The sequence below is a fragment of the Echinops telfairi genome, unplaced genomic scaffold (assembly GCF_000313985.2).
Source record: "Echinops telfairi isolate 266 unplaced genomic scaffold, ASM31398v2 ScPeMD7_6;HRSCAF=24_0, whole genome shotgun sequence".
Lineage (NCBI taxonomy): Eukaryota > Metazoa > Chordata > Mammalia > Afrosoricida > Tenrecidae > Echinops > Echinops telfairi.
The window spans coordinates 10,726,440-10,798,528 of record NW_022103902.1 but is presented as its reverse complement, the minus strand read 5'-3'; positions in this window follow the sequence as shown (position 1 = coordinate 10,798,528).

Genomic DNA, 72,089 nt, shown 5'->3' with positions numbered 1-72,089 from the left:
CTAGGGACTGGTCCCTCTGGATAACACAGTCAAAGGTTTTGACACACAGTATTGCATCCTCCCTTTGAAGAATTCTAGCTCTGCTTCCTTCAACACAGACTTGTATCTTTTTCTGGCAGGTGATAGTATATTTAATATTCTTGGTTAATATCATAGTTCAAATCCAGGGTGGATGATCCCTACAGGACCAGTGGTGTGAGTGGTGATAGTGGGAGGGTAGAGGGAGAGTGGGTAGGAAAGAGGGAACCAATTACAAGGAACTATATGTGACCTCCTCCCTGGGGGATGGACAACCGAAAAGTGAGTGAAGGGAGACATCGGACAGGGCAAGATATGACAAAATAATAATTTATAAATTATCAAGGGCTCATGAGGGAGGGGGGAGTGGGGAGGGAGGGGAAAAATGAGGACCTAATGCCAGGGGCTTAAGTGGAGAGGAAATGTTTTGAGAATGATGAGGGCAATGAATGTACAAAAGCGCTTTAAACAATTGATGGATGTGTGGATTGTAATAAGAGTTGTATGAGCCCCTAATAAAATGATTAAAAACAAGAACAACAGAAATCTCTAAAGCCAGACAGTGAGGGGATGAAGAAAGATTGTTGAGTCAATAAAAAAAAAAAGATTAAGATTCAACAGACCTGGCTTTGAATGAATTGTATGATATGTGATTTGTAAACCAATAACATTTAAAAACAATAAAATAAAGAGACCTGAGTTTGAAAAAAAATAAATAAAAATTAAAAAATATCATAGTTCAAAGGTATCAACTCATTTGGCCGTCCCTATTTGTTGTTCACCATTCACATGCATGTAAGCAGATAGAAAATACCTTAGCTTGGGGCAGGTGACCCTGAGTCATCCAGGTCACATTTTGCTTTTCAATTCTTAAAGAGCTCTTGTTGAATGGGTTTCCCAGTGCTGTACGTTCTTTGATTTTCTGACTGTGTTGTCCGCGAGCCTTGATTGCGGAGGCTAGACAAGAAGGTGTTTTCTCTGTCATCAGTACGCTGTCTAGCGGGACAGTTTTGAGGACTTTGTCGTAGCTGTTATTGTTGAGACAACCCACATTAGAATTAATTCAGTGTGGATTGTGGCTGGTGATGGGATCATCCATTGTTGTTAGGTACCAACAAGTCGGTTCCACACCAAAGCGATTCTATGGACAAGAGAAGGAAACACTACACAGTCTGCACCATCCTCAAACACGCTCCTCTTCCTGAGCCCAGTGTTCCGTCCACAGTACAAACGCACCTTGTCCAGACCCTCCCTACTTTTCACTTCTCCACCATTTTACCAAGCACGGTGTCTTCCAGGGACTGAGCTCTCCTGACAGTAGGTCCAAAGTATGTTAGACTTGGTCTCAACATCCTAGCCTCTAAGGAGCACGCTGGCCATAATTTTTCCAAGATGGATTTATTTGTCCTTTCAGCAGTTGGTGGCATTTTCAATATTCTTCCCCAGAACCACGATTCAAATGTATTCATTCTTCTTTGCTCTTCCTTTTTCAGCGTCAAACTTTCATATGAATATGAGGCAATTGAAAATGCCATGGGCTGGGTCTGGAGTACCGTAGCCATCAAAGAAACATCCTTTCTCTTCAATTCTCTAAAGCGGTCTTGTACAGCTGGGTTCCCTAATGCAATGTGTCTTTGATCTGTTGATTTCTTCTTCCATGCTCATTGATCGTGGATTCAAGCAAGACCAAATTCTTGACAGCTTCAAACTTTTATTTATGTATCATGATGTTCCCTATTAGTCCAGTGGTGAAGATTTTTTAATTTAAGTTTTTTACATTGAGCAGTAATCCATACTGAAGGTTGCAATCTTTGATCTTTATCAGTAAATGCTTCAACTCCTAGTCACTTTCTGCAAGCGTGATTCTGTCACCTGCAAATTGCAGGTTGTTTATAAATGTTCAAGAATTCCCATTCTTTTCAAGGCTATCCATAGTTTACTATGGTCCTCACAGCCAAATTCCTTTACATAGCCAAGAAACCACAGGTGAACCTCTCTCTGGTGTTCTCTGCTTTGAGCCAAGATCCCTCTAACATCAGCAATGATGTCCCCTGTCCTCTTCTGAATCCAGCTTGTCAATGTACGGCTGCAACCTTCTTGGATGATCATCAGCAGACTTTTATCTGCATGTGATATTAATTATATTGTTCTGTAAGTTGAGCATTCTGTTGGGTCACCTTCCTCTGGAAGGGGTACTTAGAGGGATCTCGTCCAGTCAGTTGGCCGGGTAGATGAGTGTTACTTCCAGGGCTTCATCAGTTTGTTGAAATATTCCAGCGAGTACTCCTTCACTTCCTGGAGCCTTGCTTTTGACTAATGCATTCAGTGCCGTTGGAATTTCTTCCTTCAGTACCATTGGCTCTTGCTTATATGCTAACTCCTGAAATGGTGGCATTTTTTGACTAGCTCTTTGGGGTAAAGTGACCGTGTTCTTTCTGTCCTCTCTGGATGCTTCCTGCATGCTTCAATATTTTCAGTATTCTAGAATCTTTTAGGACTGAAACTGGAGGTTAGATTATTTTACTCAGTTCTTTCAGCTTAAGATTTGCTGAGCGCATTCTTCCTTTTTGACTTTCTAACTATAGGTCTTCGCATGTTTCATTTTAATATTTATCTTTGTCGTCTCCAGCTGCCCTTTGAGATTTTCTATTCAGCTTTTTGCATAATTTCTTCCTGTGTTTTAGATACTCTAGGGATTAAGAGCCAGTTTCAGAGTCTCTCCTGACATCAACTTCAATATTTTCTTTCTTTCCTGTCTTTTTAATGACATTTTGCTTTCTTCATAACTGATGTTATTGATGTCTTCCCACTGATCATCAGGTCTACTGTCATTAGTGTCCAATGCGTCAAAACTCTTCTTGAGATGCTCTCAAAATTCAAGTGGGTTAGACTCAGGGTCGTGTTTTGGCTCTTAGGGATTTGTTTTCATTTTCGTCAACTTTATCCTAACTTTGGACATGAAACAATTGTTGGTCTCTTCTGTAGTCAGACCTGGCCTCATTTTAGCCACTGACACTGAGCTTCTCCTTCGTGTCTTCCCAAAGATGTAGTCAATTGAATTTCCGTGTGTTCCATGTGGAAAAGTCCTTGTTCACTTTTGGATACAAGTTTGAACTGTTGAAAAAAGTATTTCCTATTCACAAGTCATCACTTTTTTCCCCAAAATTATGTCATGTGATCTCCAGCCTCATTTCTATCACCAAGTCTACCTTTTCCAATCGCTGTTCCTTATTTGTATCTAACGTTTGCATTATGATGTCAAATAATTATCAATGCATCCTGATTTCATGTTTGATCCATTTCCGACTGAAGTTGTTGGTAGAATTCTTTAATTTCTTCATCACTTCCTTTTGTGGTTGGTGCATAAATTTGAAAGATAGTTGTACTGATTTAGTTTCTTTAAAGCGTGATAGATATAAACCTATCACAGACAGCATTGATTTTGAAATGTCCTTTTTGACAATGAATGACGCACAATCCTCTTTGATTATGCTACTCCTAGCATAGTAAACCCTAAAATTATCTTATTAAAATGGCTATTACCAATCTATCTCTGCTGACGAATACCTAGGATATCAATCTTCATGCATTTCCTTTCCTTTTGACAACTTCCAGTTTCCCTAGATCCATGCTTCCTATATTCCAAGTACCAATCATTAACAGAGTTTGGAAGCTGGATCTTCTTACCTGGAGCCATGCCCCAGCAGTAAATGAAGATCCTGAAGGCTCCATTTCCACAGTCTATACGTGAGTCCCTGGTCGACTCCACTCTGAGAAACCAGCTCCTCCCCAGTCATGTTTCAAGTTCCCTCTGAACTGAGGGGTACATCCTCTGACACTCTCTGACACTGTTCTGCTTCCATTAATGCAGGCTTCCGTATCTGACAGTGCTTCCAAGCCAGCATATGGTTTTCAGCTGTTCCTTCCTTTGACGTGTGGAGCTTAGTTGTTTTCCATTGTCTGGTCTTAGTCTGGAAGCTCTGCTGAAACCTACTGGCCTTTTAAATACAAGTGATGTGCTGTTCTAGCATCACAACAACACACAGACCATTACAGTGTGACAAACTGATAGACGCATGGGTGGTCTATTGGTATGGTGAGTTACATACATATTGGACTACTAATCCCTAGTTGGGGGGTTCAAATCTACCAGCCACTCTGTGAGAGTAAGAAGAGGCGTTCAGCTCCCATATAGATTTACAGACGTGGAAACCCAAGGTAGCGGTTCTACTCTGCCCTGTAGGGCTGCTAATGCTCAGAACTGAGTAGGTGGATAGAACTGCCCCTGTGAGTTTCTGAGACTCTACTTTTTTATGGGGTAGAAATCCCTGTTTCTCCCTCAGAGCTGGTGGTGGGCTTGCAGCTGGTAGCCCAACTTGTAAACACCATGTCACCATTCACCTTTAGAGGAGGCTTTAGAAGTTTTTGCTATTGCTGTTCGTTGCCATTGAGTTAGTTACTACCTATGAACAACAGAACAAAACACTGCACAGTCCTCTGCCATCCTCATAATTATTCCTACACCTGTGACCATCTTGTACCCACTTTATCAATCCATCTCATTGAGGACCTTCTTCTTCTTATCGGCCTCTCCACTTTACTAAGCATGACGCCCTTGTCCGGGGACTAGTGTCTTCTCACAATATCGAATGTATGTGAGGATGTCAGATGAAGTATCACCTTCCTTGCACTTTGACCATACTTCATCTGAGACAGATTGGGTTGTCCTTTTAGTAATCCACGGTACTTTCAATATTCTATGACAGCAGCACAGTTCAATTTCAAAGTTAAAGCATGGCAACATACCCTCCAGAAATATCCCCCAGCACTATTTTTCAGCCATCCATGCATATTCTTCAACTGAAAACTGAGCCCTTTATGTTTAATGTTAGGACAGTAGGGAGGAATGCAATAGTTGGGATTATGGGTGTTAGGATAAGACAGACATTATAGACCTTATTATGTTCCCAAATATCTATTTAAATCCTAACCTCTGAAACTGTAAATCGGACCCTGTTTGAAAAATATGGGTTTACTTCCATTATGTTAATGAAGCATGTTCTTAACCTAATCACTTTGAAGTGGTTTCTTCTTTAAAAAACAAACAAGCAAAACAACAACAAAACAAAAGCAGGAGAGATAGAGGCACAAGCAGAAGAGGAAGGCAGATGTCACGTGAGCATCTTTTCAAGCCAAGGAATGCAGACACTCATCAGAAACTAGGATGGAGGCCCACAGAAGAATGAACACAATCAAGACACTGGGTTGAACTTTGAGTCTCCATAGCTACAAGAAAACAGATTTTTATTCATTAAAGTCAAAATTGCTGTGATATTTATTTTACTACAGCACTGAGACAGTTGGCTGCTAATGGGGTCCCGGGCAAATTGAAAATCTCGGCACTTCTCTGGGGATAGTGAAGTCAATCTCGTGTCCTTGCTGAAATAACTCCAAATTTAGCTCAGAGACACAGGAATACTGTGTCTGCATGGGGAGATTGAGACCACCCACCCCGCATTTGCCTAAAGAATATGCCTGGCACAGCCCACCCCACACAGAGATTGCTGTTACTTTGTAGCCCAAGTAGGCACCATGCCTGCAACCTTGCCACTCACTGTGCCTTCTTCACTCTAATTAGCTCTCCGGATTACTGGGCAGCAGCTGCCACTGAGTGGGGACAGGAAGGGAGAGAGCGGTGCCAGGTGGGGCCCTGGACACGGAAGGGCAGGAATTGCTATGTCGATCATTGATTTCTCAGGAAGGTGAGAAAGTGGTTAGAGGTGACCCCCACCCCACCATTTGCTGAGACCCTCTCCTCAGTGTCTCCCTCAAAGCACAAAACCTGCGCAGCCTCCTTTGCTCCAGTGGATTTCACTTGCAAAATATAAAGTCAAGAATGATCTTATTAAGAATGTCACAGCAGACTCTTCAGAGCATTAAACCCAAAGTGTTAGGCTCTCTTCAGCTTGGGACTCTAATAGAATCTACTGGTTGCTGGTCCAGGAAGCCTGTCCTGGATTGATGGAAACTGGATAGGAAATAGAAAAAAATTTGTGAGTAAAATGAACATTTGTTCAATCATTATTGGTTTGTTTTTTACATAAACAAGTCTTACTTTAAACATCTGATGAAATCCAGAAGTTTATGTCATTTTCCCCAACGATCATATTTTACTTGATAGAATGGCCAGAAAAATGATCACATTGCTAACACACACACACACACACACACACACACACACACACACACTCAGCAAAGGAAGAATCATGTATGACAGTGAAGTATTACAAAAGGCACCTTTTAGAATAGGAATTCTTCTAGATTTTTATAATGAAAATGATAATGCTAAGAATGTCATTTCTATGTTAGTGACTCAAGTGTTCAACTGTGCTGCCTTTAAGAATTTATTTGTTACGAGTGTGTGAAAAGACAGTGGATTCTACATTTGGAAGCATATATAATCATGTCCTGCCTGTCAAATTCATGCTAGACACATGAAAAGGGAAAAATCCATGAATGGAGATATAACCTGATTTATGAACTTTGAGTCCCAATCATGGTCAGGCTTTGAGAAACATCCGCACAATTTGTGCTCATTTCCTATCAAGGAGCTATTTTTCAGGAAGCGGCAAGAAAGTTTCTGTTGTTTTTGTTCCCATATCCTAAGGAGTGTGCTTATATTCTTAATCATGCAGAAAACTCTTGGATGGGGTGATTGTTGACCGGTTCTTTTCCTTTCAGATGCCTTCAATAAAATGCAGGGCTATTCATAACATTTTACCAAAAGTCGTAAAGTGATTGCACAAAGCTCTCATTTAGTGGAACAGTGACCTGGAAAAATAGCCCAAGTATGAGAAGGTGAAGCTAACTTTAAGCTCCAGGAGGCCCTGGGAGCAGCCCAGTGGCCAGAGAAGACAAAAGACCACATCATGAGCTTTTGACACCTTCAGAGTGGCTCAAGATTTCTTGATTACACAAAAGTAAAAAGATTATTCCTCCCTTCCCGGCCCCAGTGCCCCTCAGAAATGATTATCAAAAGCCCTTGAACAAGAAGGAGCTCTTGGGATTTCAATGTGCTATGTCTTGGTTCCCACAGACATTTTCTTTCCTCTAATGAATCCCCAGCATAACGGTTTGTGCTGCTACCCTGTAAAGTCATGCAGTCACCCACATGAATGATGCTCAAGACAGGAGTGGCTTACTGTCATCTGTCTGCACTCTCTTATGTAACCAGCAGGGAAACCCTCTAATCTGGAGATTTGCCATGTAAAGGAAAAGAGGGAGTCACATTTATTATTCAGTTGGGATGTTGCCCATATGTTCATGTATGATAATAGCGTTTTCACTTCCTATATGCATATTGAGAAGGGATAAATAAGTACCACTGAACTGAGTTACTGCGGGGTGCACTAATGATCTCTTGATGTTTAATTGCATCGGAAGTGTTTCCTGGAAATGAGCCAGGGTATCTTGTGCACTGAACACCCTTCATTTAGCACTGCTTCCAACTAGGTGACTCTGAGGTGCCATGATCTTATTCACTGCCCCATACCCAAAAGCCTTAGGCAATTTTCTGCTCTGGCTGGTAAGGATGATTTAGCCATTGTTATGTTTAGATAATAGTTAATTTAATTGCTTGCAATGCTAATGTATTGTAAAACATATGTTAATACTGGTGGCACCCTGCTTAGGGGACCTTTGGGTTATTTAGTGTCAGCCCATTTCACTGGCATAGAAGGGGCTCAGAAAATTCAATCTCTTCACAAAAGCACTCTACTCATTAATTCTTACAATGCTCTTGAGAATGAGGCACATCATAGTCACAGCAACAGCAGCAGCACTGGAAGAACTAATCTACACCACCTCTCCTTGACATTTATACCAACTAATTTGATTGGTATCAAATTTCTGTGATCTTAAATCCACAGCTGGCTGAGGTTCTTGGGTTAGTTGTCAACTACACTGGACAGTACAAAGTTTAGAAAATAATTATTTTGGTACATTTGTAAGGATAGACCAGGTTGATTAGAGGAACAAATCCAGAGACACTCATATGTGTTTAAGAGAGAACTTTATATCAAGAAGTAATTATGCATCAACAAAACGTCCCCGCTGAGTCCAGATCAAGTCTCCAAGTTCGATTATAGCCCCAAAGTCTGATATTAGCCCACGAATTCCTCTTCAGACTCATGCGGCGTATGCAATGATGACAAACACAGGGAGATCACAGGGTGGTGGGTGGAAATTCTTGGGGATGCAGTGGTGGTGGAAGTATCTCCAGGGCTCTGGCTGCCATCATTGTAACTTCATGTGGCTTGTCATAAGGAATGTGAAGCAGAGAGAGTGTCCCACCTCCAGGGAGGAAGAGAGGAAGTCCCAGAATCCTCAGGAAAAGTCCACACCAACAAGGAGGGATCATTAGGCTGTGACTTGATTGACAGGCTAGACTCCACCCCTCCACTTTATTTATCAAGTTGACATAAATTATGTAACTGCCATATTCACCATCTTTATTAGTCTGGGTACTTTGGAGAAACAAATCCACAGCAACTCATGTATAAGAGAGAGTTTTATGTAAAGAAAATGTGCATCACGAAAACATCCCAACCCAATGCTGCCCAAGCCCACAAGTCCAACATTAACCCATTAACCCAACACCAGTCCACAAAGTCCTCCACCTCACAAAACAGAGGCAATAATGCCGACTGCAGGAGGAAAGCTGAGTCAGTGAATGAACAAGCATCTCAGCACTAGCAGGGGTCTCCACACGGCTGCTCCAGCACCCAGGGCTGCATCGGGATAGGTCCATGTGGCTTCTCCTTGGGGATGTCTTGTAGGAAGTCCATCTTGCAAGCTGAAGCAGGGAACTGCTAAGGCAGCTGCACCCGGTGCAACCATCACAAAACAAGAGACCCGAGAACTAGAAAGGCGAGGCTCACCACCCATTTATCCCGCCGCCTTTCAACCAGCCCCACATGTGATTATCGGCCAGGCTGGCACAATGAACTAACTCACCATCCTATTGAAAATGATCCTAATCACCCAGACATTGCATTTGACCATCACCACATCACCTACTTTTAGTTTAGCCAGTTGTTGAGTGGACTCAGTGAATGGCTGAATAGATTTCAGGGGTTGACTTTTCAGAGGTGCATTAGCAGACCTTTCTTTGGAAGCATCTCTTGGTGGACTCAAGCCTCTGACCTCCAGTTAGCATCCAGATGCATTAACGCTTTACATTCTCCAGGAACTCCAAGAATTAGTAGCTCTTAGCAATTAATTAATTAATTAATAAGTAATATAGGGCCCTGGTGGGATGGTGGTTATCCGTTGACCTGCTAACTGCAAGATGAGCAGGTCAAAGCCACCAGTTGCTCCAGAGAAGAAAGAAGGGACTTTCTACTCTTGTAAGGAGTTACAGTTTCAGAAACTCAGTGGGGCAGTTACACCTGTCCTACAGGGGCAATATGAATTGGCATTGACTTGATAGCATTGCCTTTTATTATTTTTAGTCCATGGGAAAAGCCTTGGTTTGTCTGAGGTGGTACATGAGATAATAGGGGTGGTATCTTATAAATCAAATCATGGATTTCTGTATTATCACATCTAGAAATTACATTCGAGATCATCTTGTTCCATTACTTTTCTTTTTGTTTATTTATTTAAAAGAAATAAGCAAGATGACCTAGGATCAACTGAATCAACTCACTGCCCTCCAGTGAGTTTCTGGATTTTGACTCATGGTAACCCGATAGGGCATAGTGGAACTGTTCACGTGGGCTTCTGAGACTGCAAATTTTTAAGGGAGTAGAAAGCCTGAGCTTTCTCCCACTAAGCTGCTGGTGGTCTCAAACTCCTAGCCTTGTGGTCAGTAAGAATCAGGAATGAAAGCAAACCTTAACCTCAGACTTTCTCTTCCAATTTGCTCCTCAATCTCCAGCCACAAGACTTCCAATGTTATGACTGCTTTTCAATCCTAGAATCTTAGATCCTAGCACCTGGTTCTCCTAGGCAGTGCTAAGATTTATTCTACTACCATGAAATCAACCAGTAAATAGTGAGCACGTATAATGTAATACTGTGCTTATTATCAGTAACATGGAGAGAAAAGATATGAGTCTTTACATCCAGAAAAAATCTCTATACCACCTGTAATAATTTTGGCATTCACTTATGTATATGCTACCATGTGATATTTTCATATCATCCTGGAAAATAGTTGTTCCTTTCTTTTTCAGATTAACAGAATTAGGAAACACATGATAAATTCTGCTTTACATGAGACCAGAACATGAATGCACCACTCGGCCATTTTGGAATATAATCTACAAACTAGATCACTGTGCAGGTGGAATTACAGCATAAACAAATAATTCAAGTAGGTAATGAAATTAAATCACCACGGCCTTTATGTTAGTTGTAAACTGTGGGGATAAGTACAATTAGCTGTATATGGGAAGAGAAGAAATGTACAATCAAAGTGGCATGCTGGAATTAATCATTTCTTCTCTAATTTATTGGAACTGCCTCCTGCAGGAGATGAGATTTCAAGACCTGTTTGCGTGATGAAGAAAAGGGAATTTGTCAGCGTGGATCAGAAGTTTTGTGAGAGAAAGCAATTTGCCCAAGGTCACGTAACTAGCCAGTGTCAGGGTAGAGAATTAAACACACTGAAAAGAAATGATGTTCCTATAGTGAGTCTCTTATAAGAGCACCTTCAAGTTGATGTCAAGAATTTCCACCAGGAGGTAGACGAGAATTACAGTGACCTTCACAAAATTATACATTGTGTCTCAGAGAAAAGAGACACAGATTTTTCTGCTGAGAAACCCAGGTTCCAAGGGCACATCTAAACCTTTCTGTATTACCCGTGGAAATACTTTCCACATCTCTTTTGAACCTAGAGCAAGACGAAATTACCTCTCTGCAAAGAAGAAAACTTTAACTTTCCTTAACTCTTCATCTGAGGGACATAATGCTCATTTTTCTCTTTAAAATGGAAGTAATAAATGAATGTGAACATTTACAGTCCTTATTTCTTTCAAGAATCTTTATCAACTAAACAGCTTGGGTAAGCATTAAAGCAATAAGCATAAAAAGCAATATTTTGGCTGGTCAAAGAAACGAAAACATGAGAGATTTTTTTCCTCAATTAGTCATTTCATCTGGAAGCAAATTTGCTTTCCTTATTCTGACCAGATCTGCTGCCAGGGTCATCATCAGCGTCATCTCCTTTCCCAGTCGCCTTTCATCTTCGATCTGTTTGATGTTTTATAGAACTTTTGTTTCTGAAGGTGTATATCTACACCACCTCCACATACATACTAGTACACACTAGTGTGAGTCAAAAGCGTTACTACTAAATCATAGAAACATTCATTTAAAATAAAACCAAACTGATGCTATTCTCGCTACAGATCCTCCATCTAGGTATTTTCGATTCTAAAGGTGGTGTTTCCATCTCTCTAACCCTTCCTCAAAAAATTATGTACCCTTTAGTTTGCATTGCTAAACAGTAGTGTTGTCATCGTCATGGGACACAAATTGTATAATTTTTCAATGTTCTTTGAATTTGGGGAAGGAAAAAAAGTAGGAAAGGGCAAGAATGGATTTGATGGCTAGATGGGAAACTGTGGTAGCAATTGTACAATTCTGCTTGACATGATTCAATGATAGAATGATATGATATATGTATTAACTTCCAACTACTAATAAATTATATGTATAATTTATTATCTATATAGATTACCCTTTCAATATATACAGATTACATATCTATATCTAGATCATCTCTATCTCTATATCATCTGTATCTATATCCTCTATAGCTATATCATCTATCTATCTATATATCCCTCTTGGGATACCCTAAACAATCACTATTACCTTCTGAGCTGACCTACTTGCCTTTACCTTCAATGTAACGGTCCCAGCAGATTCCCTTGCAAGGCACAACTTTGATCTGCTCTTGCTTTCTAGATCATATTTGTAAATCCAAGACCTATCCCTGGTTACAATTCATTCAACATTGTCTTCATTAACTTTGATGTTATTTATAAGACTGATGAAAACTAAGCTCTATGAATTAGTTTATCTGTGTGCAAAGTTTTGGGCACCCATCAAGCTAAAAGTTTGCTGAAGCCAAGATGTTTACTTAAAATTGAACATATGGACCCATCATAGATCTAAAATTATGTTCTTCTTCCAGTAGGTTCTTGAGTTCAGTCATGGTTCTTTTTGTCCAAGTTCATGATCTTTATTTTCTTAGTTCATGTTTGAAGTCTTTCTTACTTCAGTAATTTGAGAAGATATCCCTTTTAGACTTCTTAAAATTTTGATATTAGTCAGGACTTCCAAATTGATTTTTCCCATGGCCCAAAGAATATTTGAAGGCACCCTAATGAAGCTAAGACAAGTGTATTACTGAGCTAACTTATCTATAGCCTATCACTAATTATAGAGATATATTTAAACATCTTTTGTTTGGGTGGGGGGAATATACATATGTTAACTGAAACAGCAATAATCTTTTATTTGTCTTTACAAATATACAACTAAAATTTTTCTTGTGCTTTATTACTGTTTTTAAGTGCTATCAAGTAGTTCTGACTCATGATGACCCAAAACAACAGTGGGAAATACTACCCCATGCTGCTCCATCCTGACAATTGTCCTTGAGTTTGAACCCATGGTTGTCGCCCACTGTGCTAGCCCAGCTAGTTGAGGGCCTTCTACTTTTGCACTGCCTTCATGGGATTATTGGCTCATTACCATCCAGCTCATTGTCGCTGATGTATAGATGTTTGAAATGTTGCGCAGTCGTAAACATTACGATGTTCATTGTCATGCTCATGTCCTTGGTAACGGTCATTGTGTATTTTGAATGATTTTCAATGCAAAGCCCATTTTCCTAAGTTATATTGGACAATATCAAATTGTGGTTTATAGTATTTTGATGAGCCAAACTTTGAAAGTAGATCTCCAGGTCTTTGTAGACTGTCTTAGTCTGCAAGCTCTTCAGACACCTGTCCACCATAGGTGAATTTGTTGGAATTTGAAGCATCCTAGACACGACTTTCAGTATCATAACAATACACAGCCATTAGAGTACCAAAAATTACAGATAAATGAGTGATGGATATGTTTTTTTTTCTTCTTCTTCCACTGAAGTAAAAGCGCTATGTTGGCAGAAACTCTGTATAGGTAGCTCACTACTATAATCATAGCACCTAAAATATGATGTAGCACATACGTAGTATCAAATTAATATTTTCTAAACAAAGAAGCCTCCCACTTCTCTGTCAGTTTGTCATACTATGATGGCTTGTGTGCTGTCATTCTGGAAACAATGTTACTGGTATTTCCTTTTTGCTTGTTTGAAAATCCATGTGTATTTCACATAGGAATACAAATCCATTTCAGTTTTATTTTTTCTCCTTTTGTAGACATTCAGACCAGTGCTTACATCTGATGAATAAGGAATTTGGAGGGTTTTTAAGGTATGACCTCGCTATGTCTTCTACTCTTCTTTTAAAATTTCAACTTTATTTATGTGTATATATAGATAAAATTTATTTCCCCTTTGTGGAATGTTAACACATGCAAAGAAAAACGTATTTCATGCAGTTGCAAACATGCAATGTAGCCTATCTCATTAGTGGTACTATCCCATTAAGACTCCCCCCTTCAATCTGTGGTTCACTTTTTACTTTCATCTCCTTCCTTTCTTAATTTCCTATCCCTACCCTCTACCTGCCTTAATCTGTAAAGTCTTTATCCTTTAGTGGGAAAACCATTTTTCTTTATAAAAATGGTGTCATAGAATATTCATCTTTATGAGATCGACTAACATTGCTGATCATGATGTTCTCTAATTTTGTCCATGTCATAAGGTGTTTGACAAACACAAAATTGATTCTTAACGGTGCATAATATTAGAGTTTGTCTAATCATTCTTCTGTAGTGAAGGTTTTAAAAAAAAATTGTTTTCTTATTTCTGCCGTTCTAGAAATTGCTGCAAGAGCTATACTTGTGCATACATCTATTCATGTTTTGCTGCTTCTTTGTACCAAGGCGTGTACCAAGTAGTGAGACTGAAGGATTATGAGGTATTTGTAATTACAATAATTTAAGACAGCTCAGACTGATTTCCATAGTTCTTATACAATTCTACCAGCAATGTGTGAGCACTCCAATCTTTCAACATCCTCTCCAGCATTTATTTTTTTCTATTATTTGGGATTTTTCCAAGCACGTTAATATGATACAGTAATTTATTGTTGTTTTAATTTGTATTTCTTTCATGATTAGTGAAAGTGAACATTTCTTGATATGATTGTTGATCACCTGGTTGTCATCTTTAGTAAAAGGTCAATTCAAGTTTTGTGCCAATTTTTGACTGGATTATTTGTCATTTTCTTATTGAGGTGCTTTTTATCCCTTATTAAGGTTATTTGTAATTTTTGTATTAAAGTGCTTTTTATTTTTCTGACTAAGGTAATTTTCTAGATATTTTTGAAATGAGTCCTTTATCTGATATATCATTTCTAGATACTTTTCCCCAATCTGTGGAATATCTTTTTACTCTTTTGTCGAAGTCTTTGATGTGTGCATGTGTCATTTTTTAAGAAGGTCCTAGTCTGTTTTGTCTTCTATAGCGTATTGTTCACTATGTCCAGCATTGTATTTATGCTTTGAATGAGGGCCCTTAAATTTGTCCTAGTTTTTCATTGATGGTCTTTATAATTCTAGGGTTTATAGATCTTTAATCCATTTTGAGTTCATTTTTGTATATGGTATGAGGAACAGGTACTGTTCATTCTTTTGTAGGGGGAGATCCACTAATTCAAGAACCAATTTTTGAAAAGGGTATCTCTTCCCCACTTAATGTGTTTTAGTCCTTTATCGAAGATCAGGTGCCTGTGGGTAAATGGTTGTATTTCTGAGTTCCTAATTATAGGTCATTGATCTTCATATTTATCATTGTACCTGTACCAAGCTGTTTTCATGACCACAGCCCAAAATAAGTTTTAAAATAGGATTGAAAGACCCCTTACTTTGGTTTTGTTTGCTAATAGTCTTTTGCTTATCCTAGTATTCTTACATTTCCATATAAAGTTGTAGATTAGTTTTTCCATTTCTTCGAAGAATTGTACTGGGATTCGGATCATAATTGCATCCAAATTGTAAAGTGTTTTTGGTAATATTGACATTTTCACTTCATATCCAGCAGCATTACCTATTCTCCTATTTGTGTCAGTCTCTTTTGTTTTCTTGTGAAAATGTTTTATAGTTTTATTTGTATATGTCTTCTGTTTCTTTGATAAGATTTATTCCATCGTGCTTAGTAAAGGAGAAGGACAGTAAAAACAAAACAGGGAAAACCTGGATGTGATGGATTGAAACAGTGGCTGCAATAATGTGCTCAAACATAAGAATCATTATGAGGATTATAAAGGATTGGGTAGTGTTTTTGTATGTTGTACCTAGGGTACTATGAGTCATAAGCAACTGGATGACAACTAACAACTACAAGAAATATTATTACAGTCAAAGCAAATTTTCCAAAATGAGAACAAAAACTCAGAGTAAAATTATTGAACAAAAAATGTGAATAAAAAGTTTTGTTTGCCATGATGCAATGCTTCACCATTGGTATTGATGATGTTTATTAAATGTTCAATTTACCTATTTTGATAAGTAAATTATATATGTATGCATTTATATAAATTTTAGTTTGACAAATATCTATGAAAGTTTCACTTAAGACACCAATTTCTAGAACTCTTGTTATAATCACTGACATATAAAGCAATCCATTCTTTTCAAAGAATACATCTTATTTTAGAATAAAAAATGTTTGACTAAGGAATAATATGATTTTTCAAATGGGAAAGATGGATATTTGAGCCAGTTAAACCTGGAGTTTTGATCTTAGCTTTGTTGCTTACTGATACCGTGACCTAGAGTAATTTCTCCACATTGAGATTCCATTCCCTCTCTGGAAAAAGCACCAAATAACATCAATCTAGCAAGAATGTGTTGTGAAAATTACAATAAATATTATCATAATAATATGTATATGCTAGTGACACCATGGTTATGGCAATTATCTGCCAATCAAAAGACCAGTGGTTAAAACATGCGTTTCTCTGTGCTTCAAGTTGTAGAAATCTGCTACTGTAATGTAAGCCCTTGGAAACTTTAATAGCAGTTCCACTCTGTTCTGTATCATCAGTACAGTATAAGTTGTAATTGACTTGTTAGCAGTGGTTTTTATTGGTTATTATTTATATATTACATAAAAAGTATTTTGATATTTATTATTTGATAAATAATGATGTTCCAGACTAAGACATAGCTACATTAACAAATGTTTATTGCTGCCTATATTACCCTGTGTACCCTGTCTACCACTCAGCCCACAGTACCTAAATCCTAACCATATGGACATGTGCACAATACTGGTAGGATTATCCACCCCACCAAAGCTTGGTAGTAAACTCATTTTAGATCACTGAATAAGTCTAATGATACTAAGGTAAATTTACTAGCGAAAAAGTTGTGAGTCATGTAACATTTGTCTACATGTTTCTCCACCCAACCCCTTTAGAGTGGCAGTAATTTGCATTCTTGCTCTTTCTCCCAAATAACTGTGTGGGCCTGCATTGTGTGGGCCTGCAGAGCAGAAACTTGCTCCTCGTCCTCAGCACATCCCCTGCAGAAATGGAGTAGCCCTCACATTGTTAGTGTTGGAAAAGTCCATTTATGCCTGGAAATAGACTTGATCTTATAGCCATGTGTTCTCCTTTACTATGTATAATATAGTATATTATAATACTATATAATATATATATTTGGTTAATACACAGTAATAAGCATGCTTAAATGTGTTACATTTTAAATCCTTACATTCATCATAATTATTTGCCATAATTCGGTACACAACTTTGAGTACAAATGAAGGTTGTGGGGATAGCTCTATACCAGTACCTTACTTCTATTAAGGTTAAGCAACGTTTCTTAAAGCTATTGAGCATTTTTATTGCTCTACCCTATGAATTTGTATCTAAAGCCTTTAGGCCTTTGTTTGTTAAATTGCATCCAGTTGATTGATATGAATCTGTATATATTCAGAATATAAATGTTTTGTTTTGTTTTGCTATAAGAGAGTAAGTCAAAAGGCATTGCTACTAAGATTACAGTTTACATATACAGGGGTTTATTTTAAATGAAACATGCTTAACCGTATTTCTGAGGACAGTGGGTGGCTCAGACCTATGCTATCAGTAATACAATTGTTTTAGTCTCATTAGAGCATCTTCAAAATGAAAGTCCAAACAAAACAATAATTTCCAAGAAGATCTGTTGGAGCGAATTAAATTGAAGGTTGAGAGATCACATAGAATGCTATGGTGACCGTATTATTAGGAGAATTTTAAGGGTTGTACTTTGATAGCTTTTTTCCCCAAAGCACAGAGGATGATCCTGGTGACTTCTCATGAACTTTAAAAAAGATTAAAATCTACACTGGTGAAAAGAGCCAGGAAATTTGTGCTGATGAATTTATTCTCCATTGCAACAATGCACCTCTTTATTCCTCAAGGGCAGCAAGGATCATCCGATGAGAATTTTGTTGGAAAATCCATTCTCCCCACAATCCTGATCTTGCCCTTTTAGACTTCCCTTTGTTCCTTACGCGCTGAAAGAACTTTGAAAAGGAATGTGATAGGGGCAAACTGAAGAGTATAGAATTCCTTAGCAATGGGTTAGAGTGACGGAAACACTGCCTTCAGAAATATACAGATCCAGATGAAGGATACATTGTGAAGCACAAGTTTCACACATGGCCAAAATGTAAAAGCTTTAACATGGCCATAATTGGACATTATCTTATTTATAATTGTTTGTGTTTAATAACTACATATACAATTGCCTAGACGTCACCTACATTTTCCTTAATGTATTGAAGCTTTGTTCTCCTATTAGGATTGTTCTCCATGGAGATGGAATCTTTGGACACATCATGTGTGGTAGAAATCTCTCTGCTTTTCTCCCCTTCATTCAATGTGTACACCTTTTACAGCATCGGCTTTTGAGGAATTCCTCTGTTCCACATGTGTCTTATTTAGTTTTCAAAAATACATGAAATTTCTGGTATATTTGTGCAACTCTTCCAGGGTCTGTCAGTTCATATATCATTGTAATCATTCCACTGACTACAGCCTGAAGATTTTCTTTAAGATATTTAAGAGAAGAGTGCTACTGACATTAGTGTCTGTTACCCTGTTACCTCTCTTCTCTCTCTCTTTCTCAGTTCATGCTGCCTGATGATGCTTGAAGGAACTTTGGTAGCATACTGGGTTATGTATTGGAGTGGGAACCCCAAGGTCAGTAGTTCATGTCCACCTGGTCCTCAGCAAGAGAAAGCTGGCTGTTTACTCACAGAAGGATTTGCAACACTGGAAACCTGAAGGTGCAGTTAACCTCTGCCCTACAGAGTCCCTGTGAATTGGAATCAATTCGATGATAGCGGATTTTTTTGGATGATTTTTGAAAACTAAACTATATCAAAGAGAATATGTATGGTTTAAGTTTTAAATTATATTACTTTTTGCATAACATTGTTTACATTCAGTCAGTTTTAGGTTACTTATTTGCATCTTTGTCACATTTCTCTTGGATCACTTATCAGTCTTAGCTCATCTGGCAACTTAATTTGTGGAGCTAATTGCAAACATACAACATAACACCCTTACTTAAAGGTTAAAAAATAATTAAGAATTTCAGAAAGGCAAGAGCAGTGTATAAAATCAAGGGCAAGGTCACTCTAGGTCCTTCTTAAAGATCACAGGGGCCTGTTCATGAAATCGGCTCTGCTCCTCACATGCACCTGGGGCAGCTACTCATATTTTCAAGCCCTTTCTCACGGTCTTCCCTCCTGCAGCTGATACATTCCCTCTCTGGACGCTCCAGGTAACTTTCCAGCATGTCAGTTTACCTGTTTCTTATCTGGTACCCTGTACTTTTCCAACTTCACATGAGGTGTATATGCAAGGTTTCATAATGCTTGGTTCTTCAGATAGGTGTATGTATCAGGGACACATATCTTAGCAGTAGCAATGTTAGCATACTAAGTAAATATTTAGGTACTTTAACTTTATGTGTGGTATATCAAATAAATCATGCCACTTGTATATTAAAAATATATATAAATATAATTTTGGAGGTAAGGTAGCACAACTTGCAAAAGAGAAGAAAAATAGAAGATAATACAGATTGGACCTTAAAAGCCCAGTATATTTAAGACAAACAGAGTTGGATTCAAATCTCTGTTCTACAGCCTTATATAACCTCTCTGATCCTCAGTACCCTCTTTTATGAAATGGTATTAATATGATTGTTCATAATATTCAGTATTGTATTTAACATATGTAATATTATTTTCATATATTAAGTAAATACTCCATAAAATAATAATATTTCCTCCTAAAATGATGTGAATAGGTAAAGTAAGAAAATGTTTACAGAGCACTTAAAGTAGAAGTTAATGAATAATAGATAATAAAATACTTTCTTTCATTATAGTTTTTAAAAAGTTCTCAAAAAATTTTTAGAAAAGTTCAGAGGATGAAGATGTGTGTCCAGGTGGACTAGAGAAGCAAATCCCGGGACACACATGTGCATAAGAAACAGCTTTATATCAAAGAACAATTGTATATTAAGAAACCATCCTAGCCCAGTCCATATATCCACAAGTGCAATATTAACCCATAATATAAGTCCAATACTAGCCCATAAATTCTTCTTCAGACTCCCATAGCCACTCACAATGATGCCAAATGCAGGAAGATCACAGACTGGTGGATGAAAAATCTTGTGGATCCAATGGTAGTGTAAACATTTCCAGGGCTCTGTTTGCCATCTGGCTGATGAAAGTTTGTAAGCTAGACACTTCATGCCTTTATCCTCCCCATTTTGGGTGTCCAATTTCTATACTGTGCAATTATATCAAACCAGTGCTCTGAGAAGACAAGCATGTTCATTGATGTGAATAATCTTCATTCCAGTTAGAACCTTGTGAGTCCATATCCATAAACAAAGTCAAATCAGGACAGGTTGTCCATGAAAGTCAACAGCAATATGCTCCAACTCACAGGCTCAAATATCTTATCTTCATCCAGGTGGGTTCTGGCCAACTCAGTGTGGGCTGCCTCACTTAGTCTCACCAGGGTACCCATTGGCCACCTTGCCTTTCAACCAGGAGCCCCATAACAAATTCTCAACAACCCTAGTCCCTTGGGCTTTGTCATGAACATCAGACCTGCCAACCCACTCTCATCTTCTCTAGCCTCAGGTCAACAGGTGTCAGTGGCCAGACTCAACTAGTCTATCTATTGCTGCATTTCTCTCACTTCCACTGAACAAGTGGACCCACGTGGTCACCTAGCAAGCATTCAGGCTTCCCGCAGGCTCCCTTTCACATTCAGTCCTAAAAAGGAGAGTTCCTTCATGCCTCCACGTTTTTCTAGTTTCAGTCAGGCACAAACCACTAGTTCAAAATCCATAAGCCAAAGATTTCTTTTTTCTCCTTTAGTCTTTCAACATCTCCCTAAGCAAATATCTTCAAATTCAAATGTCCTGAGCATTCAAGACCCTGAGTGAGGCTTATCTTTACAGAGCCTTGTTTTCAGTCCTGTCCTAACTCATTTAAAAATCTAGCTTATTTCTGAAGGCAAGTAGACTTACATACTATACTTACTTCCCAATAGTCATGTCTATTGCACATTATTTCAATAACAATAGGCAGAAGAACTCAGTATAAATCTACTAGAGCACAATCTTAAAACAGTCAAATTTTGGGGGAGAGGGCAAAAAAAATCCAAAACAGTTAAGTTCAATCCTTATCTATCTTATTTTAATCCTTTTCTAAACTATTCCATTGATAGGAGGTATGATCTTAGGTCTTTAATGCATCAGGCTAAGGTTAGGCTTTCTGTCAGCCAATCAGTCTAAGCAGCATGGTCTTGGAGCAAAAGTTCAAGGAGCTATTTCATACCAGAGCTCAAGGTTCACATTTATCAAATTCATTTTCACCATTACAACCAAAAACAACGTCTAGGAATCAAAACATAAACTTCCCATTATCTTTCAAGAAAACTCTTGAGTAAACGATGTGGCCTTGCCTGACCTCCAACTAGCCAGAAAAGGAAAACTGCCACGAGGTAGAGGTCAGAAAAGCATCCACTCTCCATCTTATGATTTGTTTCCCTAGTAACCCACTCCCTAGGTACCATAATGTGTTAGTCTGGGTTGACTAGAGAAACAAATCCAGGCACATGCATAAGAAAGAGCTTTATATCAAAGAAAACATCCCAGCCTGGTCCAGATCTAGTTCACAAGTTCAATTTTAGCCCATAAGTCCAAAACTAGGCCATAAATTCCTCTTCCGATTCATGTAAACCACTTGCAATGATGCCAGATGTAGGAAGAGTGGTAGTGGAAGAATCTCCCGGGCTCTGGCTGCCATTGGTGTGGCTTCGTGTAGCTTGTCCACAGAAATGTGAAACAGAGACAGAGAGAGAGAGAGGTCCACCTCTTCTGATGGCAGGATCAAGAAAGAGGAAGTTCCCAGAATCCTCATGAGAAGGCTATATCCCCAAGGAGGCATCATCAGGCTGTAACTTGATTGACAGGCTAGACTCCACCCCTAGACTTATTTATCAAGTTGACATGAAATTATTTAACTACCACAGAAGAGAAAAATTGTCTACACAGTAAGGAAATAATTGTGTAGTGTATGAGACACCAGTCAGCTCTTTTTTTCTATTTCAGCTATCATTCCCTTCTGAATTCAACATGATCATTCATTCTAATTGAATCACTTTTATCTTGGTCTCACTCTTTCTACTTCTAACTCTCTTTAGTACATTCCTCACACAGTACACCGTGTACTATTTTTACAGTGCATTTATTATTCAATACTGTTCCACTATTACAAACCAAAAGTAGTTTGCCAGTACTGCCATGATTCAAAATCAATATCATGATTTAGAAGCTCTCGTGTGATTTGTTTTAACTTATCTCTCAGAACAGGTTTCCTATGTTTTCTCTTTTGTTTATTATGCTCATGACTGCCCACACATTGTGCCAGAATTATCTGAAAAAGCTGACGGAATTTAGTGATAGTTATATATAGTGTAGAGTGCAGTGGCAAAAAGAGTGGTAAGGATCAACTCATGTGTTTCACTTGAACAACTTGGAGAATGAATGCCCTTTCTTCCAACAGGCAAGATGAAAGATGGACCATGTTTTGAGCAAAAGATGAGGATTTCATTGAATGTAATGAGTTATAATGAGATCTAGATATGGGACTGGAGCTGAGGAGACAGGTCTGGGCTAGTGACACATATTTGGAAATCAGTTATTCCACTTATTTGTTTATACACTTATTTATAGTGCTTAATATATTCTAGCACCATCTATTTTTAAAAGTATATTTCCTCCAAATATAAAACAAAACACTGTCAAATAGTCAATTCCAACTCATAGTGACCTTATATACAGTTTCTGAGTATGTAAGTCAGGGACAAACAGACACATCTTTCTCCCGAGGAGAGGGTGGATTTGAACCACTGACCTTTCAGGTAGAAGTCCAATGCTCAATCAGCAGGGACACAAGGGTTCCTTATATCCCCTTATGGGAGGAATTTATTAATGGGGCATATGAAAACAATCAAAGTAAAGAAAGTCTCCCAAAGAGAGCATGTATATCTTAGGAGAAGGAATGAGAGAACTGAACACTGTGGGACTTCACAGACAATCTGAGTAAGCAGAACTGAGCTGCTCCAAATGCTGTGTTGTTATGTGGTGCAGAGTCACCTCTGACTCACAGCGATCCCCTGTGCACAACAGCAGAAAGCCGTACACAGACCTGTGCCATCCTCACAATTGTGTACCATGTGTGCCTGAGCCGATTGATGGAGCCACTATGTCATTCCATCTCGTTGAGAGCCTTCCTCTTTTTCACCAATCCGCCACTTTACCAAACATGATGTCCTTCTCCAGGGACTGCTCTCACCGGACAAGACGCCCAAAGAATGTAAAATGAAGTCTTGTCATCCTTGTCTCTAAGGAGGACTCAGGCCTTACTTCTTCCAATATAGATTGGTTTGTCCTTTTAGCAGTCCATGGTACTTGCAGTATTCTTCTCCAGCACCACAGTGAAAATGTATCAGTTCTTTTTTTGTCTTCCTTATTCAGTGTCTAACTTCCACATGTGTATGAGACAGTGGAGAATAACATGACTAGGGTCTGGTGAACCTTAGTCCTCAAAAACACATCCTTGCTCTTCAATTCTCTAAAGAGGTCTCCTACAACAGACTGACCCAGTGAGCTCCTGCAGCTAGGTCTAGAAAATCCTAGAACTAAATATTTCATGATTTTTGCTTATTGTTTGTTTTGTTTTTTCCAGTGAAGTTCTTTTAGTATACACCAATTTTGTGACAGTAGCTAAATGCTATGCCAAGTAAAATAAGGAAGTGAACAAATACATGTATATGTGTATATACATATATATATAGCAATATAAAAATTTTTATTTTTTCTTTAAGATATTTGCCAGGATTTCATTACAGTGGTGGAGAAAGGAGCTTACTTCAAGTGTGAAGAACTATGAGAGAATCTAAAGGATGTAGTGTTGAGATGACATAGCAAGAGGAGAACTGAGGTTTGGAAGCACGCTCTAATAACAGTTTCATTCAAATTACTTGTTAATATTGAAGCACATGATCAAGGAAAAATAACTATATGTCACACATATGTTTTTCTTCAATAACAAGGTTGAATGAAAGATTTCTACTAGTGACATAGGTATTAATTACATAGGATCTACAATTCAAATGTAAGCCAATCTCATGGATATTTTAGGCATATACATTTTATTTTATTGATTATTTATATACACTCTTTTATAACTTTAAGAAGAATAAATTGAAATAAAGATATTACCTACCTTCATCTTATGTGTTGTTTCTGTTGTTTATATCTGCAGCAAATGTTAGGCTAGCTGATTTGCAAGGCATAACTAACGGGGATACATTTTCTCTGTAGATCATTCATTGCAGGCCACAACTATATAACTTATATAATTTTTATACCATTCTGTGCTATAGTCTTTATCCAACTCTAAACCTTGGGGAAGCTATACAAACTTGTAACTTATGTCAAATAGAAAATGCATTATTCACTAACTGAATACCAGGCTTAAACATGAGAATGTAAGAGAAATAATGAAGCATTCATAGAAGAACAGCGACAAGCATGCATTATACTATCATTGGACTATCCATGTGCTCACAATGTAAAGAAAGCATAGGATAAGGGGCTTCCCTGGAGCTTCAAATAAATACAATCTTGAAGGTCTGAAAACCCCATTGTAGCAAATTTCACAAGAAAAATAAATGAAGAGAACAAATGGCAGTAGCAGCAAGGTCAAATAGAGGAATGAAGAGAAGTTCTATTAGGCAAGTATGTAAATAGCTTCATATTTCATATGGGCTAATTATAGTGTTTGTGGATAAATGTGATGTACAAGAAGTAATTTCTAAGTATCCTTTCTTTGTTTAAGTGGTGACAAAGTAACTGTCTGATTGGCTATTTTAACAGAGAGGGAAGAATCCTGAGAAGCAAAATGGACATTTTTATTCTGGATTAATGATTCACTATCCAAGTGTGAAATTAGATAGATACACACTCCTTCATGCAGAGCTAACATTTCAAAATGCACCGGGATTTTCATCAGTGTGACAGAGTGCCTGCTTTTCTTTTTGCTCATTTTCCATAAGCTACAGAATGGTGTCAAAATGTTTGCCACCACCATAGAAAGGAGAGGGAGGGCTTTTTGATTGTCTTTGTTATTCAGTAATGCACACTGAAAGTCACTCTCAGAAGCCTCTGCTGTTCCGATAAAGCAAATTCAAATAAAACCGTCTGCTTTGTGTGAAACAAGACGACCTGTTTTAGTACTTCTTAAAAAGAGCTCATATAAGCCTGGCGAACAGACAAGACATCCTTCTACACAGATTGATCTTTTCCTTATTTCCCAGAACCAGATAGTGGAAAAGAAGATCTATATCTTCATTTCAAATATGTGTGTGTATATACATACACACATAAATAAAGAAAGAGGGATATAGAGATAGACAGAGAATGTCCTGGTGGACTGAGTGCCATTGGGCTGCTAATAGCAAGGCCAGTGGTTCAAACCTTCTATCTGCTATACAGAAGAAAAAGGAGGGTGAGTGCTCCTTCGAAGATGTATGCTCTAGAAAACCCTATGCATACAGGGTCTGAGCGAGTAGGAATTGACTTTATAGCAGTGGAGTTGCATTTTATATATGTAACGAGGAGCCATGGTGGCATGGTTATGAGTTGGACTGCTAACCACAAGGTCAGCAGTTTGAAACCACAAGTGTATCCATGGGCAAAAGATGAGACTTTTTACTCAGTAACCCACAGGGTAAGTTCTACCCTGTCCAAAAGGTAACTATGAGTCAGCATCGACTTGACAGTGAGATGTGTACATTCATGTGTATATGTATATGTGTATTTATACACACACATGCATATGCTTTTGCTAGGTGCTGCTAAGTTATTTCGGACTCAGAGTGACAATAGAATAAACACTGCCTAGCCCAAGATCATCCTTACAATTCTTAATGGTTGCTATGTTTGAACTCACTGTAGTAGCCACTGTGACACTATCTTTAAAAGTCTCTCTCTTTCTCTCTCTCTGTGTGATATAGATGCTTATCTATCTGTCTATCTATCTATCTTCTACCTATCTATCATCTATCTATCTATCTATCTATCTATCTATCTATCCCCTATCTATCTTTGTACACCAAGATAGACACTCAAAGAGAGAGAAAGAGCATGGTAAATGTTGGACTTGATTGACAAATTATTTTAATAAAAGTTGTATTTTTGACAAAATAATTGCCATAGGAGAAAAGCCGTACAATGAACTCTTTTGGTTTATGCAAATTTAGTAAAATTTGTTTTATCAAATAACTTTTTACAGACTCCCTTCATAGCTGTGATATGAACACCGTTCACCCCATTGAAGGCAAGCTCAGAGCAGAACAAGCAAGTAAAGAAATGCCAGATCCTGCAGATGCTTTGTTTTGCTTCACAGCCTTTGGGGGATGCTGTTAGGTAATCTGCTACTTCTGGAAGGGAAGATTCTAGAGAAGGTAGACATCGTCATCAGGAAAATATGTTTATACCAAAGTTTCACAGCCTTATGTATGTGTTTAGCAGTTTTCTGGTTCAATTACAGAAAACGTTCCAACCTGGATACAAAACCAAATTCCGTGAGATACAGAGAGAGCTAAGAATTTTTATAATAAACATTTGTCAACCTTGTTGGTTCAATATTCACTTGACACGTTTGGATAAAACCAACATTGACCAGCTGTTGCCCAAGTAGGTGGCTAGAGGGCAAAGTAGCTTTGTGAAAGCCCAAACAAAGAGCTGACATTTCAACACATTTAAACGGGCACATTAGATGACCCAGAACATTTCATTTCAGAGAATGCAAGAATAATTGTCTCTGGGTCAGAGAGAGTTCCGGCGTCTGGAGCCTATACAGGTACAACTGGCCTCCCCTCCTTTTCCAGCAAGGGCAATACACTGGAAAGCATCCAGCTGTTGAAAATATTGGTATAAAACCTTCATTTAATAGCTCACCACATTAAAAATTCAAAATGTATCACTTACTGAAATTTCAACTTCCAAGAGGGGATTATTCTCCAGGAGAAGGTGTTTGCTCATGTATTTTATTTTAAAAGTCTCAGAAAATGCAAGCTTGTCTTGTCCCTGGTCCCCATCAGGACTGGTGTGAAAGCCATACTTTTCATTTTACTATAGGAAATACAGAGAGTGAGGTATAATAGATAGTGTGCTATCAGGTTATATTCTTGCTGTCATGCACCACCCTGCACAGCACACCCCTCAAAAACAAATAAATACATTCGAATATGACAGATCATATGTTATCAAATACACGATTTAGATAACACATTTCAAAAGCTCCTTTCTCTCAGAGGGAATTCAGATAAGTACACTTATGTAAAGACGTCAGCAGAAGAAGAAATATAATTATTCACCATCTCTAAAGACAAACCGTTGGATTAAGAAACAATCACAGAATAAGGCTGGGGACTTTTCCTCACTTGCTTCCTCTCTCGTGGGGGTTTCTCTCACTTGACTATGCAGACAACAGCAGGATAGAAGGTAAAGAGTATTTAGCACTCGAGTCCTGGTGCAGAAAAAGTAGTGAAGAAATGGTGACAATAATAACACACTATCAATACTGAACTCTAGTTATACCCTATGCTATATAGAAGTCCGAATAACCTCTAGGCTCCTAAGATCAGGTCTCCTATTTTTTTCTCCCATAGTGTGCAAAAAAGCTAACAAAGCACAGAATCAAATCATTTTAGATATTAAATAGCTTTGGTTTTTTGGATGAACCAAATGCATTCTTGTTTTCCATCAGTATTTTAAATTCAGTTCCAAGTGGTCCCTATCAAAGGATCTCTGGTAATATAGTGGTTAAATGTTCAGTTGTGAACCACTAGTGACCTTGTCTTACAGCGTCACTGTGAGACAGAATCAACTGCATGCCAATATTTATTTTCTTCTTTTTAGCACATATATATTTTCGCTCTTCATCACCAAAATTCAGTCCAGAGAAGAAATTAAAGGCACAGGACATAACACATTGCACAACTGTTCAATTTAGGAAACATCTACATAGACATTTGAAGAGTTCTTTAAAAAGAGTGTTTTATGCCAAATGTTATTTAGCACTATTTTCATCTGGTTATTTGAGGATGAGTCACAAAGTATTGCTATTGAGGTCCCAGTTCATAAGTACATGAGTTTATTCTAATTAAAATGTGATTAAGCTTTGGCTAACGGGAAGATTTGAGAATGGGGTAAATCAATATCTAGAAAGGGTGACATAATCAAGTATATGTGAAAATTTATGAAAGTATGATGGTAAAATAAAATTTAGGTGGTGGATCAAAAATTTAGCTCAATTTCTAGGAAAAGTGAAGAAGGCTCCTATTTGAGCTCTTAGTTTAAGGTGATTAGTACAGTTATTTGGGGAATAGGAGTTGGAGAGCGGCTTCATGAAATAAAAAAAACTACAAAAATTCTTTTGAATACAAGGCATTTAATAGCATTAATAAGGTTTGTATTATTTTCATTGATTATGATTAATGGAGGGAATTGAGGTTGATTTAGAAGGGCAAAGAAGATAGTGGGAGTGCTGTGTGATTAGTGGATGGCTACAGATACATTCTCTAGTAATACTCTTGTCTTTAATCTCATTACAGTGCCTCAAAACACAGGTCCAATCAAGAAAACTTGCTGAGTCAGTTATGTTGAAGGCAGAAAAGGCTGTTTAAATGGTTATGACAATTGTTTTTTGGGATTCGAAAGTGATAATCTTGACATATTTCATTGAAGGACACAGAATGATCACAGGCTTATTATGAAAATGTTTGAAGGAAATGGAAAACTGCCCCGGGGAGAAAAAGAACCAGAAAAGTTGTACAGAAGAATTGTATTTCATCACAACAATGGACCCGTTCATTCTAGGGTGTCCTTTGAGAATGTTGAGAATGTCATTGACAACCCTTCCCCAATCCACCTTACAGCCCTCACCTTGTTTCTTCAGACTCCATTTGACCTCTAAACTCTTACAGCATTGAAAACTAACACGATTTAAATTCTTTTTAGGTGGCATAAATCAAAGAATCCAAACTTCTTTGGGGAAACATGCACGGATTCCCAAAGTTATTTGGACTTCCACCCACTTTTAAGAAGAAAATTAAGTCAGCATCCCTCCTTCACCCAGCAGTTAAACCTTTTTGTACTCTAGCCCATAATCCAAGAGGAAGGATTGGCATCTGCTTTTCCAGCTGTCCACCCCACCACCCCACTGAATCTTTGCAGAGTCACTAGGGGATGATGTCATCCATTCTGGGAAACACTGGACAATAAAAACACTTGTATATGTAGTTGAAAAATATGTCAAGAAATTAGAGCTTCACATTTGGATAATTTTGCTTAATAAAAATTTGTGTGATTTTGTAACCATACTTTTAAATGTATTCTCACATTGCAGTCCAATCATGTCAAAAGCCCTTATCTACATATAGTTCAATAAATATCTAATGTGCAGGGGCCAGACCAAAACCAGGGGTACATATGGTAGCCAACTAAAAAGGAGGGGGGCATAGAAATGTGTAGCGGGGGAAGAGGGAACTAACCCACCCAAAGGGAGGTTATTATTTGTGTCTCCACAGGGAAAGAGAGACCAGACCTCACCCCAGTGCACCGGGATGCGAATGCAGCGTGCTGGCATGGAGAGGAGAGCCAGTGGAGAGACCTGAGGGCTCGGCCCCAGTTCCAGACCCTCCCTGCAGAAGAATTTACTATAGAGGACGGCACTGTAGTTGCAGCTCAGGGAGAGGGACATGTCTGATCAGAGCACACCAGAGCAAATGAATGGGGAGGAAGAGAGAGTGGAACACATCCTGGCCCAAGAGCCTGGAGTTGACATCCCCGCTACAAACAGCCAATGCACAGTGGACCATATAGCTGATCCCACTGTGAGACACGCCGTCCCTTGCTGGCCCATGGCCCTATGGGGGACAACACTGGAGACTCATTGTCAGGATTGGCCCAGTCTGACCCCACCACAGCATGGGGAGCAGAGCAGGGAGGTCCCAAGGGAGTGCCACGGATAGACTTTGGGGCCAGGGCGTGGCACCCCGCCTGACTCAACTGGAGGACACTCTAGAGATCAACAAACAAACCTTGAACTATTTACGGGTTTTTCTTTTTTGTCATTTTGTTGTTGTTGTTGTTGTTTCTTTTGTTGCTTTGTCTTGCGTTTTTGGTGCATATTATTATCTCTGCAGGTCTATCTAAATAAGATAGGCTGGATGAACAACAGGACAATATATATACAGAGAGAGAGAGAGAGAGAGAGGTGTGTTGTTGTTCTTAAGGGATTTTGAGTCCATTCCATTTCACAAGAGAGTAAAACACGTCCCTGTCCTGTGCCACTCTCACAATCATTGTGACGTTTATCTCAATGTTGAAGCAACTATGGCAGTTCATCTCCTTGATGGTCTTTTTCGCTGACCATTCTGCTTTACCAAGCATATCCTTTTGGGGGGCATGATTTCTTTTGATAACGTATACAAATTACGTATGTAACAGAATTTCTCACTACTCTCATTTCCAAGGAGCATTTTAGCTATAGTTCCTCCAACATAGGTTTGCATTCTCTTGATAATCCATGGGACTTTCAATATTTGTCACCAACACCATAATTCAAATGCTGGTTTTGAACTACTGACCTTGTAGTTAGCAGCCTAAAAGTGTAACCACTATAGCAAATAAACCCGTATACTGGCTACACAAAGACAAATGTGGCATCAGGTTCAGAGAAAGGCTTAATATTGCCCTGAGACATGCGGAGGAATGCAGAATGAATTTGAATTACGTTGTTGGTAAGGAATATTCAACATATAAGGAATGTCAGAGGAACAAGCAAATGTCTCTGGGGGAAGTGTGGCCAGAATGCTACTTGGAAGGGAAGATAGTGAGAATTCTTGGACATATCTTTAGTCAGGCACCAAAATGGATCTGTCCTGGAGAAAGACTTCGTATTTAGCAGGAAGTCTATGTATCATGTGTGTTCATTAAATAAATTTTAGTTTCCTCTCATATTTCAAAAATCTCAATCATTCAATTTAAGTGTTCAAAAGACGGTTCTGTGATGTAGTAGCTAAATTTGATTTTTAAAATAGTTGTCACAAAAGTTTGGGAATTATTCTGTATTGCTTTCTTATTTTGGAGATGTAAAATGGGATATTTGCATATAAAATATGTAAGAAATTCTACTCTACAGGAGTCTTGGCGACATTTTGGTTCACTGTTCAGCTGCTAACAGAAAGGTCATCAGATCAAGCCTATCACAGTCTGTGGGAGAAAGCTGTGGTAGTCTGCTTCCAGAATGGTTTACAGCCTGAGGAAACAGGGAGGGAGTTGGACTCTGTCCTTTATGGTAAGAGTAAGAATTCACTGGGAAGTAACAGGTTGTGTTTAGAATGTAAAGAAATCCCCTTCCGTATTTAACTCAGCGTTCCCCAGGCTTATTTTATAAAGAAAACATTTTAACCATAACATTTATAAAGGTGAAGAGGTTGTTTTAGGGACCGTATTTATAAATGCTTGTTAACAAACACTATTCACCTTTTGCATTGCTGTATTTCAAATTCCCTAGATCATAAGGCAAAAAGCATGTTGCAAGAAAAATTACTATAGGATTTAGAGATAGGTTAGCTTGAATTGGAAATATATTTTGGGAGCCAAAGCAATGGTTTTGTCGATGAGCTCAGCATGGAAGGTGTGGCTGTAGACCACGGGACCCAACACTGCCATGAACTTGTGTGACATTTGACCCTCAGTCTTGGGAATGAGCATGTTAATCAACAACATGGCAGACGACTTTTTTCTATACAGATCTTATCTGTGTTCCTGCACTGAGTGAGAAAAAGTCACACCAAGAATAACTGGCCATACTTTGTGGCCAAACATTAGACCCTTAATTTAGATGAAACACAAGATAAAAGCAACAATATGTGATTATTCAAGTGCCTTGAATATTTTAGAAGAGTTTATACAGTTATACCTAATATACACATATAAAGCAAAACTTTTATTAAAGGTGTTAACAAAAATAGCCTAATAATTTAAGTATCTGCTTGGCTTTTTACCTCTTTAAGACGTGAAGTACAGGCCTGGAAGCACAAAGAGGCCTGTTCCGCAGGGTAACTTATGAGTCAGGATCAACTTGATGGCCGAGTTTGAGTTTTATGCAGGGACAGGGGGAACCTCATATTTACATATTAGTGAAGCATAGGAAGTAGTCACAAAGCAGTTACGTTTTCAAAGGGGAGAAGAGAAGAAGGGGTCATCGTGCAATGAGGTGGATTGAAACAGTGGCTGCAGCAAGGGACTCAAATATAAAACAAAACATTTGCATGAAGAGCAAGGATCAGGAAGGGCTCCGTGATGCTGTGCATAGGGTAGCTCTGGTCTGACCAACTGGAGGTAACCGACACCAGCTGTGCTATAAAGAAAGAGACCACCTGGTCCACATATATGTATGACTTGGACTATGTCATCTTTTCAATAATACATTTCAGATATTCAAATAGTATTTTTTTTAAACTTAGAATAATTTGTTTAAAAGTGTGATGTAATATTCATTTTGCAATATCAGATCATTTGGTAACATGGCTCTATTTTTTTCCATGACAGTCATGTCATTATATTAAGAAATTACTTAATTGCTTATTGAAGAACCTTCAATTCTATCATGGTCTCAATTTCATTCTACACACTTCACTCATTTGCATTACCTTTAGGATCTTGATTTTTGTTGTCTCATAGAGAAAGAAGCTGATATCAAAGAAAACAAGATGGAAGCGCAAGAAGCAAACGTGTAAAAGAAAAGTGGATGGTTCGATAAATACACCTGGCTGCCGGATTAGGGGTTTGGGAGTAACTGAGCGGAAAAAAAAAAAAAAAAAGACCATGGATCAAATATAACATCTAAATTTCTGCCATGGTTATGTCTTGGCTCAAAAATGTTGGTGATATGTGGGAAGCGGCAACAAAAAGGAACGATCAACACATCTAATATGGCATTTTCATAACTGGGACCAGTCATGAAAAATCAGGAATTTGTTTAGTTAATGGAATGCTTTATTGAAAATATTCAATATTTATAAATCCAGTCAGTTCAAACTAATAATAATGATCTTACATATAAAAGAGTAAAATGTTGCCTATTCTTATATCATCCTCAAGGTAAGTCCTTTGTCTGAGCCTGTTGTTGCAATCACTATGTGAACCCATTTCCCATTTTCTTGTCTTGATGACCCTCAGTTCTACTAAGCATGATGTCCTCCTCCACGATTGGCCCCTCTAGATAACATGTCTCAAATACATGAGCTGAAGTCTCACCATCTCCCTACTAAGGAACATTGTGGCTGTATACCTCTAACAATAATGCATTTGTATTTCTGTCAATTCATGGAATGATAGCCATTCTTCTCCAATACTATAATTCAAAGGCATTCAGCTTTTGTGTGAATATGAAACAAACATTTGAAAATACCATGATTTGAGGAAGGCACACATTGATACTGAAAGTGACAGCTTTGTTTGTGACTACTTTAAAGAGGCCTTTTCCAGGAGATTTGCTCAAGGCAATGCATCTTTGATTTCCCGAGCTTTGCTTCCACGGACATTGAAGGTGAACTCAAGTAAAATGAATCCTTAGGAGCTTCAGTGTTTCCTTTATTTACTATGAAGCTGCTTATTAGTCCAGTTGTGAAGATTTATGTTTTCCTCATGTTGAGATGTAATCTAGTTATACTGAAATTTTAAATTTTCATCAGTAAGGCTTAAAATCATTTGCATATCAGAGATTGTTCGAGTCTTCCTCCTTTCATGAGCTTTGTCTTCATATGTTTATATCCTAGATTCTCATATCATTTGCTCTGCATGCAGATTGATTAAGTCTTAGTGAAAGGATACAAGCTTTCTTGTCTATAAATAAAATATATAGAATAATCTTCAAGGTACCAAACAGGTTCATAAATGAAAGTTCACAGTTGCAAACAATTATGAAGTATTATGAGATGTAACAAATCTGGGAACTTTGGTTCTTTTTCAATTTATCAACCCAATAAAATATTATTATTATCAACCCAGTTGCACATAGGCGTATACTAATGCATAGATTGGTAACATGACTTGTCCAAGGCCATAAGGCTAGTCAGTGGTGGAACCACTGTTGAGACTGAAGTTTAGGGATTTCAACCCATGTTTATAACCAGGCGTGCATAATGCCTGACTATTACCATTGGCTTTCCTTTTCTTCTGTCCCTTCTTCCAGGAAAACCAAAGCCAAACCCATTGCCCTAGATTATATTCTGAGTCATAGCTAACCTTTAGGTAAGAACAGAACTACCCCCTCTGGTTTCCAAGACTATAATTTAGGAAATTGAGAGAATATATAGGGTGCCAATGATCTGAACATAGTATTATTGTGGCTAATATTTTTGTGAAGGATCTCTCTCTCTCTCTCTCTGTATATATATGTATAAAGCTATATATACATATATAGCTTTTGTGTGAATATGAAATATATTTTAGTTCTTAATTCCACTGTAACAAAATACCTCAAAGTGGTATTTCTTGTTGGCCCGTAGTTCTGGAGGCTTCCCATTTGAAATGAGAACATGAGCAAAGCCATACTTTCCTTCCAATCTAGGAAAAGCTTCTAGCTTGTCCCTCTCAGTTTCTAGTACCCAACAGCATCTCTTGGAGTTCCGTGATTTATAGATGGAACTTCACCAAGAGCCTTACCCGGATGTGATTCTCTGTATCTTCTCTATTCTTTTACAAACTACCACTCAGGGTGGATTAGGACCCACCCTACTTTAGTTACGACATTGCTAAATTAACTAATTATATCTTAAAGAAACTGTTTTCATACAAAGTCAGGGCAGATATGGGGATTTCTGTCTTTTTTTAAGAGACGTGATTCACTCCCTAACTGTTTAGATGCATTATGTAGAAAATTATTACTTCATTAGCGTAGAAGGCTTGTGGACTCCTTGAGCAAGCAATGCGAATTTATTGGACAATGCAATTTTAGATTTGGAAAGAATCACTGTAAGCAATCAAATATCATTTTCCTATGTGGTAGGGTAGATGAAGAAATCAAGGTAGAGGAGGTAAAATGACTCATCCATGAGTATGCCCCTGGAAAGAGATGTTTACTTCTATAAATTGATTATCTTTTCCTAAATATGTTAATAAAAGAATCATGTATCCAAAATAAGATACATGATTTTGAAATTGTATAATGTGTAATGATGAAATCAATGCCTAAGTCAAGTATATATACTTTGTTATATTAAATAATATTCTTTAATATATTCTGAATGACAAAATAATTGGTTCTTCCCATATCTGTTCATTTTAATGATGATAAATCTAAAGACAATTATCATTTTGCATCTTAAAGAACATGGAGACATACTGAGATCATAACATGTTTCAATACATATTTTTACACTGACTTTATTTTGCTTTGATCTTCATTAACTGTATTTGTTTTACAGTGTTCAGATGTGCATATTTATTGAATGTTTAAATTCGGGGTATTTCTGTTAACTGTATTTATTCTCAAATCACATTTTAATGCTGCATACTTTTATTTACCAGTTATCTGTCCTTTTTAGGCATGCTTTAGACAGAAGATCATAAAAGTGTACCTTCACAGGCAGGACTGAATAGTTCTAAACGTTACTGGCTGTGCACAATTCAAAAATTTTTCATAGACTATATTTACCTAAGAGGCTGAACAGCTGTCTCTCAAGCAAACAAAGCAATCTTTCTCATCCCGACATGAGAGTATTGTATTCTTTTATAGAGAACTCTAATATAAACTAAATGTCAAAAATGCACTTCAATACCCTTAAAAATCAACTTTGACTAAAATAACTGAGAAAACTAATATTAAGACTTTCTTAAGTCTTCTGGTGTAAAATAACTGATGACTCTTGTGTCCCCAGCTTATCTGTCAGAAAACTGATCTTGAAATGTCTAGAGCTTAAGGACTCTCTAAAGAAGCTTATTTAAATAAGTTTCTTTGTGGTTAAACACCATTTTTCTTTCCATTACAATTAGAAAAATATGTGATAGCATAGGACTGATTACTACGACCATCCAAACATTGATTTATGCTGGTATTGCTACATTTTACTTTTAAACCGTGCAGTTTCCCTTGATATGTTTTGCTTTCAATCATTCTGATCACATTATATTCTGTCATCATGAGCCAGAACACATTATTGGCAGCCATGCATCCTAAGCAGCTTCAATTAATTCTTAAGCTACAAGGACCTCTATCCAATACATTTTAGCATGAGCAGGTATTGTGATCCATATTCCTTCGGACAGATGAAAGCCAGGATAGCACAAATGTCGATGTATATCTCAATGCTGCAGCGATAGTTTCCCATAAATATATGTAGAAAATGAAATGCAAATAAATACAGCCTTTAGAACTGCCCTGACAGAGGCAGATGTGGGAAGAGAGCCAAGTTATTCTTAAATAAAGTTTTTTACTTGGCTTCAGTTAGCTGATTTTATATTCTTGGAGAGGAATCATTGATTTCGTTAGCTAGTATTTAAACTGGGAAATCAGCTTACCATCAGACCCTGCAGGCTCTCTGACAGTCTTTTTGGAACCATCCCTGAAGACTAGGGAGAATCTTTAATTGTGGAACAAATAAACATTAGTCTGGATCATGTGAACAATTCAGCAGATGAAATGAGACAGAAGTTTTCTCTGCAGGTGGGTTAACAGATGCTGCCAAATACTTCTCCACCTTCAGATCTTAGAGCAAGCCTTATGGAAGATAGGTAGGATCATTTTCTCCGTCATGAGACCGCAAAAACGGAAAAGTTCTGTTTCTCATGAAAAGTGTGATTGATGTCAAAGGCAAGACTCTCTGATTCTCTAAGAGACAAAAGCTTAAAATCTTTGGAAACAACTGTGTTTCATTTTATAAGATGTATTTAAGCTATCTCCTATCTTATTTTTAAGAAGTTGAAATCATTGGAAAGACTCACCCTCCAAATTTAATTGCCTATAATTTTGCTATCAAGACAGCCCATCAAAGTGTTCTACACACAGAGGAGTGATTGGAAATGAGAGACAAGTGTCTAGCTATCTGCAAAGCTAATTTGAATACTAAATTAGAATCACCCTGTTTTGCTTTGCCTATAACTCCTTCATTTGCATCTTGTGTATGTATCACTACCAAAATGCATATCTTCCTTTCCCACGTTGCTCTAACATTATGTTAAATGATGGTACCAGAATGCATCTCCAGGGTTCAGCTTGCAATCAGTTTGATTTTGAAGAATCACATTCCACCTGTTGGAAATGAGCAAATTTCAGGGATGTTGTTAATATAAAAGTCTATAAATATGTAGTTGGATGACAGCGAGGGAAAAGGTAAATGAGAATAAAAAGTCGATAATTAATACATAAACACATTTTTCACTTGTACACGTTTCAATAGAGTGAATCTCCAATCCAGTCAAAATTTATTTCTAGCCTAACCACTTCCATTTTTACCTTGTTTAAAAACAAAACATTGTTTTTCCTATTTCAATAAATGTCACATCAAGTATGAATCCCCGGGTGGCACAAATGGTGAATTGTGCTTGGCAGCTGAAGGGCATAGATTTGAGTCCACTCAGAGGTGCCTTGGGAGAAAGGCCTCGTGAACCACTGAAAACTTAGCCATTGAACCACTGAAAACTTAGCCATTGAACGCCATTCTAGAGCACACTTTGACCTTGACAAAAATGAAGTTGGAATAGAAGAGTTGGAAATTTTTTATTTTGATTTCAACAAAATGATGGCAGTATGACTTGATTCCATAGTTGGAATAGCAAATCGTGCGTTACAGTGTTTTCTCCTGTGATTTCTGAGCTTTTCTGTTGAGAAATTCTATGTCACAATTGGCCTGCATTAAACTAGAATGACCACACAATTTGATGTGTGGTTTCTTAGTGTTGTGTGTATGTGTGTTTGTATGTGCGCACACACACACATTATTGTGAATTGGATGACAGTTTCTAGAACAGACCAACGGTTTTACATTAAACCTTTTACCCACATTCTGTTTCATCCCCTTCGTTGACTCCCCCATCTCACCTTGTCCTCCCTTACTCCTTTCCTAACTCTTCTGAATGCTGTTCTTGAGTAAATGTTGTATGCTTGATTCCAAATGATTGATTAGTCTAAGGTGTGCACACATTAACTGCGTTATTGTTTCTCATCTAGACCTATGTGCTATTTGACTGAAAACTGAGCAACAGGGGTTGGTTCAGTTGCCTGGAGTGTCCAAAGAGCATCCAAAAACCATCGTCTCAGGAGGTCCTCCGTCTCTATCCGACCATCTTGAGTAAGGAACACGGAAGAACGATTGATGCGTTTCGAGTGCGGTGTTGATGAAACGTATCGGAAGTATCATGGACTGCTGAAAGTAACAAATCTTCCTTGAAGGAATTATAGCCAAAGCGCTTCTGAAAGGTGAGGATGGTGAGACTTCTTTAAAAATGTTGACTTATTGTCAGGAGAGAGAATTCTCTGGAAGAGGGCATCATTCTTGGTAAAGTAGAGGGGCAGGAAGAGAGAGGATGGTCTTCCATGAGATGGATTGACACAGTGGTTGCAGCAAGGGGCTTAAGTAGAGGAACAATTGTGAGGATGGCGCAGGGCCGGTGTTCTGTTCTGTTGTGCCTGTGGTTGCTAAGAGTCAGAACCCACTTGGTGGACCCTGACAACTGCTATCTGACCAGCAAGTCTGCTATCCCTCACAATTTTGAGGTTTTGTTCTCACATATTTCTCCTACTCCATCAGAGTAGTTGGTACTGGTAGCCAGGCACCACGTGGCTTATTTGGGTAGTAGGATCTTGAAGACTGTATCTCATGTAATCCATTAGTCTATTGCACTAATTATCTCTATAAGTCTTCAATTTTCGCATCCTTTTTCCTCAGATAAAGTAGAGAGCAATCATTGCACCTAGGATGACAGCTTGTGAAATTTTTATCATTTTGGCAGCACCAATAAAAATATTTAATTTAGTCATTGCTACCCTGATAGAATGTGTACATGGTGTTAAATGGACATTTAGCAAGCAATTAACCTTTAGCACAGAACATTCATAGGCACTGAGTTTTTACCAGCCCACCCACTATTTACCAAAGGGGACATAGACTCTGTAGAATGGGTGGACTTGGTTATGCCAATGACCTTGGTGTCTCCTGTGGCTATGGTTATGAACTCACAGCTCAGCATTACCCCATGGTGCCCGGTTACATCCAAGAAATTTTACTAACTGTGCCCCCTTAATGCTTCAACACCTCCCTCATTATAGATGCCGAAAAGGCAAATATCCACTTATAAATGTTTTCTGTCAATCACACACTTGTGTGTGTATACATGTGTGCATATGTATACACACTTCAACTGTACATATATATATATACACTTATATTCCAACTTTCCCTCCCACAACCATTCAGTCTCACATGTCTATCTAAGTGTAGATTTACTCATAGTTCACCATTATTGCACTATAGTATATTTTTCCAACCTGAGTGATTAGGCACAAAAGAGAGGTGAATAAATAGTAGTAGTTTTCCAGCAAGACCATTCTTTGAGGCTATGGTTTTATGAGGCTGCTGAATGTAGCTCTCTATGAACATGCATCTACTTGGACAGCTCCAATTCAATTTAAGTATTTGCCCTATAGGTTTATTTTGTTTTGTCTTGATTTAGTAAGAGAATAAGAAAAAAGTAATGAAGTGTTTCTACTGGAATATTACTAAAATCAGAGAGTATGATTATGAAAGGGCATTATAAACCCCAATTCTCTTTTGAATCACATGCAATGCATTCTTCTTTTGTGATTTGTTTGATATTATCCTTACAACATAAGGCTTTCTTTGAAAAGTAGGGATGCATTCTGTAATTTGGGAGTAGTAGAGGATAAACTGATTGAAAAGGAATATAGTACAGAGTACTGGGGCATACACATTACAATGCAAAGCCTATGGAGTCATGCAGCACAAAGAGCAAGGCTTATTGTAAAGTGTGGCCTATAGAGAATAACAGCTTCACAACAGCAACTCATTTTTCTTGGTGTCTTACTTTTTAGGCCTGTTCCTGGGATCATTTGTGTTGCCAACTCAGAAAATTGTAATGGATATTTTCAGCAATTGTTATACTAATTAATTAGTTTAATATCTGTGGCAGTTACTTCATCTCCTGTCAACTTGCAAAGGGGTGGAGTCTAGCCTGTCAATCAGGTAGCAGCATGGTGACCTCATTTGGAGGCACTAAGGAGATAAATAGGTCACTGGAGGCCAAACACATGCACTCTCTCTGCTAGATATCCTTGTTGACAAGCCACATGGAGATCCCTGATGGAATCTGAGCCCTGAAACTGGAGAAGTCACATGGAGACCCACACCAGCGCTGAGATGCTTACACCGCCACTGTATCCACAAGACTTTCCACCCACTGGCCTGTGATCTACCTGCGTTCGGTGTCATTGTATGGCCGCAAGAGTCTAAAGAGGAATTTATGGACTAGTATCGACATATGGGGTAATATTGGATTTATGGGCTTGACCTGGACTGGGATGCTTTCTTAAATGTACAATGGCTATTTGATAAAAAGTTCTCTCTTACACACACAGGAGTGTCTCTGGATTTGTTTCTCTAGTCATACAGGACTAACACATCATCTTAGTTTTATGTATGAGAAGAATTCACACCCACAAGTTACAGGTATAAAACTACAAAAGGTAAGACATCTTGGAAAAAGAATTAGTTTCATGGAACTTTCCAGTGAAGCTGTATATTGACTCATGGTGTTTAGTTCAGTGGTATGAACTCCCCAGTCACTGTGCAGCTTTTAAAAGATTTAAAGGATTGGAAACCCCGAGGGCAGTTTTAATCTGTCCTATAGGGTAATTATGAGTTAGAGTCAATTAAATATTAGGGGTTTTTCTTGGTATGGGAAGTTGTGCAACTTATACAGAGACCACAGGTTAGAGACTGCAAAACCATGAAACATTTTTGAGAAGGGAGGAAAATTAGAAAAGAAAATTGAAAAGGCACAAATATAGAAGGTGTGAGGACAATTTACAGGGTCAAAATGTAATAATCCAAAGCAATTTTCATGTTTTCTCCCTCAAATAATTCAGAAGACATTTTGATATATAAAAGCCAATGTATAATTCATGTTAAATGTTTCAGAGGTGTGGGTGACTCCAAGTTTCTTTGTACAAAACATTCTACCTTTTATTTTAAGTTTTTGTTCACAGGTGAAATTGTGCTATCTTATAACAACACTGGAACATTTTAATCCTAATGAAGAAGCTTGAACTCTGGCAGACCCATTTTGGATTTCTGAACACTAGAATCTCTATTACTGTACCCAAATTCACTATTAGTTGATTATAACTCATAGTGACAGAGTGGAACTTCTTCCTTGGGTTTGCAAGGCTATGCATGTTTATGGGAGCAGAGGCACCATCTTTCAATTGCAGAGCGGCTGGTGAGATTGAATAGGGGACTTTATGGTTAGTGGTCAAACACATAACCCACCACGGGGTTCCTTATTTATTGTACCCAGACCAAAAACCCGAAGTCACTGCCATCAGGTTGTTTTCCACTCATAACTACCTTGAGGGTAGGGTAGAACTGCCTTTTGGGTTCCCGAGACTGTAACTTTTACAGAAGTTAAAAAATGAGTGTTTCTCCTGTGTAGCAGCTCCTGACCGTAGTAGCAACTCAAACGCATAACCACTCTGTCCCCAGGGCGCTGGCCCCTTTGTAAGGTAACACAGTGGAGGTACCTGTTATTCAGTTCCTAATAAAGGTGAAGTGGTACTTTGGGAACATTCCAAGTTCATGTAATTTGAAGTGTTCAAATATATCTTTGGATAAAAGGAAGCCACATGGAGTTTAACTTGTATTTAGTACAACACAAACAACTTCAAATAAACCCAGTGTGCCCTTCTATCTCAGGATAGCTAATACTACATTAAAATATCTTGGGTTTTTGTTTTCTTTATAGTAGCAGAGTAAAGAGTGGTATATGGCATACACTCTGCATCTCAAAAACTAGAGCTGGTAGGGGAAACTGGTGCCATTTTTAAAATCAACATGTCCAATATACCCAGAAACAAGTCTAAGATTTGAGTCAACACATTGTGTTTTGGTCAGTAATAATATATAATTTTGGGTACATTGATTACACCAATATATCACATAAATTCTAGATGTTAACAATAGAAGAAGCCATGTTAAGAATTGAAGGGTATATTGAACAATATATACTATTTACTAAACTATTACATCAGTTTAATTTGAACTAAAATATTATCTATTAGCAATTAAAGAGTATATGAAATATACATGCATACAATGAAACACGTAAAAGTAAAACAAGTAACAGTGGTGTTATTCTGAAGATACCACACAAAATCCATGCATAAATCACAATAAAATTGACATCACTGATTTCAAGAACATTTTTTAAAAATGCAGCTGAATTGGGAGAAGTAAGGATGATTGTGAGTAAAACCCTAAATAGAATTAGCTTACTCAGTAAGTTATTTATGATCTTATGAGATGAAGAAATATATATTGATATTTTACTTTGTTACTAGTAGAGAATTTAATGTAATATTTCATTGGTTGATTATCTGTGTACAATTGCATATCATAATAAAATGTCAAGTATAGAAACTATGTTCCATTAGGAAAGATATCTTGCTGCACATTTTTCTATTTACTTGATGTTTTTTTTTTTACTTTTTATTGCGAATTGGTTGAAAATGTATGTAGCAGATATCAATTTTACGTGCAAATATTTGTGCACATTTTTTTCTATCTCATTCATTGGAATGCTTTCAATAAACATCACTTATTCAACTTCCTCCCTATGTTTTCTGTTCTCATTACTCCTTCTTCGCTGACCTTTATGCAGTTTGTCCTTGGGTACATGCAAATTTTACATTTACAGAATGTGAAACTTAATACTGCTAATACAAAGCACTGCATGCTTCACATGACCTTTCCTGAAATTTTCTTTGCTGTATAACAAAAATACATAAAAAAGAAAAGTATAGTTTATTGCAAATAGGGAACACTTTTATGTATTACAGTGAAATGTTACATGGAAACAAAATGAATGCGACAGGAAGCTGAGAGGCCATTTTTAGCAAAGGTGACGGCCTCCCAGTCCCGTCGTGCCATTTCATACCTGTGCTTGCTTCATGCTGCTTCCTATGCCCGGAGCAAACTCATTTGTTACATGCGTGTGTTTCCTGAGAAGTAGAATTTCAGATGCGATTAAACTCACTTCTTTGTGAGGGTGCTTGGTCTAGAAAACCTATGGAAAGAATGGACTGTAAGCAGGTTTGGGCAAAAGGAACAACAACCCAAAAAATTGTTGTAATTCAGCCCCAACAAATTGTGAGAGCTGACCCCAAAAGGAATGATTTGTTTTTACAGTTGGAAGAAGCCTTAACAGTTGGCTCAAGACCAAGAGGTCTGGACCTTTATGCCCCTATGTTGATCTTTCATTGGGTCTGGTTTACCTAGGGATGGAGGGATGACCTTAGATCAAGTCTTACAGATTTGTCAACTTCCAGTAGCTGAATTGTGCAGCTTTTTTTACTCAAGAGGGTTTTAGGAGTCACAGAATTCACTCAGTACTCTATTTCCCCACCTGGTAAAGTGGTTTTGCATTTTGCTGGGATAGGAATGGTCAGCAGGCCAAAATCACCAGCAGCTTCCTGGGAGAAAACCTGGGCTTTCCACCCATTGACAGTCTCTAAAACCCACATAGGATCACTGTGAATCAGTCTCTATTCAATGACAATGAGTTCGTTTTGTTTTGTTTTTTCTAATTTTCTACAAAGTGAATTTCTACCGATTTTCTAAGATTCATGTAAAGAATTAACCTGCCTATGAAGATTTCTCTGATCTCCCATGTAAAATTGATCAGCCTCTTTTTTTATGCACTTACTGAACTCTCAAAAGTTTTTACCATATTTTTTCTTTATCTTAATAACTTTGTATTTTCAGTGAAAGTTTACGGGGTAAATTAGGTCCCCATTTGGTAAGTGCTAGACAAATTGTTCAGTGACATTAGTTACATTTTTCACAATGAATCAGCACTCTCTTTAATTGCATGCTAGTGATTCCATTTCAAGTGCTCACCTAATTGGCCTGTTAGATTTGAGTTGATGCTAGGCAGTTTGGTTTATCATTTACCTATTGATTGTTTGAAAGCTGAGTAACTTGGGTTACTTCAGTTTTAGCTGGAAGGATGGCTTGGGACCAGTCTTGAGGGTAACAGCAATCTTTTTCAGGCCAGTAAGTGTACGGATTTTTGTGATTTTGAGATTTGGCCCACCTTTTCCTCAGTTCCATCCAGGACCTGCTACTGTGATCCCTTTCAGAGCTGTCAGAAATGGCAGACAGATACCATCTAATTCTTCTAGTCTCAAGATCGGAGGCTGGGTTTCAAATGATCCAAAGGTCCTTTGAACTAATTATTCCAATACACCTTTCACTGTTTCTTTCTGCCTTGGTTGAAAGAGACCAAGAGTTTCACCGTCAATGACCACTTGCTACCTTTTGAGATCCCAGTCATTACTTACGACAGTAGAGTGTAGAAAATTATCTTTGCCAAGAATGCCATGATATTTGAATTAGCTATTATCTGGGACGATGGCCCTAAGGTCTGCAGCCCAGTGACTTATTATCTCAAGTTGCTTAATTATTAAGTAGCTTGTATAACTTTGCCCTTGATTGTTGCTTTAAAATAACTGTCAACCTTTTGATACTGTCACCATATTTTTTGTATATTGTTCTTTCTTGCTATATGTTAAGCTGCTTGAAAACAAAGCTTTGTCTAATTTGTGTTTGTGTTTTTATCACCTAGAACATTTTTAAAAAACATATTGATTGTGCTCAATAAAAAGGATAGATGAAATTAAAAAACTGTAGCACAGCTTTCTGAATTTAGAAACCATTCTGAGAACCGATAAGGGAGACCACAGAAATAATAATGATGTTTATCACTGTACATGATGTTCATTGGAGATAACCAGCAAACAATGCATGTTGTTTTCTCATGAGTTCGACAGTCTGTCTTATTTAATTGAGCAAAAATTGGGCCAGGCCATGAGGTAAATATTGTAGGAGAAAATATATGTATTTTAGGATTGAATGAATTTGTGCCTTCAGTTGGGAGATACTGCAAATTGTGAGTTCAATAAAAGAGAATAGACTTTATAAAATTTTCTTATACGAGATATGCAACATTATATGTAGTGGTTATATAATTGCTTATCAATTTGAGAGGATTAAGGGTGAAGGGGTGGAGTCTCTCCTGTCAATCAGATCATAGCCAATGAGGCCTCTGTGTGGGCATGGTCTTCATCTGAGGATTCTGGGAACCCTATATTCCTTCTTGGAGGTTGGGAGACATGCTCTCTCTCAGCTCACTCCTTGGGAGACATTGCAGCCGATGAGCCATTTGGAGACTCCTGCCAGCGCTGAGATGCTTACAATGCCACTGGATCCACAAGACTTCCCACCCACTGGCCTGTGATCTTCCTCCATGTGGCATCATTGCGCGTGTTTTGTGAGTCTGAAGATGACTTTATAGATTGGTATCGAACATAGGGGCTAATATCGGACTTATTGACTTGATCTGCAGTGGGCCGGGATATTTTCAAAATGTACAATTACTCTTTATATAAAGTTATTTCTTATACACATATGCATCTTTATGAATTTATTTCTTTAGTCTACCTGGAAGAGCACACTATATTTTTGGAAGAGGTTGAAAAAGCAAGATATTCATGAAGATGGTGGCTATTGAAATTGGCCCTGAGTTTTCATAGGTTAACATGGTTGGTTTTAGAATTGTGTTTGTGCAAGTGCTCACTTTGTGAAGCAGCATTATGAGGTAATTTAATGTGGATGAAATTTATAGGACAAAATGTCTGGGAAGGTTAAAGAAAAAGTAATCAGAATTAGAAAGAGGAACCTCCCCCAAATGGTGCAGATACCTATGTGGGAGAGTTGAATAGCAAGAGCTATTCTATGAAGTTTTGCGAAAGCCTCACTCAGGCTGATGGAGAGGCCACAGACCAAAGCCTAACCATTTCAGGGTGACTGCACTCAGCCATTGATTGGGAGTGACCCAAGCAGAGCATTGCTTTGGGGTAGGTTCTGTGGTGGATCTTAAGTAGGTGGAGCTAGAAGCTCATTGGACTCCATATAGCAAGCTCTTCATTAAAGGGAGCCCTAAGCAGTTTACTGGAAGAAACAATATAGGACAATTGTAAGCTTCAAGACATAAAGAGAAGTAACTAAAATTAGAAATGTCATCATGAACCAAACCTAGCCTCTAGGCTGAGCAGTAATGGCAATGTCCCATTTTAATTATTTGGTTGATTTTTGTTGGTTTGCTTATATTTTATGCCTCTATTTTTGTTTTACACCAAAGGGTATACTCATATGCTCAATAGCTATCATGATATTCTAATAATCACTGAAGAAAATATCAAAGAAAGGACAAGACATTTAAATCTTTTCTCATAAATGACTCCCGAACATAGTGCTTTATCATATCCTATGCAATAATAGATTTAATCTGCAGCCTTCTCAAAAAGCACACTTTCTTATGTCATTTCAGCTAGAGAAAGAATAATTCCAAAATAACTGACATATGGATGTCCTGAAAAAATATTTATTGATGCATCTGTGCTCCAGGTATTTATCAATCTTCTTAAGAAAATCGAGTTGTGGCAGGTAGTTTAAATGTTCATTGGGAAATGGCTGCTTTTCCTGAAAGACAACAAGAAGTCCATGACCCTTAATTCTAAATACTCTTTGCAAAAATTTCTCAGCAACAACTTATTTGTAAAAGTATCTCCGAGTTCTGCAGCCTGACAGAAGACACACAAAGCCTCAATTTTGTTATTTCTTTTAGCTTCTTCTGACAATGTTCTCTGCTCTCTCAAAGTGATGAAAACTGCCTTTAAAAATGCTATGATTACCAGTTGTATGAACAGAATTATAGACTTTGCTCCAATAACAGACTCCTGTACTTTAAAAGTAATGTCTGGACTTCAACCTCCTGATTATCTATCAGCAGTACAATAGGCTTTGGAAGCCAGGTACGCATTTCTTTAGCATTCTTACTTAATGAATCTGAGACAACATTAGCCCACAGATCTAAATACCTCAGCAGGATGTCTGAATAATTTTTGATATTGCATCTCATGTTATCTGGAGCATTGGAATAGGGGAAACAGAAAGAAAGACAATCCAGGGGAATTTCCTTTAGAGGAATGGCATAGCTAGAGTAGAGAGACCTTCCAGGCAGCATGTAAACTGTACACACAAGGGGAAGATAGAGATTATCAATGAACATTTCAGCTTGTCTCCAGTGCTCTCCTCATTGAGAAAGTAAGACTGACTGCACTAAGGTGGGCTGAATATGTTGCAATAGAAATGGGCATCTGAAGTGTTGAAGGTTGTCCGCATAAAAACATTTTTCCTTCAACTGGCTCTATAGAAATAGAAGACAACTTATACGTTAACAAGTGTATACTGGTAAAGGTAGGAGGTGAAAAGAAAACTGAATCCCTTAAATAAACTCTATATGAATAGAGTGTATTTCTATATTTCTCAAACACACTTGCATGTTTCTAGTAATATTAAAAAAAATTTATTCATACTTACACTGAAATTCCCCCACCCATCTGTCAGCTTGTCACATTACTGCATGGCTTACTGTCAGGACAGATATGTTTCAGAGATCAATCCTTTCCCCATACTCATTCAGTCTCGCTGCTGAGCAAATCTGAGACGCTGGGCTATGTGATGAAGAAGGAAACATCAGGATAAGATTAATTAACAACTTGTGATATGCAGGTGATAAACCTTGCTGGATGAGAGAACTTGAAGCATTTAATGATGAAGATCACACACTTAGTTTGATTTAGTCATACTCCAAACTGGCCTTCAGTATGGATTATAACTAAATGTAAAGAAAACAAAATCATCACTATTGGACATGATAAATACTGAAAAGTTTGAAGTTGTCAGGATTTCATTTTACTCGGATCCACGGTCAAGATTCATGAAAGCAGCAGCCAAGAAAGCAAATAACATATTACATGGGGAGATGTTTTACTTAAGATTTTATTAAAGGGTGAAAGATGCCATTTGAAATCTAAAATGTGCCTGACCCAAGCCATATCTCAAGCGTCTTCTATGCGTGTGAAACCTAGACAATGTATAAAGGAGGCCAAAGAACTGAACTGAGTGATGAAGGTAGGGAAGACTATTGGACGCACCATGGACTACCAGAAGACAAACAAGCCTGTCTTGGATGAAGCGCACACAGTATGCTCCTTAGGATCGAGGATGATGAGACTTTTTTCTTATGCATTTTGGATGTTATCAGGAGAGACCAGTCCCCGAAAAAGAACATAATGATTGATAATGTAGAAGGGCATAAACAAAAACCCAAACCGGAAGCTTCTAGATGAGAGAGACGGGTGCAATGGCTGCATCAATGGACTCAAGCGAGAACAACGGTGAGAAAGGGGGAGAGACGGACAGAATGTCTTTGTGTTGCACATAGGAACTTGGTGGGTGGGAAGCCACTCACTGGTACTTATGCACAGTAACATCTGAAGCTCTTTACAATGATCAAAAAAACTGGTAATTTTTTGAGACATTAACTAAAACATACTTGAAGCTAGAAAAGAATGAATATATTCAAATATCTGTCCATGGCCCTGACATATTAGAGTCTAAGAATGCTACGCTCTTTAAAGCACAGTTTTCTTTAAGAGAAAATAGATTGCCTTTCTTGATTTGAACTTAAGACCCTCGTATCCCGAGGTAGTTGTTCTTTCACAGGACCCCAAAACAGCTTATGTGGAATAAATGAATCCCTGATTAATTTCATTTATATTAAAAAATAACACAGATGTGTCCTGGATTTATAGAAGGATGAGTATTGTCACTGTCCATTGTAGATGCCGTGTGTTGTAAGACTTCAAAATAAGAACCAGAGCTTTGTTCACTGAAGGAGAAAGTCCTGTTAATTGTGTGGCATCCCAAAGGATCAGAGCCAAAGAAAACCGCTGATTAGCCTGGCTTTAAAAAATAGAAGTTATGATTTGGTTTTCATGCTTCTTTAACTTCTCTTTTTCTGACCCATAAAAATAACTTTGACAGAATGAAGAACTAAAACCAAATGGATTAAAGTTTGTGAGGACTCCTATGAAATTGGTGTGTTTCTCTTTCAGTTTTCCTGACAAGATGTGTATATATTATCATCAATTTTGTTTTTTTGTTATGACATTACTTTTATATCTGACCTCTGCCTTTAGGAGTTTCAATATACTGACTGTAGAAAATAAATACAACAAGACCAAAATTTTAAAATCTAAATAATTTGAATATTCAGCTCTCTTGTTTATCATGCATGTGTTATTCCATTAATATAGTAACTGCTTTTGTTGACTGACCTAATGATTTACTCCCACCCCTTCAACACTATTACCTCTTTCCCAAATTACTATATGATATTGTCATCTATATTGGTGATATGTGTACACACTGTATACTTTTATCTAGTTCACACATGTCTTGAGGTTCTTGAAGCAAACTTAAAATGGATCCAGACTGCATTAAACAGCAAAAAGATCCATATTTGAAATGATATAATTCTTATTTTATACACATAGGTAAATAACATATCTAGAACAATATTAAAACTAAAAATGACACATTACTTCCAAATGTTTGAAAGTATACATTTTTTCACCTCCAAACCTGATACATAAGTTAGATATCAAAGGAGATGAAACAGAGGGTTATATAATGGATAACAAAGATAAATGAAGTAAATGGAAATTTACTCAGCCAGCACCATACTACTATAGAGAAATAAAGTGCACATTGGGTTTAGATAAAGGAAAGATGACTACAGGTTAGTACGATCAACAAAGACTTTCTGAATGTGTTAGTCTGGGTACTTTAGAGAAACAAATCCACAGTAACTCATGTATGAGAGAGAGTTTTATAGAAAGCTTAAGTGCACATGAAGAAAACATCCCAACCCAGTGCTGCCCAAGCCCACAAGTCCAACATTAACCCATTAACCCATATGTCTGACACTAATCCACAAAGTTCTCCTCCATCTCACAAAACAGATGCAATGATGCCGACTGCAGGAGGAAAGCCAAGTCAGTGAATGTGTAATCTCAGCTCTGGCAGGGATCTCCACATGGCTGCTCCAGCACCCAAGACTGCATTGGGGTAGGTCCATTTGGCTTCTCCTCAGGGATGTCTTGCAGGAAGAGAGCCTTGCAAGCTGAAGCAGGGAACTGGCTAAGGCAGCTGCACCCTGGTCCGACCATCAGAAACAAGAGACCCGAGAAGTAGAAAGGTGAGGCTCAGAGTCATGTATCCCTCTGCCCTTCAATTAACCCCACATGTGCTTATCGGCCAGGTTGGTACAATAAACTACCTCAATGAAGTAACTGTAATTTGGCTTTATCATGGAAGAACAGTAATAGTTCAATTCAAGGACTTTGTGTAAAACTTGGTGGGGTCCAAGTGGCTAGAAGTTACCAATAGGTATTGTTCTTTCAAGGAGAAAAAGGGACAATGAGTCAACTGAAAAAATAAAAAGTAGCAGAAAGAATGGTGACTGACAGACCAATACAAAATGCCCTATTAATAAATAAAAGCTGATTGCTATCATTTCAATGGGTTTATGTACAATCTCTTGTGATAATTTAGATGTAAAAATGGATTTAAATTGTATGATCTTGGAAACTCATCGTTTCTCCTTTCTCTTTTTTATTTGTTGCATTTTCTTCCTTCCATATCATATAAGGTTAATGGAAACACAATGAATATATTTATTAAATTGGATAAGCATTATGATTAAATACTATCCATTCACTCATTTGTTTGATAGGTGTTGAATACGTGATTAGTGATATATGAATAAATATTGCATATACATCTTAGTAGATAATAGCTAGATAAATACCTTAAAAAGAAAATGCTTTTCAGTGATTTAAACATTGCACTGCACTGAACCCTTTTCTTTATGAAATAAGACAATGGTGTCATGCTGCTGTGGTAAAAAAACACATAGGTTTGTTTGATTGTTTGTTTATGGCAGATTTCTGATCTGCCAGAAATTTGAAAATATGTTCTCAGATTTTGATCATATGTTTCATAATTCCAAAGCAAATGTGAAAATTTTAAATTTCATATTTTCCTTTTTACCAACTAAATTTTTTGTTTGTTTGTTGTCTCTTAGGAAAAGATGACACAAAAGGAACATTAGACAAATATTCAAATAATCACAAGCAGGCATATATCAATAAATCTGAAATAAAATATTCCAAATTAATACTCTTAATTCAAAAGTATTTTAGAACATTTAATATAAAGGTAATTCTAATATAAGTGGAAGCAACATTTTAATAGGTATCATAGAATTCGTCAAAGTTGTATAGCCCACGTTACTTTGTTTATGCAGATAGCTTAATTTGTTTTATTTAATGCAGTCTCTATGGACTTTTTATAACTGACTACATTGTTCACAGGCAAACAGGTTGACTGTGAATGTTACCTAGAAGGGCCAGGTAACTCTGAGAGTATTTAATTTGCAGAACTGTTAGGGACCAAAAGGCAAATTCCTGCTATCTGGTTATTCAACAGAGACATCCTGAGAATGGCTGAAGAATGAAAGGGCTGTATTTGTCTTTGATCCTGGCCAGCAGTTTCATGGGATTCTCCTGACACTTGAGTTACTAGAAACAAACAAACAAACACATCTGTATGTGACTCCGCCAGGATGTGAATTCCAAAGTATAAAAAGAACATATTTACTATGTATTCTGCTTTCAGATGAGACACCATTAAAGGATCCTGTGTTGCTGTGGGTCTCCCCTGTGGGTGACCTCTTCTACAATAAACTTGACCTTTTCCTCTCTAACTTGGAAGTATCTATCGAATTGACTGCCCTGCCACAGGATACAGACCCATGTTAAGAACAACAATTACCCAACTTTTCTCAATAGTTTTGGCTTTTCAGAAGAGGACACTTACCATTTCCTCTTATATAAATATGAAAAGATAATAGCTTGGTATATTGCAAAGCATTGTTTGAAATTCCAGTTTAGGAAAAATGAACTCTACATTGCTGATAAACACACAGTGCAGATCCAATAAAGTACTTGTATTTTCCTGTGTTCCGAGTAAATGGCTTCTTTACCCCAGGGACACTGATCCGGTGCTGTTGTTAACTACAGATTATTCCATTCCTGGCTCTGACATTTGATACTTCAAATAATTGGAGAAAATTATTTTTCTTAGAATTGTTTTGAGAGTTACAACAGTTAATTTATGTTGAGAAGATGGTAGGTGGGATATATCCTTTAACATCAATGGCACGGAAGGTCAGAGATCACAAAATAACAGGAAAAACTTCCAATGCTCTTGGGAGTGAATGAATGAGACACTGAGACCAGACGGACACAAGGATTCTTATACTTCTGTACAAAAGAAACAACTAGGATTGGCCAAACAATCCAGTTCATAAGGAGGTACCAAAACATTGTACATTCTAAAAACAGTTAAATACACATCCTAATCAATCCCCCAATCAAAAAGTCTATTGTATCTTTATAGCTGTGTCAAGACCAAGAATGAATAGCATACAAACTTGTAATATTTTACTAAAATTTTAATCTTGACTTTAATTCCTAGCCTTTTATTTAGTTTTTAGTGCATGTGAAGAAAATTCCTTGCCTTTTATTTAGCTTTTAGTGCATGTAAAGTGCTACTTTTAGTGATAGCATTTTTAAAAATATAGAAATGCTTTCTTTTTGTCTTTTCTAAGTATATAATTCCACTTTTTGATGTTTTATATATATACATACAAACATATACATATGTATATCATATATGTGTATTTTAACATTATACTTCATCTTGCCTCTGTATTTACTGCCTCTACTGTGCCTTTCTACAAACCTTCTGAGTTTTGTCCCTGAGAAAATGCTACCCTAATAAGTTCAAATGGTGCGGCAATCAAAGGTGTATGTACCTCAGCAGTGTGATTGTTCCCTTCATATATCTGCCTATTGTTTGGCTCAAACCTGAGCCTCAAGTGAGTTGAGTTCCAGACAGAAAGGAGGACTAAGAGAAATATGGAAGAAAACTCAGTTTCAGGAATTCTTTCACTTTCTGTCAGACAAGTAAGCTCGGTTTCTTTTATGCTACTGAGTTTTGCTCCATATTTTTCTTCCACTCTATCCAGGGCCTTCCAATCGAGTTCTTTTTAGAGCAGCTTTATTAGTTCTCAAAATTTTAATGTCTTGGATCTAATCTGAAAGTCCTGTCAGTTTTCGTCCTCCAAATGTGTTTCTGAAGACTCCTGGTGGTGCAAATGTCAAGCGCTTGCTTGGTCACGGATGGTTGGCTGTTTAGACCCACTCGGCAGCTCTGCGAGAGAAGACCTGCCAAGCTGCCTCCCTAGAGCGACAGCCTGGAAAACCCCAGGAGGCATTTCTTCTCTGTCCTAAAACTGTTATCAGCCAGAACCAATTTAAAGGCACATTTGAAACCAGCAACTCTGGTTCTAAATATTGAGTCCAGAATTTAGAAGCAAATTTCAACAATGACCCTAAGAAATTCACTACAATGAGAAAATTAGCTAACAATTCCCACATTCTCTGTACATGAACTGTCTAATATTTTGGCGTTTTAAATAAAGTTTAATTTAAAAAGAAATTAAGATGAGCTCAGAGCTACAGGGTTTACCCTTTGCTGTTGTGGTCCAGGACGGTCCTGGCATCATTTTCTTTGATGTTTATGCAACTGTTATATCTTTAATGAGGTTTTTATAGTACAAATCAAAGTCAGAAAAACGAATCTATGAATATAAATGGGAGAACAAGAATCCAGTATTCTCATTAAAAATCCAAAGTCAAACAGGGATCAGTATCAGAGCCTAAATTGTGAGACTCTGGTTTGCAGAAGGCTATGAATGGCAGTGGGAGACTAAGCTACTTATGGGAACTGCACAGGAATTAAGCCTCCAGTATCTCCTATATCCATAAGTGAAGGATGGAAGGAAAGTGGTTACTAAACAGAGTACATTGGAAATATGAGTTTAGAATACAAAGGGATAAATCTGTCTTGAACAGTTAAAACTTTATCAGCTTATCCCTTCTCTGGACCTGATCTGGTTTTCAAAATTAACTGTATTTTTGGGTTTTTTGTTTGTTTGTTCATGTTAGGGTTTATTTCAGAGGTTGTACATCATTGGAGGTCACCCTCTTGAGATTGTGTTCTATGCTTTTTGGTATATAAAGCCCAGGATTGAGGAACCTATAGGGAGATCAGTAATAAGGGTTTGGGTGGAGGAGGCCGATGGTGATGGTGGTGGTGACGGGTTAAAAGGGAGACAATGTTAAGGAGTCCAGGAAGGAAAATAATATTTGGAAGCTGATTGTGGTAGCAATTGTCTAATAATTCTTGATGTGCCTGAACTATGGAATGATATGATATATGTATTAACCCCCAATTAGCAATAAACTTTAGAAAATGACAATTTTAAATGGAATAAAATGAAATAAAGTGAATGGTCACAGCAGATTTTATTTTTAATGAACAAAAAGGCACAGCATATATTTGCCATGAAACAAAAGCCTAAACGGTTACCTGTTCTTGAGACGGTCTCTGGTTCAGGTGGGAGATTATTAAGGTTGTATTGTGACTCCTCTGGACTTTTCATTTTCTCCAGATTGAACCTGAACTTGTATATGAGTAATTGACAGTTTCTGCCACAGTTTGCTCTTGGACATTTTTCATTGCTAATATTGGATTTTTCCATGGTCTCTATCAACAATACCGTCAATTTTATTCCCACGCATTTAGCCTGGCAAGGCCAACTGTATACACCTTTAATACTGTTGAAAAGTGTATTTGCAATGAAGATATTCAAAATTATTCTGATATTGCAAAATTTGGTATTGAAAAATTATATCATGCAAATTTCATTTGTGTTCTACTACAGACTGCCACCCTTCCTTGTTCTCAGTGTTCATATTACTATCACTAGTAATTACCAGTGTCTTTTGATTGAATATTTGATCCATTTCAGATTGAAGAGTTTGGTAGAATTATTCAATTTCTTCATCATTATCATTGATGTCTGTGGCATAAATCTGAGTTATAATTGTATTGATTGGACTTTGTTGTATGAAGTATTATTTTAACACAATTGCACTTCAAGATAGATCTTAAAATATTTTTGAAGTCATTGCACGACACCATTTTGCTTACATTTCTCATTCCTGATATTGTAAAAGATGACTGTAGGACTCAAAATGGCTAAGATCCATCTATTTTATCTCATTAATAGCTTGGATATTGAACAGGAAATGTCAAAGGGCAGCTTAGGATAACAAAAAAATAAGTTCAGTAATGCAATGTGCAGAGATGTGCAGTTAGAAACCCAAAAGGGGAGAACACACACTGGATTTCTCAAGCTCAATGGACTGAAGAGAAGCACCCAAGCTTCCAGTCGCAATATTAAAAATACCTTTGCCCAAAATATTGAATGGTGTACAAAGTACTGAAAAAGTGGTCCAATCCATAGTCACCATATTAAAAAAATTGATGAAAACTCACCTATGTCAAGAGGTAGCATATGATCAAGAATCCAAAGTATTGAAGGAAATAATGTAAACATCACTGAAAACAATGGTGAGAAAGAAGGTCCTAGGAATTGATGGAATACCAATAGAAATATCTGAACATATGTAGTGCTATAAGCACTCCCTCGTCAATGCCAAGAAATTCAGATAGCTACTTTCTGGCAAACTAACTGTAAGAGATCCATGTTTGTGTCCATTCCAAGAAACAAGACTCAACGGAATGTGAAAATTATTGAACAATATCATACAAAATACAAACATTTTGAAGATTAATTTAAGATGGCTTCATCAGTACATCGATAGGGAGCTAAATCAAGATTCATTCAGAAGACGATTTGGACTGCAGGATATAATTGCTGCTATCAGTTGGATTTTTACTGACAGCATAGAATAAAGAGTGATGTGTGCTTGTTGCAAAAATGGCATAGGACCCTGGTCTGTCCTCTTCTGGCTTCACAGCGGGGGGCGGGGCAGGGAATCCATCAATACACTATTTCAAGGCTTGTTCCTACAAAGCAGAAGTAAAACATGCTTTATCTTGGAAAATAAAACAAAAACGACTTTATTCAGATACAAACCATCCCTTCCATAGCACCCTACTTCTTTGCCATGTTCAATACTCATTGCAATGACTACACAGAACTCAGAAACAATGTTCACAATTAGAGGGATATAATAAGAAAGATAATAGGTTAAAACTAAGGATCAGAAAATTTAAGGATACAGTTCTTTTGTATGCCATCTTTCTTTGCAGCTGTTCGGCCGGCATAGTTCTTTCTGGTCCTCAGTCTTTCAGCTGCATAACCCTTATCCTCTTCCCAGCTCATCAAGTGTTACAAAGTTCCTTTAACATTAATAAATGCCCTAACGGCACCACATTCTGTAAACCAGCCTCCTGCTTGAAGGCACTGAGCTTTACTCATTCTGTGTCATTCTTGTATGGCCACTGCTGCTGCCCCTCTTTTCACAGGGATCTCAGGATCCAAAGTACAACTTCACCCATGGTGTTTCTCTCTTGCCGTTCATGAGCTTCCTAGCCCTGCTTCTGGGACAGTGAAGTTCAAACTCAATGGAATGGTAGGCTCCCTAATGCCCATGCTAGCGTCCATTCTTGAGTGTCTTTATTCAGTCTTTTAGTGGGTGTCATAAAAATTGTGGACAGAATAACCATATCAACCAATTTAACTTGGTTACACTTGTGTTTTCCTGACCATAGAAAGTCTCAGATTGTATGGATCATACAAAAGTGTGGGTAACATTTTCAAGAATGGGAATTGCAAAACCTTTATGTTCATGTGTAATGTGTACATAGACCAAAAGGCAGATCAAAAAGAAGAAAGAGATACAGTATGGTGCAAAATCAGGAAAGGTGTGCATCAGGCTTGTATCCTTTCCTGCTGTTATTCAACCCTGGTTGTGTAGTGGTTACCGTTCGGGTGCAAACTGCAAAGCCACCAGTTCAAAACCACCAGTTGCTCCAAAGGAGAAAGACAAGGCTTTCTAATCCTGTAAAAAGGTACAGTCTCTAAAACCCCAAAAGGCGGTTCTACTCTGCACCCATGGGTTCTATAAGTTGGAGTTGACTCAATGGCAGTGAGTTTGGAATTTGGGGAAATGGTGAGTAAATAATACAAGAAGCTGGACTATGTGCAGAAGATTGAGGAATTATAATTCAGAAAGAAGGCTCATTATCAATTTCTGATAAGCAGATAATATGACCGTGCTTACTTAAAGCAAAAAGAACTTAAAACACCAATTAAGATGAAAGACCATTAAAAATTTTGTAAAATTTAAATAGAATGCAATAAGATTAAGATACAGTAAAACCACTCAAGCAACTACAGGACACCTATTGGTGGTGTGGTTGTTATCCATTGTGTTGCTAACCCCAAAGCCACCAGATTGAAGCCACAAGGCTCTCTGTGGGAGAAAGATGGGTTTTCTACTCCTATAAGGAGTTACAGTGTCCGAAACCCACAGGGGCAGTTCTACCCTGTCCTACAGGAGTGCTATGACCCTCAATAGACTTGATGGCTGTGAGTTGAAGTTTTGTTGGATCCAAGCAGCAAGGTCTTTAAAAATCGAGAGCTGTGAAAGCAGAGAAGCGCATGGAGGTGGGGTTGTGCATCTCAATATACCCAATGATAAATTAACAATGCATTATCAAAAGGTCACACAGCTAAACAGAAAATAGTGAATGAGTGGCTGGATCCCTGAGCCAAATTTTTGGCAGGCACATAATTAGGAGATACAACTTGGTAAGCAGGTCTTTATGTTTGAGAAGCCAAAAGTCAAGAAGAAAGAAAACATGATGACATTGCCTAATGCATATGCTTTTTAAGATATTTGCATAAGAAACAGGAAAATAAAAAGCATCTCTGTGGAAACACATAGGGCTATAACCTACAAGCAAGATGAACAAAAAATAGAAAGCATTCAATGTTCAAATTGCTTAATTTCAGGTGGAATTATTGTGAGCGTCTTAACTTAAACTTTCTGTCAAAAATAAAATATATCTTCCCTTGGAGAACAGAATATCTGACAGGACTTCTGTATGTCCTTTTTGCAGAGCACCCAGAATTCAACTACTCCTTCTCAGGACAGTTCAAGGAAAGGAACAAAGGACTGAAAACCAGGAGATTCATTCACAATTATGGGTCTGATGCCAGCTGACCAACACTGTTTATCAGTTGAAGATCCAGGGTGATCTAACTGCAGGGAGTACTGTTAGTTCTATCTAACAGTTCCCTGTGAACGTTAATAGTTGAGAGCATTCCAGCAGAGTAAGTCTGTCCTGTCCCGATGTCTCATTTTACTTGTTTACTTGATAAGCCTTTCATTTCTTTTCTTAATTTTACATATCTAAATGATTTCAGGAGAGCCCCAGTAGCATAGAATGCTGTCTTGGGCAGCTAACTTCAAGGTCAGCAAATAGAAACCCACCAGCAGCTCCACGGAGAAAGAAGAGACTTTCCGCTCCTGTGAAGATTGAGAACTTTGGAAATCCGGAAGGGCAGTTCTACTCTATTCTATAGTGTTGCTGGGCATCACTATAGAATTTGATCATTTTTAAAATAGTTTATTGGCATGTACTACAAATATCAAACAATTTAATCCTTCATTGATATTAAGAAGGGTTATGCAATCATCTCCATAATCAATTTCACAAGGTTCTTCACATCCTCATTGTTGCTAGTTCCCCATTTCCCTCCAAGCTACATTGCAATGCCGCTCACTCACTGCCATCCAATCAATGACAACTCATTGTGAACCCATAGGGCATAGAAGAACTTCCCCTGTGAGTTTCTGAGACTGCACCTTTTTTATTATCATTTTATTAGGGGCTCATACAACTCATCACAATTCATACATACATCAGTTGGGTCAAGCACATTTGTACATATGTTGCCATCATCATTCTCAAAACACCTGCTTTCTACTTGAGCCCTTGGTATCAGCTCCTCATTTTTCCCTTCCCTCCCCACTCTACCCTCCCCCCTGAATCCTTGATAATTCATAAATTATCATTATTTTTTCATATCTTACACCATCTGACGTCTCCCTTCACCCATTTCTCTGCTGTCCGTCCCCCAGGGAGGAGGTTATATGTAGACCTTCTAATCTGTCCCCCCTTTCTCCCCCATCTTCCCTCCACCCTCCTGATATCACCATTCTCACCACTGGTCCTGAGGAGTTCATCTGTCCTAGATTCCCTGCGCTTCCAATTCCTATCTGTGCCAGTGTACATCCTCCGGTCCAGACGGATATGTCAGGTAGAATTGGGATCATGATAGTGGAGGGGGGGGGGCATTCAAGAACTAGAGGGAAATTGTATATTTCATCATTGCTGCACTGCACCCTGACTGGCTCATATCCTCCCCGCAACCCTTCTGCAAGGGGATGTCCAATTTTCCACAGATGGGCCTTGGGTCCCACTCTGCCCTCCCCTTCATTCACAATGCTATGATTTTTTATTTTTGTCTTTGATGCCTGATACCTGATCCCTTCAACATCTTGTGATCTCACAGGCTGGTGTGCTTCTTCCTTGTGGGCTTTGTTGTTTATCAGTTAGATGGCCTCTTGTTTATCTTGCAGCCTATAGGACCCCAGATTCTATATTTTTTGACAGCTGGGCACCGTCAGCTTTCTTCACTGCATTTGCCTATGCACCTGCTTTATCTTCAGTGTTCGTGTCATGGTAGGCTGGTGTGCTTCTTCCATGTGGGCTTTGTTGTTTCTTAGCTAGATGGCCGCCTTTAAGACCCCAGATGCTATATCAGTTGATAGCCGGGCACCATAAGCTTTCTTTACCACTTTTGCTTATGCACCCACTTTGTCCTCAGCAATTGAGTTGGGACAGGCTGGTGTGTTTCTTCCATGTGGGTTTTGTTGTCTCTCAACTAGATGGGTGCCTGTTTATCTTCAGGTCTTTAAGACTTCAGGTGCTATATCTATTGGTAGCTGGGCACCATCAGCTTTCTGTACCACATTTGCTTGTGCACCCATTGTCTTCAGTGATCGTACCAGGAAGGTGAGCATCTCAGACTGCCAAATTGTTAAAACAAAGTGTTCTAATGTTGAGGGAGTACTTGTGCTGGGGCCCACTGTCCATCTATTTTCTTAATACTCAACTATAAATATATTTATATAAAAATATGTATATTAATATATTTACATCTTTATATGCCTGTATTTAAATCTCTATGACTACCCTTTGCCTCCTAGTTCTTTCCTCTATTTCTTTGTACTTTCCTCTTGTCCCACTATCATGTTCTGCCTTCATTTGGGTTTTAGGAATTCCTCTGTTACGTTGCCCTTGATCCAGCCCTGCCAGACTTCCCACACCCTCCTTGCCACTGATTTTGGATCACTTGTTGTGCCCTTGTCCCTGGACTTGTTAACTCCCACTTCCTTTCCCCTGCCTATCCTACTCCCATGTCCCCCAGGAACTGTAATCCCGTTGTTCTCTCTTCTGGCTTGTTGATTCCGCCTATCCCTTCAAGATACACATGCTATGTACCGTCACAGGACTGAGTACAATGAAGTAACAATAGAAAGTAAAACAATAGCTAGAACAACAACAACAACACACACACATACACAAAACCATATAAATAGTTCAGGGTCTGTTTCTTGTCCTTCACGGGTGCTTTCCAGTCGAGTCTGATGATATGCCATAGCCTGGCACCACCTCTATGCCTGGGGACTTCATTGCTCTGCTTCCCCCATCCTCCCCCCGCTGTCCTGCTGCATGCCCCCAGAGGCTGGCTTTTGCGTTGTGAGCTCATGGTGGGCACAATTCCCGCAGTGTGTCTCTAGTGTTGTCCCCAATGGTGCTATGGGTCAATGAGGAATGCTGTGTCCCATGGTGAGGCCAGCCCTGTGGTCGTCTCTGTGCATTGCTGCTCTGAGCAGAAACATTGTCCTCAGGGCTTGGTGAGCCAGGATATGCTTCACTCTTTAAAAAAAAATTCCCTATCACCCCTCGTTGGCTCCTGTCTGCTCTGACCAGACCAGTCCCTCTTTTTGAGCTATAGCTTAAGTACTGTCCTCTGAAGTGAATTCTTCTGGGGGTGGGTGGGTGCTGTCCACTTAGTTGGTAATGGGGCCGGCCCCTCAGGCCTCTCTATTGATTCCCTGCTTCATGTCAGTGTGTTTTGTTCTTGTCTTGGAGCTCCAGGTTGAAGTCTGGTCCCTCTTTCCCTGTGGAGACACAATCAACACCCTCCCCCTGTGTGGGTTAGTGCACTGTTCCTCATACCTTCCCCCCTCCCTCCTTTTTAATGGGCTACCATATGTATCCCATATGTATCCCTGAGTTTAGTCTGGCCCCTGTCATATTATCTGGACCTCACCCCAGGGACATATGTATACAGTATCTTCTTCCCTATGCTCCCTTTGAATTTTTTGAGCTTACCTCAGTGGACTCATTTAGTACTTGTCCTTTTGTGCTTGGCTTACTTCACTTAGCATAATCTCCTCCAGTTCTTCCCAGGCGGCGATGTGTTTCATGGGTTCATCACTGCTTTTTAGGGATGCATAATACTCCATTGTATGTATGTATGAGAGTTTTTTAATCCATTCGTCTGTCGATGGAAATTTGGGCTGTTTCAAACTCCATGCAATTGTGAACTGTGCCGCGATGAACAGTGGGGCACAGATGTCTGGATGTGGTTTGTTTTTCGTCTCTTCTGGGTATATGCCCAATAGGGGGATTGCTGGATCATACGGTAGCTCAATTTCCAACTGTTTTAGATATCACCAAATCCAAATGGCCAATAAATATATGAGAAAACGTTCCAGCTCTCTAGCCATAACAGAAATGCAAATTAAAACAACTATGAGATACTACCTAACACCCTCAAAGATAGCCCAATTCAAGGAATCAGAAAGTAACAAGTGTTGGAGGGGATGCAGAGAGATAGGAACTCTTGTCCACTGTCGGTGGACCTGTAGGTATGTACAGCCATTATGGAGACAGAAATTCTTAATGGGAGTAGAAAGTCCCATTATTCTCCTGCTCATCCTGAATGGCTGAACTTGCATTTAACAGCCTAACGAGTGACCACTGTGTTAGGGGCCTGCTACCGTGTCTCTCCAAACAAATTCCATAGAGTCAGTTCCTACTCAGAGTCCTAATTGCCACTGTGGGTTTCTGAGATTGTAGTGTTTTAAGGGTGTAGAAAGCTTCATCTGTCTTCTGCACCCTAACTCTACATTAAAAAAAAATTAGTACAGTTACTATCTCTACAGGTTTCCCCATCCTGGATTTCATATACAGAAAATCACACAAAAAACACAAATAGGAAACAAACAGCAACAACAAAAATCCAACTACAATGGCTAGACAAAACTGAGAAATCCTTGATCAAAATGAAAGCAGAAAATATTAAAAACCTGAAACAACTTAAAAATGGATCAAAGGGGAGATCAAATGATGAAGCATTGCATTTTAACTTAACTACATCTGCCATAAACAATTTTACAATGATCTCTGATAGCTAGACCATTCACATCCCTGGACCATACCAGAGGAATTGGCCAGAGGCTTAATCCATGAGGGGACTCTGCAAATAGATTTGGGACTACTACTTCCATCCCCAGTCTTCCACCAATCAGTTGTTCATAATTTAAGCTCCGATCTTATTATATACAATCTTTGGATCACACAGGCTGGTGTTCTTCTTACATGTGGCTTTATTGGACTACTCACTTATATCCCTGCTTGATTTAACAGAAGCCATTCAGACCCACGGTGCTATTTTGTTGTTGTTGTTGTTGTTGTTGTTGCAAGCTGGGCACCATCTGGTTTCTTCAACACACTCGGCTATAGCACAAATATCTTCAGTGATCTCTTCAGGAGGATGAGTATGAAGTAGAGCCATGTCATAAGAACTAATTTTCCTTAGATTGAGGCTAGGCTTGTAAATTGGGCAAATTGACTATAAAACACCTCATGTGAAAGCTAGATGGTGGAAAAAGAAATTGAAGAATTGGTGCCCTTAAATCATTGTCGTTAAGAAAACGTAGCATGTACAGCCAGGAGAACAAGAAAATCGGTTGGTCGTAAATATCCTTAGGGTGAGACTCTGTCTCATGTACTTTGGGCATGTTATTAGGAGGGATCCATTCCTGGAGACATCCATCACTCAGTGGAAGACAAGGTCAATGAAAAAGAGGGAGACCCTCATTGAAATGGATTGACACGGTGGCTGTTGACAATAAACTAAAATAGAGGCATGATTGTGAGATGGAACTGTTCTGGGCAGTATTTTGCCCTGTTGTACACAGTCAGTGTGAATTGTTGAAATGCGATCCATCAGTGCCTAATGACAAAACCCAAATGGTTAGAGAGTCGTATGTGAGAGCTTTTCAAATGATGATCATCAAGAAAGGAAGATGACCAAAATTGGCATTTGAAAGAATTTCTGTTTGTTGATTGCTTGGCTGTTTTGCAAAAAAAAGAGATATATTTATTAGTTATAAGCAACATCTAAGTGTTTAAGCTATAGAGCAACATTTAGAATACTTTACAAAATTTACCTCACAACGTGGGTGTAAATATTCTAATTTTAACATGGCAGCTATAAACAGTAATCCAGATGTAACGAATAAACAAAGATTTGTCTACAACCTGGGGAAAAAATACATGTAACGTTCCCAAACAGCAATATCACTTCTCTCACTGGTGAGAAGCCAGCAAGTGCATCGGATTCATCTCCTATTCTTATTTTTCACATTTCATTATGTTATGCCCGTGTGACTCACTCCCTCACTGCTCTCATGTCAGAGCTGGCTCCCAGTGACCCTGTAGGACAGGATAGAACTGCCCCTGTGGGTTTTGGAGACAGTAACTCTTTACAGTAGTAGAAAGGCATATCTTTCTTACTATATCCGTATAAGGATTATTTTTTTATACTTAGCATTTGTTATTTCTTTTTTAGAATATACATACTCCAAACCCCACCAATTCAAACCTATACATGAATAATTCAGTAATATTAATTACTGTCTTTGAGTTGTGCCACTAGTTTACTCTTCCTTTCTAACTCTTCCTCCTCATAATCTTCCTATCTCTATTTTTAAGGTGCTGTCGTTTTCAGTATGATTGTTCAGTGCCACTGAGTAGTTTCTGGCTGCGGCACTGTGTACAACAGAAGGAAGCACGGCCCTCTTCCGCGCCGTCCACAGCCCAGTTATTGTTGGGTCCGCTGCTGCAGGCTCTGTTTCAGTCCATCCCACTGAAGAATTCCCTCCTTTTCACCACCCTTCTACTTCACTGTGCAGGAGGTCCCTCTCCAAGAACTGGTCTCCTTTGATAATCATGTCCAAAGCACATAAGACAAAGTCTCACCATGCTACTCAGGAACATTTGAATGTACTTCTAAGATAGAACCATTTGTTCTTTTGGCAGTTCATGATATAGATTATAGTCTTTGCCACTAACATATTTTAAATGCATCAATTCTTCTTTGGTTTCTTTTACTGATTGTTCATCTAGGAATATCATATTGACAGAATATTTTATAATTAGGTGTTCAGATTCCCTGATTTTATTTGTATTTTTTGCTAACACTGAGGTTTTAAACTTTTATTATTGCTAGTATTTATTAGAGCATCAATAATGTATTACTGAAATATTATTCTTGCTTTATTCCGAATTATCTTTAAACATTTGTTGAATCCTGACAGATTTTATTTCTATCATTCTAGCATACAAAGAGAGGTTTTAGGCAGGAATCCTTTCATGTAATGGAACAGAAAGGATTGACTTTCTGATTAATACGTCTTCTGGGAAGTTACTTTGAAATGAAAGCCTTTTGAAATGCGGAATGGAGTTTATTGAGGGAAATGGTGAGAACAACAGCTAATTTCTTGCGTGTGATCATTATTTGCCCAAAAAATGACCTCACTGACTAATGGTTTGAATAGTTTGAACACTTACATAATCATCAATCAACACAAGGCTGGAGATTCTTGGGGATCTATGATGGATCTATGAGTGCTGGCACTAAAAACTTCCTATTTGATCTTCTCCTTGTTTGGGAGAGGCCGGATATAAGGCGTAGAAAAACAAATTTATTTGCTGAAGATATTTTCTTTAACCAATAATCAAGTGTGCCTGGTTTAGCTTCACCAGAAACTTTTCAAAAAATTGTTGAAAAAAATGTTTTAAAATTTTGTGAAAACAGTATTTTCAATAAAACGTTTCTCCCAATTGAGTGCAAATGGTAACATCAATTATATTGCATGATCATCAGAACTGTACTTTACCATTTTTCTGACACCAGTAAAAATAAACTGCTACTTGAATATCTTCCCTTTTTCCCTCCATCTCATTCCTGATAACCACTATTAAATTCTAGTCTTTACATATTTGAATAATTTTTGCCTTTTATGTTAGTGAAAGCATACAATATCTGTCCTTTTGTAATTAATTTATTTCACTCAACATAATGTTTTCAAATTCTATTTATTTTGGCATATATCAGGATTTCATTTTTATCTTTTTTTGGTTGAGAAATATCCCAAAGGATGTACATGCTATTTTATGTTATGCATTTAAGTGGTTGTGAGTTATACAGAAATGAACATTGGGTATACATGAGTCTGCCAGTGTCCCTGCTGTGAAATCCCTTGAGGGCACACACTTAACTACTGCTTCCTTGAAGTACAGTGGAGTTACCTGTTCATATTGTTGATAAGTGCCATTGAGTCAGTTCTGACTCAGAGCAACCCTGTCCACAATAGACTGAAGACACCCTCAGGATTGTCCGTCTGTCTGAGTCCATCATAGCCGCTGCTGTGTCAATCCACCTCGTGTAGGGCTTTCCTCTTTTTCGCGGCCCCTCTAACTTTACCAAGCGTGATGTCCTTGTCAGCGACTGGTCTGTCCTGACAATATGTCCGAAGTATGTGTGACAAAATCTCGTTATCCTTGCCTCTAAGGAGCATTCTGGCCCTACTACATCCAACACAGGGCTGTCTGTCCTTTCAGCAGTCCGTGGTACTTTCAATACTTTTCTTCAGCACCACAATTGAAATGCATCAATTCTTTGGTGTTCCTTAATCAATGTCCAATTTCACATGCATGCCAGGCAATATTAAAAGACGATGGCTTTGGCCAGGGACACCTTAGTTCTCAAAATAACATTTTTGTTTTTTAATATTCTAAGCCGGTCTTGTACAGCAGATTTCCCTAATGCAATGTGTCCTTGTTGAAACATTTCACTTGGTATTCCATCAAGTCTTGGAACCTTGTGTTTAGTTAATGCTTTCAGCACAGCTTGAACCTCTGTCTTCAGCACCATTGGTTGTTTCTCCTATGCTCCTTCCTGACATGGTGGAATGCTGACTGGTTATTGTGGTGCAGTGATTGTGTGTCCTTCCCATCTCCTTATGAAACTTCCTGCATCATTCAGTATTGCAACACGGTGCTTGAATTATTTTTCTTGAGTTCTTTCAGTTTCAGAAATGCTGAGCATGTTTTTTGGTTTTGGTTTTCTCACTTTAAATCTTTACATATTTTGTTCAAGGGCTCTTCAGTATTAACCTGAACTTGAATATGGGTGATTGCTATTCCACATCAAGCCCCTGGCCTGGTTTTATCTACTGATCTTGAGATTCTCTATTGTCTCTTCCCACAGATGTAGCCGATTTGATTTCTGTGTACTCCATTGGGAGAATTCCATGGGAAAGTCACCTTTGTGTTGTTGAGAAAATGGATATTGTTATGAACAAGTCCTGGGTCATGCAAAATTATATCATAGGATCTGAAGCTTCATTTATATCACCATACCCATATTTTTCAACTACTGTTTCTTCCACATGGAATACATAGGAGTGATAGCTAACTTTAAGGTCAGTAGTTCAAATCCACAACCTACCAATTGGGAGAAAAATGCGGTTACCTGCTCCCATAAAGATTTAGAGCCCTACATAGAGTATCTATATACTGGGAAAGAGCAGATGGCAGTGAGTGGTGGGAAGAGATGAAGGAAAATCTCAATATCATAAGTCAATACAAGGTTAAGACCCTACTGTGGAGCAGACCATCAATTTTTCATAGGCAAGTTCAAGTTGAAGCTGAATAAAATCAAAGCAAGTGCACAAGAGACAAAATATGACCTGACATATATCACACCTGATCTCAGAGATAATCTCAAGGACAGATGTTTACATTGAACACTAATGACTGAAGATCTAATGAGTTGTGGGATGGCATCAAGAGCATTATACATGAAATAAACAAAAGAGCATTGGAAAGAAAGAATGTGGATATCAAAAGAGACTCTGAAACTTATTGTTAAAAGAGGAGCAGCTAAAGCAAATAGAAATAATGATGAATTAAATGAGCTGAACCGTATTTTAAAGGGCAGCTTTAGGGAGAATGAATAAATAAACATTTGTATATATACACAATGGAATACTATACAAAGTTATAGAATACTGATGAATCTAAAAAAACATGCATAAAATGAATTAACCTGGGGGGATATTATGCTAAATGAAATTAGGCAATCAAAATATAAATATAGTCTGAGATCATAGTTGTAAAAAGCTGAGAAAAGTTTTTCACACTTTAAGAAAAACTCTTTTATCACTACAGGGGAGAGGAGGAGATGCTGGGAGGGAAGCTCATGGGATAGAGGGCAGACACATATTAACTTGGACGAAAGCAATATAAAATAATAAAGAGGTTAGACCATAAATTATGGAGGCAGGAGAAGATACCAGGAGATTTTCAAGAGTTAAAGGTAAGAGAATAAATATGATATACACAATCCTACAATAACTGTAATCAACTGTAGATGCTTGGAGGAGAAAATGAAAGTATATTCAAGACTATATAGATAGGTGTGATAGAAGTAATTTGTTCATTGGATGCTTACCTTTGCTGTAAATATACCCATGAATGTAAACAGGGCAAATTTTCTTAGATACAACCAAACAGCTTCAGGAAATGAGTTGCTGGACCCAAGGGATCAGGATCAAAGTCTCAAGGAACACCAATATCAATTGACATAACAAGTTCACATAGATAATATTCTATATTGTATTCTGGTAATTTTTGACTGGCATCTTACAAGCTAGGTAACAGCCATCTAAGGTGGAAATATGTGTTTCTCCCCATCCAGAGTAAAGAAGAGTGATGAGAGTCAGAACCCACAGGGAAACAATCAGTCCAATGGACTAAACCAAAAGTCTCTAAACTCACTGCTGTCGATTCAGGGTTGACTCATGATGACTCTACAGGACAAAGTAGAGCTACCCTTGTGAGTTTCTGAGACTGTAATTCTTTACAGCAGAAAGCCCCGTCTTTCTTCCATGTAGCAGCTGATGCTTTCAAACTGCTGACATAGCTGATCACAGCCTAACTTGTTGCCACTATGCCATCAGGTATACTAAAGGAACACACAAACATCGGCCTCCTTAATGCCAAGACCAGAACTCAATGGTGCCTAATTACCACTACCAACTGCTCTTGGAAGGTTCTCTCTAAGTTGAGAGAAAAATGTGGAACAAAACTCAAAATCATAAACTATACCCTTAGTTACTCTTTAGTTCTGAATGTCAACTCACCCTCATGGCTCGTTTTTCAGTCAAACACTAGAAGATCTATGATAAGAACAATAACAATAGTGTGCCAAGCAGACCTTATAATAATAAAAATTTAATATGTTATCAGCATTTAACCAAAGATAAAAATCAGATGAGAGAAGGAAGAATAGAAGCAGGAAGCACAGGGAGAAAAAGCACACCAGGGGGTGAAATCCAAGAATTGTAAATAATAAAATCAAAATCTGAAAGAAGGCATGGCATAGAGCATCAGTCTGAACACCCAAACTGCAGAAGGTTGTGGATGACAGTGGAAGCCCAAAATCTGTTTATAGGGATTAAATCTTCGGTGACTCCCCTCTGACCAAAGTCCAGAGAAGTGAAAATTCTTGCTATCATTGACTGTTTTATTTTTCTCTTTATTTCGTATGTTTTTCTGTATAGGAACTCTAGGATAGATAGATCTATAGAGACATTAACTGGATTAATAATTTCTTAGGGGGCATGACAGGGGAGATTGGGATGGTGGGGGCAGGGGGAAAGAGAAGCCAAGAACAGTGAGTCCAAGAAAGAAAATGTTCTAAAATTGTCTGTGGTGATGATTTTACAACTTCTCTTAATATGATTGAATGATTAAATTGTATGATATATGAATCATATGCCAATAACACTATTTTAAAAAGATGAGGAAACACTGGAAGCACTCTCTTCAGCATGCAAAAATCTGGAAGACAACTAATTGACTGAAAAAGATCCACATCTGTGCTCATTCTGGGGAGATGACGTAATAGAATGTGGAAATTATCTCACCATACCATTAATATCGTTTAACAATGATTGCAGCAGCACATTGATAGGAGTTGCCAGAAATGCGAGCTATATTCAGAAGAGGGCATGGCACAAGGGATATCATTGCTGATGTCAGATGGATTTTTACTGAAGCTGAGAATGCAAGAAAAATGTTTACTCATGTTTTATTGACTATGCAAAGGCATTCAACTCTGTAGATCATGCAGAAACTGTGGACAGCAATGTAAGAAGGAATTCCAGAATACTACATAGTGCTCGTGGACCAAGTAGCAGTTGTATGAACATTAACAAGGGAATACTTCATGGTTTAAAATCCGAGTAAGTGTGCACTGGGGTTATATCTTTTTATCATACTTATTCAATCTGTGAATGGACCAAATGATCTGAGAAGCGGGACTATATGAAACAAGGCATCAGGATCGGAGGGAGGTTTATTAACAACATGTAGTATGCAGCTGACACAACCTTACTTGCTGAAATTAAAGACTTAAATCACATGATGATTAAGATCATGACTTCAGTATGTATCACAACTCAGTGTAAAGAAGGGGGAAACTCCTCACAGCTAACCAGTGGAAAACAAAACAGAGAAAAGTTAGAAATTGTCAAGCATTTTATTCTGCTTGTTTCGTCAAAGAATGCAGAAGAAATAGCAGTCAATAAATAAAATAGCATAGTTGTTTGGGTAAATCTGCTGCACACGCCCTCTCTAAAATGTTGAGAACAATGATGTCACTTTGCAGACCGAGGTATGCCTGACTCAGACCACGGTATTTTCAAGTACCTCATATGCATGTGATAGTTTGACCATGAATAAGGAATACTGAAAAAATGGACGCATTTTCATTATGGTGTTTTGAAGGATATTTAAAGTACCATGGACTGCAAGGAGATCAAACAATTCTACCTTGAAAGAAGTACAGCCAAAAGGTTCATAGAAACGAGGATAGTGAAACCTGGTCTCATGTTCTTCAGACATGTTATTAGGAGAGAGCAGTGTTTGGCAAAGCACCTCATGTATAGCAAAGTAGAAGGTCAGGGAAAAAGAGGAAACCAGCAAGGAGATGGAGTGATACAGTGGCGACCACAATGTGCTCAAACATGACTACTGTGAGGATGCTGCTGGACTGGTAGCATTTTTGTTCAATCATACACAAGCTAGTTAAGAGTCAGAACTGACTGGAGAGCATCTAATCACAACAAAGCTTTCACTCAATCCGCAAAAAGTGAAAACAACAATAACAATAAAAAAACAACAACACCATAAACAGCTCAAGAAGTAAAGTGGACCATTAAAATCATTTTTTTTCAAAGACCTGGAATTAGAAATTCAAAAGGGAAGCGATGCCCAGTATATCTCAATCTGAAAACTCTGAAAAAGTGCAAACCTTGAGTTTTAATAGTGAAAGATTCTATTGTTATAATTTACATCTCTCTAATTGTTAATGAGAGGAGTACTGGGGCTATCTGGGTTAGAAGTTGAGCTAATGAAGATAATATTATGGGTTGCAACACCCCTGTGATGATCAGATTTTATGTCAACTTGACATGCTTGGGTGAAAGTAAGAGCGGAGTGAAACCTATTAATCAGGTCACTGCTTGATGGCACCTTTTGGGGGGGTGGTCTTTTATAGGAGAGAGACCCTGGAAAGTACACAATTCTTTCTTGCCCCTTCATGTTTTGCTGGATCTGAATCCTATGTCTGATTCATTCATCTCCTGTTATATTTCCTGTCAATCCTCTCAGTGGACTGTTGACCTTAGATTTGTCTAGCTAATCTTGGATTCATTTAGTTCTATATCCACCAGCCTGTGGCCCTCCTGTTTCATCTTACTGCTTCCTATTTACCAACTCTTGCAGCTACATTAGTCAGGAGTAGCCTCCAAATGATATCTGACCTACATATTTGAACCAGACTAGATTTACCTGCTTCTAAAATCTCTTTCTACATACACACGCATACGAGTGTCCCTGCCTTTGCGTCTCTAGGGAATCCAACCTAACACACTCCCAGATGCTCCATTGGATAAGTTTAAGGCTATTTGCTCCTATAAATACTTACAGCCTTAGAATTCCTAAACAGTCAATATGGTTCAGAATTGACTTGATGGCAATGAGTTTAAAGATTAATGGAGTAATAGTGACGCAATGTGTTAAGCATAAAGCTTAACAGCAATGTTGAAGGTATGAACCCACCAGCTGTTCCGTGGAAGAAACATGAGATCCTTCTATGATATTCAGTCTCTATAACCCTAAGACACACCTCCTTTGAACAAAAATAGGTTTTTTGGGTAGTGAGTAATGATTAATGATATTGAACATTTGTTTGTGTTCTCCTTGGCCATTTTTATATCTTCTTTGCTGAACCCTATTCAGTTTTTCACTTTTTCCTATGAGGTTGTCTTATTAAATTGCAGGCATTCTTTATACAAAATCGAATCTATCTCCTCACCAGCCCAAGGGTAAGGCAGTTATAAGGCAGAGCTCAGACATGTCTCCTGCCTTCATTCTTCTTTCTATTCCAACATCAACCATTTTCCCCACGGCACTCTACTTCTCTTGCTAATTTGTTTCAAAGTCCACAAAGAACTCACAGACAATACGAGGATTATAGAGTTATTAGGGAAGTCAATAGGT